This window comes from Mytilus trossulus, chromosome 12, assembly GCF_036588685.1.
Source record: "Mytilus trossulus isolate FHL-02 chromosome 12, PNRI_Mtr1.1.1.hap1, whole genome shotgun sequence".
Lineage (NCBI taxonomy): Eukaryota > Metazoa > Mollusca > Bivalvia > Mytilida > Mytilidae > Mytilus > Mytilus trossulus.
The window spans coordinates 40,715,970-40,788,058 of record NC_086384.1 but is presented as its reverse complement, the minus strand read 5'-3'; the positions used below and the strand labels follow the sequence as shown (position 1 = coordinate 40,788,058).

General features: G+C 31.0%; 1 protein-coding gene across 1 annotated transcript; it reads left to right on the top strand.

Moving 5' to 3' along the window:
• The first annotated feature begins 44,725 nt into the window (after positions 1-44,725).
• On the top strand, positions 44,726-61,606 carry LOC134692453 (cholecystokinin receptor type A-like). Its single transcript, XM_063552905.1, has 3 exons — positions 44,726-44,853; positions 60,359-60,841; positions 61,013-61,606. Exons 2-3 carry the CDS (start codon positions 60,365-60,367, stop codon positions 61,604-61,606), a joined length of 1,071 nt encoding a protein of 356 aa, XP_063408975.1. The 5' UTR covers positions 44,726-44,853; positions 60,359-60,364.
• Positions 61,607-72,089: the final 10,483 nt, after the last annotated feature.

The window sequence follows — 72,089 nt, the reverse complement described above, 5'->3', positions numbered from 1 at the left end:
CATATGCATATCATTTTTATATTGACATACATGTAAATGATTCAATAATTTCAGTAAAAATAAAACCACCTAATGCTTCTATTATATCTCAGCTGACTGGAAGTATCAAATAGAGTTTAACATACCTGTAAGTTGATGATGATACGAAACATGGCAAAGAATAACGACCAAACATTATATTAAAAACAAAGAATGAGCAACAAGAACCTAACCAGAAGAAGAAGGTGATCTCATGTGTTACAGCAGGATTAATGTATCATGCTTCAAATGTGGAACTTGTCATATTGGAATTAAGCTTACCTTTGATAGTTTAATACGCAAATCTGAGCAGGAAGCTATTTTGAATTTCACTCACTCGAAGATATTCAGAATTTGTAGTCTTTTCACATCAACAACAACATAGTGCATGCTCAAATGGCACGTGGAATTCATTAAACATTGCTATAGCGGGTTTTCTTTCTTTAACACGAACCTTTTTCAATTCATAAGTTGAATTAAAATATAAGATACAAATGATCCAGTTTGCTTAAATGTTTTTGGTCTTCGCAATTGGTTTTGATTTATATTGTAATACATTATTTGTTTTTCAATTTCAAGAAACTTAACTCGTCTTAGGAAACATTTTGTTTGCTTTATTGATTCGTATGGCAATAAAATATTAAGATTTAAACATTCCATTAATGACTTGTAAAACTATGTCCTATAATTAATAACGAAAATAATATGACGCTCTTCTGTTCGCTCTGTACACAAAGCTGCTAGTTATTTAAATAGAATACGATTGCACCTGTGTGAAACAAACAAGAGATGACCGCAAGTGTTTTTGAAAGGTTGGGCAGATCACCCGTAGTGTCGCTCATCTTAGCCAAGCCCGGTGAAAGGTTTAATTCTGAAGTTCATATTCGAGTTACACATAAACGACTGAATAAATAATACCAGTTGTTTAAGAAATATGTCATAACTTGAAATTGTCTATGAAATACGGGTAAGAAGCACGTAAATAAAGATTAATGAAATTATAAGAATACCTTTTTATCATAACGTTCTAAACACTTTTCTCTTTACACCTGTACGTCGTATAATTAACAATTCCGAAATAATAGTTATCAAAGGTTCCACGATTTTATTTTAGTACGCCGACGCGCGTTTCAAATTACCTTATAGTTGGTTTTCAAACACGAATTCCGGGTTGTTAACCAATAAACCGATAGCACCCAAGGGCATGGCAGTCTTAGAAAGAGAGATTTTGACATATATTCGTATGATAAAATATTTCATATTAACAAACCATTATGTTTAAACTATACCTTAGGATAAAAATGTGGCTGAAAATACTTAATAGAAAATAAAAAATTGCAAATCGAAAGAGATCTTCAAAAGGATAAGAAAAACAAAACATGACAAAATTTCAAATAACAGTCCCCAAACACCTAATTAGGTACAAAAGAAAGTAACAGGAAGATTTCAATAATCCGAAAAGTTAACATATCCTGCTGCACCAGTGAAATACGTTGTGTTGACATTGGTTCACCTTAGATTGTTAATTGCATATTTACTCTTTTTGATGATAAAGTTTGCTATCGTAAATACATTTTGCTTGATTTATGTTATTAGCTGTATATTTTCTGTAATTTACAAAAGTAGTATTTTCTTTAACATAGTCAAATATTAAAACAGTCAAAGTGTTACAGGAGACGAATCTATTTATATATGTATAAAAAAGTAAATATCAAATTAGAAATTAACGGGACTGTAACGAAAAAATAACAGCGAGTAGCTGACGCAACACTTTATATAAAATTTCCAATAAGTTAGGAGCAAAAGATACCAGAGGAACAGTCAACTCATAGTTCGAAAATAAACTCACAACGCCATGGCCAAAAAAATAAAAAAAGACAAACAGACAAAAAATAGTACTCATGACACAACACAGCAAACTACAGACTGAGCAAGATGCCCCACCAAAAACTGAGGGTGATATAAGATGATCCGGAAGGGTTATCAGAACCTGCTCCACATGTGACACCCGTCGTGTTGTTCATGTTATTACAAACACGGTAAATAGTCTTAGTCGGTAATTTTGTCATTTGTTATAGATTTCTGGTTGTACATTTGAGGGCGTTCTTTCAGTTAATCATTTTTTTAATCAATACAAAACTTTATATAAACATAAAAAAATATTATGTCAATATTATTACTCACTTCTATGAAAGAAAATACGGTCGAAATAAAATTAGAATGAGATATATATAATGTTAGATGTTAAAAATGTTTTGTCGTTTATTATACACAACTACGCAATTCATGTACCATGTTTCTTGTAATTCGTTGAACAGTTTTTACTTAAGGGTTATTGCGTTTATTTCTACAATAATGTTTTGCGATTTATATAATGATTTAGAGTAATTACTGTCTTTCATTCAGTTTCTCTTATCAGCTCGTTTTAATTTATGTGTCAATAAATTATTTGTATTTAAATTTAAAAAAAATTACGCAGTTTCTGATATTGTATATGTTTGTCAAAAATAAATTTGGATTCATAATGCAATTAAGAATTCGAACCTAAACTTTCCATTACCGAGTAGAGAAACTATATCTTATACAAGATGACTAGGTAAAAGTTAAAACACAAACATACTAAACTCCGAGAAAAATTCAAAAAGGAAAATAAAAAATCAAAAGGTAAAATCAAAAGTCCAAACACATCAAACGAATGGATAACAACTGTCATATTCCGGACTTGGTACAGGCATTTTCTAATGTAGAAAATGGTGGATTGAACCCGGTTTCATAGGCTAGCTAGCTAAACCTCTCACTTTTACGACAGTCGCATCAAATTCCATTAAACTGTCAACGATGAATGAACAACACAAACATACTCAAAGAGTAAAAATGTCAAAAATAGGGGTACAGCAGTCAATAATATGTTATCATCTTAATATCACTGTAAAAACAACAAATGTAACGAAGAAGCACTAAAAGGCATACATCAAATTTAACATACTAATTTTGTTATTCCTATACGACTTAATTTATGTATGTAAAGTCTACCCTTAAAGAATAGAAGGTTTTCAGTACTGGTGTAAAATCGCGCGTTTGAAATTCGCACAGGTAGACATAAACATAATTTTGTCGTTCAAAGTATGACGACATACATACATGCAAAGTCACGTTAAGTACATATAACAAAAACAGATTTAACAGTAAAAGTAACAATTGTATATAAATTATATATAAATATACTGAATAAATAAATGATTTGGAAAATACGTTAAAGGTATAAAAAGTCATGAGAATTCCGAATGCAATAAGGTTCTATCCTGGCACTCTGGTTCTATACATTGGTTCTATCTGGGTTGTTTGGTTCTGAACCTCGGTTCTTTGGTTCGAAACCATGGTAACTGGTTCAACATCCGGGTTGTTTGGTTATAGCAACCCGAATTCCTGGGTTCTATTCTAGATTGTTCTAATGTTCCCGTTGAACTTGGAGAAGACTACCACAAGTATCCGAATGAAAAGGTAAAGTAGGTCAAAGACGCTAAAATTGTTTTATAACATTTATCATTTCAGGATCGACGGTAAAAGAAGCTGTAAGGTATTTATTTTCTCATTCTAATGATTAGGAAACTAAATAAAAATAAAGCATCGCTTAGATTTTAAAAATAAATCGAAATGGTACATTTTATCGAACATTATTTTATTTAATTTAGTCGTTCTGTTTTTATTTTTCCGTTAATATTTCTAGACGTTTTAAAACAACGATATATGCATCTAGCCACTTGATCAGTTGACGACTTGCATATATATTTAGATGCACATTTAAAGTTCGAATGCATTCTATTTAATAGCTGCTTTGTAGTAATGTAAGATTTGATAGAGATACGTGTGAAGTATATATGTAACAAATCGTTTTGTTCAAAACGGAATCTTAAAAGACATATAAAAAGAAAGTGATGACCAATTTAAGTTTAATTGTGCAAAGTACCAAGAAGATCTCAGTATTCCGAAAAGTTAACATATCCTGCTGCACCAGTGAAATACGTATTGTTGACAGTGTTTTACCTAAGATTGTTAATTGCATGTTCATCTCTTTTTGATAATAAAATTTGCTATCGTAAATACATTTTGCATGATTCATGTTATTAGCTGTATATTTTCTGTAATTTACAAAAGTAGTATTTTCTTTAACATAGTCAAATATTAAAACAGTCAAAGTGTTACAGGAGACGAATCTATTTATATATATGTATAAAAAAGTAAATATCAAATTATAAATTAACGGGACTGTAACGAAAAAATAACAGCGAGTAGCTGATGCAACACTTTATATAAAATTTCCAATAAGTGAGGTGCGAAAGATACCAGAGGAACAGTCAACTCATGGATCGAAAATAAACTCACAACGCCATGGCCAAAAAAATCAAAAAAGATAGTTCACATGACACAACATAGAACATCAAAGACTGAACAACATGAACATCATCAAAAACTAAGGGGGGATCTAAGATGCTCCGGAAGGGTAAGCAGATCCTGCTCCACATGTGGCACCCGCTCATGTTATTACAAACATGGTAAATAGTGTTAGTCGCAAATTTTGTCATTTGTTATAGATTTGAAATTTTTGGTTATACATTTGAGGCCGGTATTTCTGTTAATTCCTTTTTTAATCAATACAAAACTTTTTATAAACATTTACAAATGTTATGTCAAAATTAGTTCTCACTTCTATGAAAGAAAATATAGTCAAAACAAGATTTGAATCAGATATATATAATTTTAGATGTTAAAAATGTTTTGTGGTTTATGATACACAACTACACAATTCATGTACAATGTTTCTTGTAATTCATTCAAGAGTTTTACTTAAGGGTTATTGCGTTTATTTCTACAATAATATTTTGCGATTTATATAATGATTTAGAGTAATCACTGTCTTTCATTCAGTTTCTCTTATCAGCTCGTTTTAATTTATGTGTCAATAAATTATTTTTATTTAAATTTAAAAGAAATTACGCAGTGTCTGAAATTGTTTATGTTTGCCAAAAATACATAAAGCAATTAAGAATTCGAATCTAAACTTTCCATTAACGAAGAGTGAAACTATATCTTATACAAGATGACTAGGTAATATATATCAGTTTAACATTATGTTGTGTAAATTGTGGAAGTAAGAATTTACAGTTATATATATATATATAATAAAAACTATAAAACAAATTCCCATACGTTTCGGCCATTACGGCCTTCTTCATTGGAATAAATTACAACATTGAAACAACAATTACATCACTTGGATACATTACGTTATAATAACTTTTATGACGTTCTTTTGCCGCCTTTTTCGCTTTTTCAATATAAATATATTAATCATCGTTCATACATTGTGTTGAGTCCTTCAGGTTCTAGAGTTTTTATTTTTTTTTATCCAAAAGGCTTCTTTAGTTTTTCTGTAAGTTTCTGTCCCAAATACTCTTTCTATGGCGGTAACTTTTAAATTTTTTATTGAATGATTGTTCTGAATGAAATGGTTGGCTACTGGATCTTCTGTTTTCTTTGTTCGTATTTTTGAAAAGTTCAATAGCATTCGTTGATATAGTGTATCACCCGTTTGTCCTACATATATAACTTTTTCACATTTTGTACAATTAATCGCATATATCACGCCTACGGTTTTACAATTTATTTGTCCCTGAATGGTATATTCTTTGCCGGTGTTGTCACAAAATACCTTGGTTTCTTTTAAATGTGAGCATAGTGCACATTGTTTACCACATGGTCCACATCCATTAGTTTGCTTATAAAATAATAAATTATGCTTTTTGTGTACTAAGATGTCTTTTATGTTGTTATCACGTTTAAATGCCACGATAGGCGGATCGGGAGATATTTTCTTTAGTCTTTCGGATTGATGGAGAATTTTAAGATTTTTTCTAAGAATGGAATATACATTTGGAAGCGCATTGGAAAAAGTAATTACTAAAGGTACCCTGTTGTTTTCTTTCTTCTGTTTGTACTTTAATAGATCTTCTCGGTTTAATTTGTCGACTTTCTTCAATTGAACTTCAGTGGACGAGTTATTGTATCAACGTTCTTTTAGGTGCGTTTTTATTTCTTCTCTTCTTGTTTTGTAATCTTCTTCTGTTGAGCAAATTCTTTTGACACGAATGCCGAGTCCATATGGTATAGCATTTTTTACAGAGTTTGGATGGCTTGACGACACATGTAAGTATTGGTGTTTATCTGTTGATTTTGTATAAAGATCTGTTTTAAGTTGTCCGTTTTCTATGTGTACAAACACATCAAGAAATTCATTTTTTTCAGTTGAGTAACGCATTTCTGTTTTAATTCGCGGATGCAAACTGTTTGACATTTCGTGAAATGTTTTTAATTCATCTAAACCATGTTCCCATATCCCCCAGATGTCATCAATATATCTCCAATATGAAAATGGTTGTAAATTGCTGTTTTGAAATAAATTTTCTTCCCATTGTCCGAGGTAGGTGCAAGCATAATTCATGCCTAGATGGGAACCAATAGCTGTTCCTTCAGTTTGTAAAAAGTGCTTTCCGTTGAAGCTAAAATTATTATTTTCAATGACTAAATCCATCATTTTATGAATCTTAAGCATATCAATTACATATCAATAAAAAAACAAAACATAGGGAACACACATGTGCGTTACTAGTAAGATTGCAACGTCAATTATAATTTGAGCGACACCAAAATCAGAGCGAGCATTTATGTTGGAGTTGCATGTGAATAAAATATATTTAATCATTCTTAAAGCCAGCATACACGTGTTTGTACATTTTTTCTTTTATCGTGAAAGGGTTGGATTCGAAAAGTTTTGGTTGTTCTTATAGTTCTGATTCGATGTAAAAAGTAAAATCCCAAAAATACTGGACTTAGAGGAAAATCAGTTCGGAAAGTCCATGATCACATAGCAAAATCAAATAACAAAACACATAAAAAACCCGAATGGACAAGAACTGGCATTTGCCTGACTTGGTAAAGGCATATTCAAATGTAGAAAAAGGTGGATTAAACCTGGTTTTATAGCGCTAACCCTCTGACTTTGATGATTTTGATAACAATTCTGTTATATTTACATTGATTCGTTAACTAAACAGACACAATACATATAAAAGTCAAAATATGGGTACATCAGTCATCATCGTATAACAAATTTAAAAGGAACAATTTATTAATATGATTTTAAGTTTTCTATTATAATCGAAATGACTTTTCATGACATGCACTATGCAGATGTTAAACAGGGATATGCATTATATTTGTAAATATTTTCTCCAACACTCTGTATAAAAGTATATATTAACAAATACAATGCATGCGCATGCCTTATTTCAATTAGCTCAGAGCGTCACATGAAATAATTAAATTTCAACTTAATTGTTGTCTTTACAAGAAATACCGGAATCAAATAATTGTCTAAGAATAACAATAATTGAATCGATTTTTTCCCCAGTTAAAAAATAATTTCTCACAGACGACATAAGCAATTTTCTCGTTTATATTGAATTAGGGTTGTTCAGACTAAACGTTGTTAAAGTTAATACGGCATGATATCGGAATATTAGTAGCATGAAATAATTTTCAACAATCAGAAAAGCTGTCGTGAGAATAGGTCAAAACTGTTAACAATTGAAACACAGTGCTGACGTTTTCTACTATTATTCCGCCTTCTGCAATCTGTATGTCATTCAGAAGTTATTGCAGTGCACCGTGTCTTTCAGTGTGGTTCCCTTTATGAATCGCAATTTTTTCTGCGCAATTTCAATTTACACCGTGGATACTCAGTTTTCATTGTTGCGTAAAACAAAGTCATTTGTTTTCAGTGTACGTTATCCCACAGGCACTAGTTTGTGAGTGATTTTTAAAACACAAACGGTGATTATCAGTGTTTATAATGATAATGCAGTTGCTCGTTTCCAGCGTCTCCATTATTACACACCTGCGCGTTATCAGTGGTTGTAACGATTTCAGAGTCGCTCATTATTCTTAATACACAAACAATCAATATCATTGTCATAAATAAACAGCATATGAAGAAACTCTTCATAGATATCAGGACTAAATTTTGTATATACGACAGAAGCGCGTTTCGTCTACAAAAGACTCATCAGTGACACTCGAATCCAAGAAAGTTAAAAAGGCCAAATAAAGCACGAAGTTGAAGAGCATTGAGGACCAAAATTCCGAAAAGTTTAGCCACATACAGCTATGGTAATCTATGTCTGAGGTAGAAAAGCCTAAAAATTTCAAATATTCTAAATTTTGTAAACAGTTAAAGGACATAAAAGAAAAGCTAAGTATCAAGCAACTTAAGCCCCACCAAATTCGCAGTGATTTTAGGTGCATCAGAAGGATAATTAGATCCCTCTCTATTTTTGTCACTCATCGCTTTGCTGTCTGGAGTTTTTCATCACATAACTGCCGGTTATTTTTATTTACTGTGAATTGCATCAAAATTTTTCAAAGAATATATATTGAAAATGTAAATTTTGATATTGTTTTACTCTGCACTATAAATGAGTAGTTAGGATAACGTTTGAAAAAAGACAAATACCAAGAAACTAAGGTTCCAATTTCTTCGAGCGAAGCTTGCCTTTTATTATTTGATTATTCATTCATGTCTGTTTTGTCATATAACTTTCATCATTTCATATATTATAACATTCATGGCGTACCAATGTTAAGGTTAACTGCTTCTGATGAATGTAAGTCAAGAAAAAGTAATTCGGAAGAGTGACATTATGCATGTATGTAGTGTTATTTTAATTTTTTAGTTTTCGCATACATATTAAACTTGCGACAAATACCTAAAACAGTTATCGTGGAAACATTTTTTCACTTGTCGCATTTTTGCTGGATGATTACGATCTGATAGTACCTGGGGGTATTAACATCCCAATAACAAATCCCAAGGTAATGGTATGAAAATACGGATGTTAATAAGCTTTGAATTTTCAAAAAGTTTGGCCTTGTGCATCAATGAAGAGACATTGATCGTCGAAATATGCATCTGGTGAGGCAATATTTGCACCGTATGAATTAGTTTAAGTTGTTCCGGCAGAATGTTCAATCAAGCCTGAGGTCGATCCGTTCGAAGTCGTAAATACAAAAACAAAAAATTAATGCAAAAATCGAAAAATTAGGGAATGTTTGATTTCGGGTAAATTGAATTTGCATGGGGATTAGTTAGTCATCAAAGGTACCAGGATTATAATTTAGTACACCAGACGCGCGTTTCGTCTACATAATACACATCAGTGACGCTCATATCAAAATATGTATAAAGTCAAACATGTACAAAGTTGAAGAGCATTGAGGATCCAAAATTCCCAAAAGTTGTATATTAGATATCCGAAAACATGAGAAAAAAATAAAACATCTATAGTTTATATATTAGTGTTTGTCGAATGAATGTCATTGTGCAGGACCAGTAAATTTAGTACCGTTCCAGTAGACGTTTCAGTCTGCTGGTCCGGCTGGCCCATATACAAAAAAGCTTAAATTCGACCCCTGTGTCAAAGGTACAATGTTACCATTCACCTTCTATATAACAAGCATTACAACTTTATTTAATATAAAACTTAACATCTATATGTATGTTTATCCCTCATAATTGTTTTTTTAATGGCAGCTAGGTCAACATTAAAGTGTATAAATTGGTTCCAGACTATTCTTTGGGGTCTTAAATGTAAACTGATGTATCTAACAATAGTAGCTCGTGCATCTTTGATTTATCAAGGATATTTATAGTATTACGTCCTTGATAAACGTGATTAACTGTAAACAAGGCAACAAAACAAACCCATGGATAGCAGAAATAAATATGTGCCAAGAACAAATAAATTTCCCTTGTCAATTTACACATTATGTACTCCACCGACATCTCTATAATTTGCAAACATATGTCAAATTTGATAAATGATTAATAAATTAATAATTCCATTATTGCAATAGTAAATGATTGATTAGATACTAATTGAATTATGGCAATGGTTTTTAATAAATTGATTTTTTTCAATTTCAAAACCTTAATCAAATTCAACATTGCTGTGACCTACAAAAATCACAACACGTGTCTAAACATTTAGTGTGTTTACGTTCAGTCCTTGAAAATTATGATTTATCGCAATTTTATGATAGTGATGCAACATTATATGTCATTACAGCATTTTTGCGTTCATTGACATCACAACACTTGATCATTACAGCCATGATAAATACTCGTTTTAGTTCTAAACTAGTTTGTTTGCAGTCCATATCCTTTTTGTAAGAGCTTATTTTTTTCCATTTTTTAACTGTCGAAACAGAAAACAAATTGATGACCTAAAGGAAATGTTAAGGACCCGAATTTCGATTAAATCGAGATCAGTCGTTGAATGTCGCGGAACTCGAAATTGGAAAGATTTGTTAAAACGCTAACACTAGTTCAATCTTATATATGTATGTACATTTTTAAAATTGACATACCAAAATTAAACCCGGCATAAGAATCATTATCCATTTACATATCATCTATTTTGTTATGGTAAAAACTCACAATAGGTATATTTAGTGTGTAGTTTATTTTTGTCTCCAGTTGGTCCCGTTTTGAGCAAATTCAAAACAATACTTAAACGCTTAAACGTATCTCAGCTTAATCTAGCCGAATCTGTATCGCGCTGGCCTTTATTCTGGAATATTTAATTGGAAAACCATAATTATGAAAAGTATGTGCCTGATTAAAACTTGACACATAAGATGATAGAAAGATTGCTAATAAGACTTATAAAAAGAGACAAAATGGCACGTTCTGCTAACCTATCGAAGATATCGTTTTAAAACAATAATGTACGGTAGCAATTTAAGAATAAATTATCAAAATAACAATTTTTTTAAATTAATTTAATAGAAAAAAAACCTTTTCATTTGAGGATATGTAACAAATAAATTATAGGTCTTCATCAGTTCACGCTAACCATTTTCGTTAAAAAAAACCTGCGATTTATTTTAACAGATATAATGCGATTATCTCATCTCATTTTCATTTGATTAAATAGATTCTAAAAATGACGGTGTTGAATAAGTTTTAACATTGAATTCAGTTATATTATGTCTCTTTAGAGAGTGAATCATGGGAATTGTATAACTGTGATGCAAATCATTAACACTGCAGTAATTTTCCATTCAGTGACGTCTCAACGACTTATCACCTTAACTTATACTCGCTTTAATCTCAATGTTGTTCTTTTGGAATTTATTCTATATAAAGGAAATAATCTTTTCCGTAGTTTTCCATCGGAAAAACGCATTTCATGTCACGGAAGAAATAAAAGTACTAGTGGTAAGCAAACAACATGAGGTCAACTTGTGCCTAAACGTCAACAGACAGACCCACGTCATCGTTGAAATAAAGTTGTATGTCACACAACACTAAGATTGATAAAACCTGCATATATGTAACTCGCAATAAATTGTGTCGGTACTTTGTTTTATTCTTTCTTTTTCGTTGTTTGTAATCTCAGCAAATAAAGCTACGATAGATACCATGCTTGAAGTTTGTACAATTGACACTCATGTCGCATACACAAGACTCATTATTGGAGCTCGAACCAAAAAAAAAAAACCTAAAAAAGCAAATAAAGGTTCAAATTAGAATCATAATGTTACGCTTAAAACGGCATATTATCATGAGTTTATTTTGTATCGCACTGAGCTTTTCCCTACATACAATAGAAAAAACATGTAAGTGTGGCATGTTTATGCCTCACTAGAATTATCGTTTCTTCTTTTGTTTTACTAACCTTTCGAATATTTTTTTTCTCCATTTATCTAATAATAGAGTTGAAACTTTGAATAAAAATTAATTCAAAAAGATTGCTTTTACAATTAATGAAAAAAAATATATGATTCGAAATGTTTCACATTTTAGTTGTGTATATTTAATAGACTAATATTATATATTGCTTAAAATTTCTCTATTTTGTAATAAATGTTTATTTGTTTAACGTATTCAATTTAAACATTAATTGACTATATTTACATTCTGCCAAATAAATTATGATTGATGAGAATTTTATTACTTTGATGCAAAACCATTATTACTCTTGTTCCGTTTAGTGATATCACACCTACTTATCATAACTATTATGACAAATTTAATGTTATTATGTTTTTCTCTGTTTTTTTCTTTCTCCTCTTAAGGTTATGATTGATGGGAATGGTTTGACTGTGATGCAAAAGCATTATCCTTAATGTAATTTTCTATCAGTGAAAACACAACTACTGATCATAACTGATATGACAAAAACTCGTTTAATGTCAAACGTTTTTGTTTAGGGACAGAACTTGAAGGAGTTTCCCCGTATTTCATATTGATTTCCATTTTGATGACCAATACTCGCAATCAATTACTGATTCATCCTTATAAACTTGTTTGAAATCTTATGAACATAATACAATGTATAACGCTTAAAAGATCCCACCATCAAAATATTCAGGGTTTTCTGTACCGCCTTGTTCCTACAATTGGAAATAAAAACTAAAATTGTAACAGGTTATTGAGAAGTTAAATTTTAACACATTATATTTACTTCTACTAATATTAAGAATAAATCATCCTCGATGTTAGTTATAACTATAACTAATATCGAGAATTATTTATTCCAAATATTATTCATGTTAAAATTTCGAACTTTACTATTCTTACAAAATGAACATTTAAAAAAAATGAAATAAGAAGGAAAAAGTAAAATCACAAAAATACTGAACTCAGAGGAAAATCAATTTGGAAAGTCCATAATCAGATGGCAAAATCAAAAAACTAAACGAAACTTTTGACATTTTATTTGGTAATATTAAACAGATAAGGAATTGATTTGTGTTTTCGTTAATCAGTTTGCTAAAATTAAAAGTACAGTGTATTGTAAACAAATTTAATCCTATCAGATATAGGAAGATGTGGTGTGAGTGTCAATGAGACAACTCTTAATCCAAATAACAATTGATAAAAGTAAACCATTATAGTTAATTTTACTGTCTTTAAACACGGAGCCTTGGCTCACACTAAACAACAAGATATAAAGGGTTCCAAAATTACTAGTGCAAAACCATTCAAACCGGAAAACAAACTGTATATTAACTTATTTTACTGTCACTTGATAATCAATGAGTAGAGTCTTAAAAATGTGGAAAAAGTTAAAGGGAATTACTATTAACCGTTCAAAAGTACATTACTGATTTTAAATCAAAGTAACGGTTTAAAAATAATATTCAAGATTCCATTGAAACCTCTGTCCGTTGAAGGAAGTACTAAAAAATAATCGTCAATGATAATAGGCATATACTTTTGTACACTAGATGCACTTTTACAAACGTCTCGTCAGTGACATTCGTAAAAATAAGTAAAAGCGAAATGAAAAGGGCGAAGTTGAAGAATTTTGAGGACCCAAAGTTCCGAAACTCTGTTCCAAATACAGCTAAGGTATGATGAATTTATTTAATCCTATAAAAAAGTAGTTCGATGAGCCAACAATGACCCCTACTTCTAACTGCAATTTAACATAAAAATTGATTGACCATTATCAGAAATAATCAAGTAATGTATTTTGTCGCCGCCGCTCTATGTTTCAAATGCATTAATGTGGTTTGAATCCAGACGATGTTGTCATAATACACAAGGGTCTCTTTCCTTGTTCTATTTTGAATAAATAAATCAACGCATTAAAATAAAACTTGGACAAATAAAATCTTCAAAACAAATGTAATTTCGTCATCTTAGAACATTTGTTCATCTTTTAAAATTGAACTAAATGATATGAGCCAATTATAGCCTTATCAAACTTACTACTTTCACCAGATGTTATTTTTGTAACGGTTCAGTTTGGATAACGTACCTTATTCGTTCATATATTGAAATGTATAGCGCACTCTTTTGACCAACCTACCTTTCTATATCTAAAATTGCAATCTCTAAGTGATCAGCTTTGTCCATATCACAACCAATAGAGGGATCTTGTTTTTAAATCAACTCATTGAAAATTTGAGTTTTTTTAATAGAATTGTACAAATTTAAATGATGGCAATAGAAACGAATCGAAACCTCCGATATTTTTTTCATTTGTAGACAAAGTGTTTAACTTTCAAAATCGTAGCAGCTAGTATAACCGCTATGTCTTAGATATATTGATGTTGTATGAAATGCTTCAAAAATAGACTATAAAACGACGTCATGAGTGAAAACATTTCCGACGCCATTATATTTGTAAGAAAGCATGATTTGTTTGGCTTTCAAAAAAATATTTAGTAGCTAGGCTTACTATTCATTTTCATCAGAGCTCGATATTTTTGTTATTTCACTTTTTTTAGTAGTCAATATCTACGTAGTTCTACGTATCAGATTTACGATATTGAACGCAAAGCCATATTGTGCATTACGTCATGTGTTCCAGGTAATATTTTTCTAAACAACAGATTTATGCTTTTATGTTCAAATATTTAAAGCGATTAGCTTATTTCACTGTGCTTTTATTGAGTAGATTCTACAAATTAACATGTTGGAGAATGATAAACAATGACTATATTCACAATCTACCTCTAAATATAATATTAATACTGTATGGAATTTTATGACCGTGATACAAAATTATTATCACTGCATAATGTTGCGTTGGCATTTGCTCTGCATACGGATGTTTAAATCAAAACCTGTGTTAAGTGTTTTTCTCATTGAAATATTAAATTTCTTTTTTAGTTCGATTTACCTAGTGAGGATTAATCTTTCTATGGTTGTGATGTCAAATCAGTATCATTACTGTAAAATTCTGTGTTCAATGACTCTAAAACTATTGTTATCTAAAATCTTTAATTTTTAAACTTTTGACATTTTCTTTGTTGATATTGATCCGATCATGCATTGGTAATTATTTCATTGAAAACAGAAGTACAATACATCATTAACAGATGTAATCTGGTTAGCGTAGTTTACTGTCATTTGATCGAGTAGAAAGTGAACATGTTAAAGTGAATTGATTTTTTACCGTTTAAACTTTGAACATTACTGATATCTTATTAAAAAATAACGTTTTCATTTTTGTAGAACTTATCAAAAGGAAAGATCTAATCGTTATGTATATGTCTCGGAGTTTAGAATGGCGTCCATTATCACTGAATAAGTACACATTTTAGTTTAGGGTCAAGCTGAAGCACACCTCCGTGTCCGGTATTTCCTATGCTTTCTTGAACACACACACATACTGATGGGCTTCGGCTGTTGTATGCTCTTTGGTCGGGTTGTTGTCTTTTTTGTCACATTCCAAACTTCCTTCCTCAATTTTAATATTAAGTTTCACTTACATTTTCAACAAAGGTCACTCTCCAACATTGGAAACAAGAATGGAATTCATACTAAATACAGTTGTATTGATCTTTTATTACTGAGGTTTCTTGTTTCATTCTGTTTGAAGAGTCTCCTTTTCTTCTTGAGGGTTTTGCAAAAACATAAAAATGTCTAAAACTCATCATTCAAGTGCAATTGCTGCTAAAAGAAGTGGACTGACAATATCGGTTTTGTTGACCTATATGTTGACCGTATCATCCTGATGATTTTAAGTGTTAAGTTTCTAGCTTTATCTTCTTATGTTTTAACCAATATTCAAAAGAGTCAAAAGAGCATAAATAAAAAAAAGTAATACCATAGCAACTTCGGCTATGTTGACCTTAACGTAGATATTGCTTATCATTTCTGCTGTAACCACTTATTTTTTCTACCAAACATGCAAACATATGAAAATTGTCATTTCAGGGCAATTTCTTTTATGATGAATCGACTGACCATTTTCCTTTTGTTTTCATTCAACCACAGATTGATCTTTCTGCTGTTAACAATGTACTTCACTTGTCCAGCATTCCAGTGAAGAGTCCCAATTTGTCAATACCAGAATCCAGGATTTTTTTTGATATGCATCATCATATTCAATTAACAATAGTTTTAATTTAACAACAGACTTATACGGTCGATACACTACCTTATTAAATGGCGTCTAGACTAAAATACACACGTATCAATCACACATTTTATCGAGCCAATGCTTGTGAATTGCCTGTTTTAGACTTTTTCATAATTTCGATATACGTTTTAGTATGTTATAAATCAAATATAAAAAATTAAGTCAAATTGTTGAACATGAACTTTTCGGTCAATACCCCTTCAATGTATTTTTTATGGTTCAAAAATAATATTAGACAGTTTACTGTAAACGAGATTTGAATATATATTAAATCAAACTAACCCTGACTTGCATTCACATTGGGTAACATTGATATATTGGAATGCAAACTTGTAAGTGGCAAAATATCTCTTGCAATTTATCAAATATAATAAGCACCTACAAATGGAAATTGATCGTCTGCCCAATTCTGTATCTATAATCAAAATTTAAACACGCGAAATGATAATATCTATTTTAACGTGGTATGTCTAAAAGTATAAACTATGTTCAATTAGAAAATGAATTCACAAACCTATAACAATACAATGCAAAGGTTAAAAAAAAAGCGACTACTCATTTATACAAATATTACTTCTAAATGTCAATTTCCATTATTTTTTACTTACCACTTCCGGTTATTTTTCCATTACTCTTCAGTATAGTCTGTCTCGTATAAAATCAATTACATCTTCTTTTTCTGTCATTTTTCTTTCAATGAAATTGTGCTAAATAAACTCATCATGTTTTTTTAATAAAAATACGCTAGACAAGCGTTTTGTCTACAAAGACTCATAAGTTACGTTTGAAGGTAAAAAGGCCTTTTAGATTAATGGGGCTGCATTCAATATCGTTGCAGCTAGTATAACCGATATTTCTTAGATATATATCGATGTTTTATGAAACGCTTCGTAGCTAGCCTATACAAAATGACGTCATTAGTAAAATATTTTCACCGCTATGTTGAATGTTCTAGATAGCATGATTTTGTTTGTATGTCAAGATTTTTTTAGCAGCTAGGCTATCTATTCATTTTCATTGGAGTTCTTTTATCGATATTTTTATTATTTTACTTCTTTCAGTAGTTATATCTACGTAGCTCTACGTACATCAGCTACACGTATACTGAATGCAAACCCATATTGTATATTACGTCACGTTTTCCAATGTAATATTTTCTTGACAACAGAATTACGCTTTCATGATAAAAGATGTAATGCGATTAGCTTATTTTGCTGTGCTTTTATTGAGTAGATTCTAAAAATGAACATGTTGGAGAACATAAAAAGTAAAATCACAAAAATACTGAACCTAGAGGAAAATCAATTCGGAAAGTTCATAATCACATGGCAAAATCAAATAACAAATCGCATCAAAAACGAATGGACAAGAACTGTCATATTCCTGACTTGGTAGGCGTTTTCAAATGTAGAAAATGGTGGATTAAACCTGGTTTTGTAGCACTAACCCTCTCACTTTGATGACAATCTCGTCAAATTCCGTTATATTTACATTGATGCGTTAACTAAACAGACACAATAAATAAAATAATCAAAATATGAGTAAATTAGTCATCATCGTATAAAAATTTTAAAAGGAATAATTTAACAGAACACAAACACATCTACTATCTACAAACACATTCATTGATTTGTGTGTCTGACGTCAAAAAACATTGACTTTATTCACAATCAGCCCCTAAAAATAATTAAGTATGGAATTTTATGACCGTGATACGAAATTTTTATCACTGCATAAATTTGTGTTTGCATTTGATCTACATACGAATGTTTAAATCCAAACCTGTGTCAAGTTTATTCCCCATTGAAATGTTAAATTTCCTTTAAAGGTCGATTTTCCTATTGAGGAATAATCTTTCTTTAGATAATGCGTCGTAAAGCAACCAACAATCAATCAATCTTTCTTTAGCTGTGATGCATTTAAGTAAAACTTCTGTGTTCAATGACTTCCTAATTGTAATTTCCATAGTTAAAACGGGCAGTGGATTAGAATGAACTTCATTTCTCCTGTGTGTTTTCATTATATGTAGCCTATAGGGCGTTAGGTTTTCCCGCTTCAAAATTATTTTCGCGGTATTTGATTGCCTATTTTATCATTTTCCACGACACGGTTAATATGATGATTCGAATTTTCTTGGTAATTTTACTTCTGGTTAAAGTTTATTCAGCTTTATATTCGAAGAGTCTTTTGTTTGATACTGATGTTTGAATTATATGTTATATGTGTAGATATATGTATGAATTGTGTTTATTTCTTATATAGAGCATTGGCGTTGTCGTGCGACTATCCACTTGACAAAGTCTTTTGTATCATATATAGCCTTTTATGGCGTGTATATTCAGAGTGTTTATATATACTTGGATATTTGGTACAAGTATTGGTTTTACTTAAAATTTGGTACAAGTATTGGTTTTATGTCAACATTGATGGAATGGTTTTAAATTTATACCAGGAGAACAATTGTTATCTTAAATCTTTTGATGTTTAAACTTTTGACATTTTATTAATTGATATTAATCAAATCATGCATTGGTAATTATTTCATTGAAAACAGATGTATAATTTTATTAGTTGATATTGATCAGATCATGCATTGAAAACAGATGTATAATACATCATTAACAGATGTAATCCGATTAGCGTATTTTACTGTCATTTGATTGAGTAGAATAAACAAAGTGAAAATGTTAATAGGAATTGATTTTTACCGTTTAAACTTTGTACATTAATGATATATTTTTCATAATAATGGTTTGATTTTTTTGGAAAACTAATTTAAAAGAAATATCTAACCGTTGAAGGCAGTTATAAATGTCCATATGTCGTTTTATGTTGTTGGTGACCACTTTGGTTGTACGTGTAATTATGATCATTTTTTTAGTTTACTGTACTGAATATTAAACGTGCATATGTGTTTATGTCAACATGTGTAAGTCATTGAATAGCATATATCTAATCTGTCAAGACGCTTATTCCATCTCAACGTAGTCGATCAGTTCAGCTTAATTCATTCCGATTGTGTTAACTCTTAAATTTGATCAAACAATATAAAAACGAGTTATGTGACATTTGACTTTGTAATGACCAATAATTACAATACATTGTTCTAGTGTTTTTCATTTGTTTGCAATCTCAGCAGAGTAGAAACATACTGCAATGTATTTAGCACAAACATCTTAACATCATCAGCAAAGATCATATTATTCTGTATCGCTCTGACATTGTTTTTAAAATTTAACAAGCCATTCATCTCTCTTATTTTTTTCGATGTTTTCGCCAAATAAAACTTACCTAATCAGGATTAAATTTCATTTTTTATTTTATTTAACTTTTTCAAACTGTTATTTTCTTAAATATTTTTGATTTTTAAATCAAAAATATAGGAAAGAAACGGAACATTTGAAATGTTGATTGTGGAATCTAATGAATAACATACTGTTGCATGCGTTGTCGGTTATCATTTTTAGTTTGGAACAGCAGAACGATGTATCGTTAATAGATTTAGTCCGATTAACTCATATCTGACTGTCATTTGATCGAGTAGATTCTAAAAAAGTGTAAAATGATGTATATTACTGGCATACTAACAAAATAACTGTTGATTAAACTGATCATAGATAACAGGACTTAAATTGTAATAGTAGATAAAAAAAAACTCATCATATATACCAGGATTCAAATTTTGTATTTGCGTGAGACGCACGTTTACTTTACAAAAGACTTATGAATGGCGCACGAAGTATTTAAAAAGAAAGGCAATTAAAAGTACGAAGTTGAATTGCATTTAGGACCAAAACCTCTAAATGTTTTGCTAAATTCAGCAAATTTAATCTATTCCTGAGGTAGAAAAGCCTAAGTCTTGTAAACAGTTAATTTATAATGATTACCACATCAATAATAATTAATGTCAACACAAAAGCACTGATCCTCAGCCAATCATTGCCCGTTAAAATAACAATATATTACACTTGCTGTGAGTTTTTGTAAGGATAATAATCGTTTGATAAAATTACCTTTCTCACTCTTATTTATAATTGCATAATTAGTCGTTTTAATCATATATGTAATATATTTACTTGACGTTAGAAACAAACAATTAGTCTACTATGAAGTTGTACAACATGTACATCAAAATTTGGTATGACGTTATAACAAAGTATACTAACTAATGTACTTCAAAAGTTGGTATGACGTTATTACAAAGTTTACTAACAAATGACAATCAATATTAACATAATGTGTGTATGACCGAAAAAATATTGTTACACACCTGTTTCAATTGTACCAGTTAACTGTTACATAAAATTGAGAATGGAAATGGGGATTATGTCAAAGAGACAACAACCCGACCAAAGAGCAGACAAGAGCCGAAGGCAACCAATAGGTCTTCTACGAAGCGAACAAATCCCGCATCTGGAGGTGGTACTTAGCTGGCCCATAAATAAGATTGTGTACTAGTTCAGTGAAAATGGACGTTACATTAAACTTTAAAACATATAGATATATAAATTAACTAAAGTTTAAAAATATACAAGACTAACAAAGGCCAAAGGCTCCTGGTCATGACTTGAGAAAGGCGCAACAATGCGGATTTGTTACATATACATATTGTCGTTTGAATAAAGAAAAGGATGAAAGGCCAGAATCAAACGGATTTGAAAAAACTAAAGACTAACAAATTCCAAAAGGTTGTATTAAATCTGGCTAGGCAATATTTGTGTTTTATCATGCAGTTAAAGCTAGGGGAAGGAAAGCAATGGTATATTTACTCTTAAGTCGAAAATAAAGTGACAACGTCATGGCTAAAATGAAAAAAACATAAAAAAAAACAGATTAACAGCAGAATTTGAAACACAACATTAAAAAGTAAAGAGGGGACTGGTTTATCAGGTGTTACGAAATTGTAGGCAGTTTTGGCTTCAAATGTGACATAATATGCCGATATCAATGACAACCATTAGATTATCATTCCAATTTACTAATAAAAAATATGGTTTAATGGACAAGGATGCGGCATGCAGCATGTTTTGTTGACTGTATTGTACAGTGAAAAAGAAGTTTAAAAAAAACAAATTATAATGTATGATGCTCCTGAGAGCTGAAGTAATGCAAAATGAAAACTGTCGTGTGTCATTTCGTAGAAATTGTTAAAAACTGCCATGGGTAAGATGGGAATATCGTATACAACATTTGTTTATACCGACTTGTCTTGAAATTCACATTATCTAAAAGTCATAAGAAAACGTTTTGTCTGCATTAGCATGAGAAATTACAATAAGCTAACACGAATATGTTTATGTTATAACAGATACAAATAAATGTGTCAAATTGTGGTGAATAACATATAGTCAGATCACATTGAATACGTAAACTAAGTATGAAGATAATGAGACAATAACTGCATGATAAACAATCATAACCCAAAAATTAGACCTATCATTGGATGGATGAATTGACCGAGAGACGCACAGCTCAGAAGACATATCGATTTACACTATCGTAGCCGTAGTTGTTATATGTAACGTGGGAATATCTTCTTTAAAAAAAACACGTCTTTATAACACTTTGTCACAGAATTTTACACTATCTTAAAGTCATAAGCACATATTTTGTATTGTTTTAGCATGAGAAAATAAAGTAAGTCTAGGCAAATGTAGTTTATGTAATAACAGATGTTTTTTGAGAGCAATGTATAATTGGGATTCATAAAACGACAAAGTCGCATAACAATAGACACATGTCCTTAGTTTGAAGTTTATACTACAACAATTTCAAAGTCGTAAATAAAAAACCAGACAGGACATTGAAAGGATAAATTGACGAAAAGACTTTCAGCCCAGTACATATTGTACCCTATCAATGATGAATCAAAACTCCGCATTATATGGTTACTTTGATCATGATAAATGCCACCTTCGGTGTACGTGATCTTGACTAAAAAATGTTGGAACTGATTTCATTTGTAGAGGGAATCGAAGTGTCCGGAAAGAATCGCTTGCGAGTTTAAAACCTTAAGAGTTTGACGGCTGGTTATTAATGTGAATGAACATTCTGCCAAGCGTTTAACATGACCCTAACCTTTTGGATCGGACAAACACGAAAGTGTATTTTGTGTCATTACGTCGAAATAATAAGGTTTAAATCAATGTGTTTTTTAAGCACTTTTGAGTGCTCCAAAACAGCTCCCACTTGTCAACAACCTGTTTCTCAATTATTTTCAAACTATGTTAATGTAAGTGTTATTCGAAAAGTTATATTTCCTTGTAACTCTATTGAAAAATGTTATTTCAATGTCAATAAAAATTACCCGATGTCTGCAACAAACAACACTTTCCAATAATTATCAATATATATTTAATCAGCATTCGAAACCGGGGTTCAGTGTTACTGTAAAACTACCTACTCTCAAACAATGGTGTAAATCATATGATGATTAGATCTTTTAACGTATCTACAAGCGTAGTTCCTTTCCCACTAAAATAGTATAAAGCTTTTGGTTTTTCTATTTATCAGTAGTATTATCTTAAATCTAAAAGATGCGTCGGTGGTTGCGTGTCTAAATTGACCAGAACTACCAATTTCCTTGTCGAATGTCTGTGGTTTCTCTCGGCACTCCAGCATACTACACAAACTGAACACAGATATCAGATCAACAGTCATAGCCGAGCTCCACACCGATGAAAACTGAAACACAGATTGGAAAGTCTTTGTTAGAATATGTGGTCTGATTTGATTTTGTGACCATTGCAATTTGTGACAAAAATACATTTCGTGAATGCTTTATCAATCTACCAAAAAACCCAGATATTGTAATTTATTTATAAAACATTTAATTAAAAAACGTTAAACACTTTCTATTCTATTTGACATGAAATGTACATTTCTATAATGAATGTCTTTTCGTTAGATTATTAATGAAAATCCAAATTTCTACGCAAAGTTGTAGAGCAGATATGTAAACAATATTTATCTAAACTAAATCCCCAACATCTTCAACAAAAACCACTCTCCAACATTGGAAACAGGAATATAATTCATACTGAATACAGTGTTATTGATCTTTGATAACTGATATTTCTTTCTGTTTGAAGGGTCTCTCTATCTTCTTTGGGGTTTGCAAAAACATAAAAATGGCTTACACTCGTGATTCAAGGGCAATTGCTGCTAACAGAAGTGGACTGACAATATAGGCTTTGTTGACCTATATGTTGATCGTGCCTTGCTACAAATGTTTAAATGTTCAATGTATTGCTTTATCTTCCTTTGTTTTACCAATATTCAAAAGAGTAAAAAGGGCATACACCAAAAAAAAACCAGTAGTACCTTTTACGTATATTTTGCTAATCATTTCTTCTATTACCAGTTAATCTTTTCATACCGAACGAGCAAAAATATGAAAAATATCATTTCAGGAAAATTAGTTCTACAAGGAGTCAACTAACAATGTCTCCTTCTTTCTACTTATTTTGACCTTTATTGACAACACTATGTAAATACAAGAAAAAGTATATTGCTTTTCTTTTTCTTTTTCATTGTATGAGAGTTTGATCTTTTGCTTGTAAATTTTTCGAAAACGTTTTTTGAATCCTGGTATCTTATAGGGTCTTTGCATCGAAACTAAACACATTTAAAAAAACAACAGTTGTTGGCATGACACGGGTTATGTTCTTCTCATATATGTTATGATGGTATGATACTAAACCCCTAACGGGAAAGATTGTGCCTGATGTCCATCTGATGAAATCATAATCTTTCAGTCAGTTTAATTGAAGTCTGGAGCTAGCATGTCAGTTAACTGCTACTAGTCTGTTGTTATTTATGTATTATTGTCATTTTGTTTATTTTCTTTGGTTACATCGTCTGACATCAGACTCTGACTTCTCTTGAACTGAATTATAATGTGCGTATTGTTATGCGTTTACTTTTCTACATAGGCTAGAGGTATAGGGAGAGGGTTGAAATCTCAAAAACATGTTTAACCCCGCCGCATTTTTGCGCCTGTCCCAAGTCAGAAGCCTGTGGGCTTTGTTAGTCTTGTTATATTTTAATTTTAGTTTCTTGTGTACAATTTGGAAATTAGTATGGCGTTCATTATCACTGAACTAGTATATATTTGTTAAGGGGCCAGCTGAAGGACGCCTCCGGGTGCGGGAATTTCTCGCTACATTGAAGACCTGTTGGTGACCTTCTGCTGTTGTTTTTTTCTTTGGTCGGGTTGTTGTCTCTTTGACACATTCCCCATTTCCATTCTCAATTTTATATATGATTGATTTTGTCTATAAAGTATTACTTTTATAGATTTAAAAAAGACAGCGATATAATTTTCGCCTGGTCAATAACCATTGCAAAATGTCATACTAAAACTAACTGATATTGTGATTTCTAAATAAAATATGCACGTCTTCCCTTTTTTCAAACCGGTTGCTTGTACGTTGAAATATCTCTTGTTCTAAGGGCACTAGCTACGAAATATATAAAAGGTAATTATAATATGATTTTCATTTTGTTTAGGCTTTTATAAAAGTGAAATAAAGAAATGAAATTCGCTTTAAGCAGACAGGACTGACTGAAATTTGTCACAAAAAGGTAAGAAGCATCGATGATGAATTATTCGATGGGAAATGATTAATTCGACCTCATATCATCCGTAATCATGATACCTTCCATTAAACCCCGAAGCTAGAGATGTATAACGCATGAATTGTGCATGTTCAGTAATTAAAAAGAAAAGAATGTCAACATCGAAACAAAGGTAAACCATTTGTTAGACTGATTCGATCCACAAAAACTTATTCATATACAGGTAAAAACGTTAATTAACATATATTTTTAAAACTGAATATGAAATCGAACAGACATAGAAAATTCCATTTTCACGAATTTGCTATCTTTTTATATCCATAATTATGTTGTTCATAACATAAAGGACGTCGAAAGTCTTCGAATGTCAACTCGATAGTCAATTAGATGACGGCTAGGCTTAAATGCACACGTAACGATCATACAAATCCTCGAGCCCATGCCTTCTTAATTGCCTATTTTAGAATTTTTGTACTTTGGACATATGTTTAGTATATATGTTATAAATCAAAAATGAGAATTTGAGTCAAATTGGCAAACATGAATTCGACAGCAAATGCCCCTTTAATGTCTTTTGTATGATTCATAAATAATATTAGACAGTTTACTGTAAATGATATTGAATATATATAAAAGCAAACCAGCACTGACTGGCAATCACATTGGGTAACATTGATATATTGAAATGCAAATTTCTTCGGCTAGTTTTGTAGACAATAAGTGGCACAAATGTCAAATTGATCTCTTGATCGTAGTATCTCAAATATAATAAGCGCTCACAAATGGAAATGGATCGTCTGACCAATATGTATCTGACCAAAACAAAACACGCGAATTGATAATATCCATTTAAACGTGTTATGTTTAAAATTATAAAGTATATTCAATTAGAAAACAAATTTACAAACGTATAACAATACAATGCAAATATGGGAACAACAAGTGACAAATCATTTACAGAAATATTCGTTCTAAATGTCAATTTTCATTATTTTTAACTTACCACTTCCGGTCTGTCTCGAATCAAATCAATTACATCTGGTATTTCTGTCATTCCCATCTCTATGAAAGTGTACTAAATAAACTGATCATGCTTTTTTAAATTACGCTAGACGAGGGTGTTGTCTACAAAAGACTCACGAGTGAATGTTTTCGTTTCTCGAGAAGGTAAGGGGTTTACTGTTTCGTATAAAAATGAATGACTTAGGTATGCCATCCAATGTGGAAACTATCATTCAGAGAGCAAAGGTCGTGGTTGATGCATATGACCAATATTTCAAAGCATTCTCCCATATTTGTTTGGCCACAATTTTGAGCTTGGTTGTAGTTGAACAATAAAGTGGAAGTTTTTAACGATCTGTACTAGCTATATAGCGCTTGCACGGTCGGTAATTGTATTTGAAGAAGTTTATTTTAAGCCACAATGTGTCACATCACATTCAAACCAAAGAATTAAAAACCTTTCGTCAACTATAGTCTTCCGTTTCTACAATGATATGCTTGCAAAAACAATCAGGACAAAATCAAAATCAACGATTTGCGCAGATCTTTTGAATAGAACGAGGGTTCGTTCTATATTTTCTAAACAGTGGCATAGTTCAATTCTTGTTGAACTGCTTTTTGTTAATACATAGCTACATTTGAAACGTGTTAAAATTGATAAAACTATCATCTCTAAAAAAATTTAGATTGACTAGTAAGACCAGTATTCAAAGTATGCACACACACAAAACAGGAGAGTAGACTATATTCTATAGTATTTGAGTTAGTGGTCCTTGTAAGAGTAAGTATAAAAGAAAAACGATCAGTATGGGTACAAATAAAAATATGGTTTAACAAAGAGTAATTCAAATTAATTGGTTTAATTATTTCTTTTTTGCCACTTTTGAAACTTGTCAAAATTGATTAAACTATCATATCTCTAAGATTAAATGATTCGTAAGACCAGTATTTAAGTATGCACACACAAAACAGGATAGTAGTCTTTAACACTATAATATTTGAATAAGTGAGCCTTGATAGGGTTGGCATCAAGAAAAACGGTTAGTAAGGATACAAATAAAAATATGGTTTGACAAAGAGTAATACAAATTAATCGGTTTAATTAGGTCTTTCCACTTTTCTGTGGAAAGACCTATTGTTTTTCTTCTGATTATTTTTTTTTTTTTTTTTTTCTTCCGCCTAATTTTGTTCTTGCGATAAACATTTGTTTCGCAATATGTCGCTTAGATATTTTGTATATGATATCGAACAGTTTATGCGCTTTTGAAATTTACCCTGCGTAAACGAATACTTTTCTTTGTAGGAGTTATCTCCCCAAACACTGTTTTCCTTGTTAGCGCATCTCCTTCGCAACCGTAAAAGATTATGACAAATATATTTTACAAAATTGCTCGTTATATCCTTGGCATGATTTGTCCTATTTTGACCGAAGCGATATGACCGCTCCATATGAGAGTTATTTCCCCTTATGCATCTGATATAAGTGATATGAATTTCTATCTTATAAATCATAAGTGATAGAGACCTAGGATCTTTTGATTTGAGGTCCTTGGTCCCTAAAAATGAAAATTAGGTCAAGGTCAAAGGTCAAGGTTATATTCTAATATTTGAATTTGGCTTATTTTCACTTATATCCAAAGACTGTATAAGATATCAACAAATTATTTTTACTAAATTGTTAGTTGCGACATGTCGTAAGATGTAAATTTTGATTGCAAGCGTACGTTGAATGTAAAAGGGAGTTTTCTCCCCTCTTGTATTTAAAAATACGCGTTTGGTGATATAACTCATTAACTAAATATAATTAAGACCTATGGTCTTTTGATTTGAGGTCCTTGGTTTATGACCTTGAAATTGATCTCAAGGTCATAGCTTAATTTGACGTTCTAGATTTTGACCTTTGCTTTTATTCTATATGTATACATGATATAGATATACAACTTTAAGAAAAAGGTATCAAACCATTTAACCTTGAAAAAAACAACCGGAAGTGACCTTTTGTAAACCGGAAGTAGCTATTTTTTTGTACTTTATTAATATAAAAGTATATAGAACCAGATATTTTTGGAATTCGTGTCAAGTAAATATTCAAATATAATCGGAAGTAACATTTTTCAAACCGGAAGTAACAAATTATCTCCCTTATTTAAAAAAAATGTATGGAAACAATATATTTTTGGAATCAGCTTACTAGGAGCTCTCATTTGACGATTGAAATGACATTTTAAACTTAGTTTCATAACTTTTCATATCAAAATACATTGTTTTGATGGAAAGACCTTCAATTGTTCTCTGAACAATTGGTTTTTAATTATTTCTTTTTCGCTTCTTTTGAAACTTGTCAAAATTGATTAAATTATCATATCTCTAAGATTAAATGATTCGTAAGACCAGTATTAAAGTATGCACACACAAAACAGGATATTAGTCTTTAACACTATAATATTTGAAAAAGTGATCCTTGATAGGGTTGGCATCAAAGAAAAACGGTTAGTAAGGATACAAATAAAAATATGATTTGACAAAGAGTAATACAAATTAATTGGTTTAATTATTTCTTTTTTGCCACTTTTGAAACTTGTCAAAATTGATTAAACTATCATATCTCTAAGATTAAATGATTTGTAAGACCAGTATTAAAGTATGCACACACAAAGCAGGAGAGTGGACTATAATAATTGAATTAGTAGACTTTGTTACGGATGGTATAAAAAAAAAGTACAGGAAATATCGTTTTGAAAAAAAGTAATAAAAATAATCGGTTTAAAAATTTCTTTTTCGCACAGTTGTATCAAAACGAGAAATGAAGAGGTTGAAAGAAATTTAAAAATTAAATTTCACAATTAGTCCAAGGACACAATATTTTGGAATTGTTTGTCTCTAAACTATACAGTGTGTAGTGTTGACAGATTTGGGTTTACAGTTTTGTATAAAAAAAGAGATGTGAGCTGAAAATTCACTTATTATAACATGCAAATACAAAGCTACATGATACTTTATTTAAGATTAAATGAACTTGAAATGTGAAAATTACGTCGGAATTAATATTTTGAAACAGAATGGTTTTTTTTTGTACTATTACAGACATATGTTTTCAATGCTTGCAAGTATGTCCACACTGTACATTAATGTGTCAAGCATGCCAATACTTACCAATACTCAGTTTTCTAAAATAGCTAATAGAATTTGATATATTTGATTATAGAATATTAAGTTGACAATCAACGTCATAATGACATTCTATACTTCATTTATTCATTGTTGAAATGGTAATTGCTTCATTTAGAACTCTAGCAAGTGATAAATCTGATAAAAAATGAACACATAATTCGATGACTGAACACATAATTAGATGACTGAACACATAAGTAGATGACTGAATAGAAATAGCTGTATCAAAGCACCAGATCAATGTTCACGAGTCTATTATGTTTATCGTAAAGAAATTAATCTGACCATTAAACCCAGACGTTAAATAACGATGGTCATTTGCATTAATGAATTAAGCATTTTTTAAGCCTTAGGAAACTGTGTCTTTGTGTAAATGACAGTCTGAAGGAAGACGATCGTATTTCTCCGGAACTGGTATCATGACCAAGGTTATTAATTCTATATGAATTCAGAAGAGACGATGACCGGTAGACAAATTACTTTTAGATATTTTTTTGTAATTTGATTACTTCGACAAAATGTTTTGCTCTAGACGGAGAAGAAAATAAGGATTAAGTGGGTAAGTAAGAAAAACAATATTTTCACATACAAAGACACCCTTAAATAGTTAAAAACAACAAATGATGAAATATGAATTTTTTTTACAATTCCAGGAATTTTCTGGCTTGTGCGTTTTTCAGGTATTAATTTGTTTGTAAGACAGACATTCAACATTAATTGTTATTGCACAGTAATTGTTATTATAAAGTAACATAACAGACTTCTACTTAATTGTAACTGCACAGTCATTGTTATTTTGAAGTCAGATAAAAGACTTTCAACCTGAATTGTTTTAGCACAATTACTGTTATTACAAAGTTAGATAACAGACATTCAGCCTGAATTGTTATTGCACAGTTACTGTTATTATAAAGTTAGATAACAGACATTCAGCCTGAATTGTTATTGCATAGTTACTGTTATTATAAGGTAAGATAACATACATTCAGCCTATATTGTTCAGTATTTTTAGTGATTTAACTTTTCCCATTTGATTCAACAGCAGAAACAAATCAGTTTATTTATTCAAGTTTTTATATTTCTTAGCCAACATTTGTACGTACTATTGTAATACATAAAATTGGGAAAGGAAATGGGAATGTGTCAAAGCGACAACAACCCGACCATAGAGCAGACAACAACCAAAAACCACCAAAGGGTCTTCAATGTAGCAAGAAATATATTATGTAACATGCAAATATAAAAAAGAAGATGTGGTATGATTGTCAATGAGACATCTATCCATATAAGACCAAAATGACACAGACATTAACAACTATAGATAACCGTACGGCCTTCAACAATGAACAAAGCCCATACCTCTTAGTCAGCTATAAAAGGCCCAGATAAGACAATGTAAATCAATTCAAAAAATGAACGAAAAACAAATATGTCACACATAAACAAACGAAAACCAATGAATTACAGGCTCCTGACCAGAGACAGGCACATACATAAATAATGTGGCGAGGTTAAACCTGCTAGCGGGATCCCAACCCTCGCCCTAATCTGGGACAGTGGTATAACAGTACAACATAAGAACGAACTATAAAAATCCGTTGAAAAAGGGTGAACTCATCAGATGGACAAAAATACAAGTTGACGTGGCCAGGTATTTATACCTCCCGACACAAAAAGATACAATGAACAGATCTGAGAGTACTCGCAGTTATCTGACAGCTAGTTCAAAGCCACTAACAACTAATAAAACAATCATGCATCTTAGACTAAACTATCAATCCGTATACATCCAACATCCAATGGATTTAATGTAAAGACGTCATAAACAGCCAGAGAAAAACATGACATTGTGGAATGCCAAGTTACAGGTATCGACAGATTGTAGATCCATGAAACCTTTTAGAATAAGTTTATTTAAATGAGCGACAAGTTTACATGGATCATTTCTAAATCTCCGTGCACGGTTAACAACATTTCCGTAAAAATGAGGATGTGCTATTCCGTTTAAAATAGGTTTTCTACAGGTACAACTAAACCGAATCTTAATATCTATGGAAACATTTAGTAAATGTTTTAAGTAATTAATAGTAACGATATCCCTGGTTTAAAAATTTACCAGCAATGCATAGGTTGCGTTAGTTGAAATAAAAAAACGTCACAACAGACACCGGCATAGCGAACAAGTTGTGAAATATAAACACCGTAAGATGGTGCCAAAGGAGCAGATTTGTATCATCTGCTTTGAAAGTTTTTGAAAAATTCAGATGTTGAAATAAATCGACAACGCCATGGCTATAAAGAAAAAGACAGACAATCAGTGTACACATAGGCATCATAATAAACCAAAAACTGAGCAACACGAACTCAGCAGACCAGGGTGTATAGACTAACTGTACGCATACTGTCACCGTTATTTGAACTAGAAATTCACCAATCATTGACCTGTTCATATGATTTTCCTTGAAATAAAAATTGTCAAAAAATCAACTTATATTTTAAAAACTAGTCAAAGATATTTTATAACTTGATATGCTTGGTGATTCATCGATCGCCGAATGTGTTAGTTTTAATGAATAATTCCATGTACAATATAGCTGTTTGTTTTTATTTCACTTTCTGTATTTGATATTTGATAGGAAATTGAAGAACATATTTCTTGGCATAGTCTTCTTGACCTTTAGCACCTGGTGCGTTCTGTTATTCCAAAACATTTCCAGAATCGACGCAATGGGATTCACTATCAAAATACCCTTGCATATCAAATATATGAAGATTGTTTGATGAAAGAAAGATAAGAAAGTGAATGCAATCAGGTTTTGCTAAAACTGCAATTATACAGTTAAAACTACACAAATAATTATCACAAACGCCGTGGTTTAATCAAAATTTTTACTTTACTACAAATATTTTTACGATTTTATGTTCATCCAATATACGAATGATAAATGAAGAGCTGATAATGGTAACTCCTCTTTATAACAAAAAACTTACAATCAAAGCAAATTATTAGTTATTTTTTTTCTAATTGCTGGTGAATGCCTGATTTGATTTATCAAACATCGAAAAACAATTAACTGAATGTATTTTTAAGGTGTTTTCCATACGCGTTGTTTATGTACTATGCTCATACGTGTATTATATAGAATTCAAATAAGTTTCATTTCACCTGGTCCGGTTTTGCCCATCTTTGAAAATCTGAACTGTTTGATTTCCAAGTAAAGTCTTATACATATAAAGAATGACTGTATGAACATGGTTTCCATTATTTACATTGTTGTGTGAATTTGATTATAAGAATATCAACAATGGTGGACTTTTCATCAAATCAAATAAAACAATAAGTTCTTTGATGACTTAGCGTCGAAATAAATTAAATTTAAACTAACCAAAACAACCATGCTTCTACAAATGAACTTGCATTGCTGCATCTATTGAGTGTATGTAATACAAATTGTTGTGTGTTGTTTGTGTTTTTGTCTCCTTTTTAAGCCATGACGTTGCCACTTTATTATAGATGCATGAATATGAATATTCCTCTGGTTTCGTTAACCTCTTTTTTGATTATTTTTTAAACAATTCAATTCGGAATACAGCGTTATTTCAAGAATCCCTGTTGTTATATATATGTACTAAATTTCAGAGGAAATAATTCAGTTAAAAATAGTCAACTAATATATTATAAGTAATTTTCATTCTTTTCATTCTATTTTGTGTGTATGAGTATGATATTCCATGGAATACGTGTTTAAGAACATCAACTTGCAAGAAATGTACCTACTACATACATCCAATCCATCTTTGCAAATAATACAGATTATACAACACAAATATTTTATTTCAGATTACACGATATCATCAATGTTAAAGGAAATCAATCTTCAAACATTCCTCCGTTTAACAAATACATGCAGTATAAAACAAATAATCCTCTACAATTATACGGATATATCAATACAGGTGCCACATGTAGAGCAGGATCTGCTTACCCTTCCGGAGCACCTGAGATCACCCTAGTTTTTGGTGGGGTTCGTGTTGTTTATTCTTTGGTTTTCTATGTTGTGTCATGTGTACTATTGTTTGTCTGTTTGTCGTTTCCATTATTGGCCATGGCGTTGTCAGTTTGTTTTAGATTTATGAGTTTGACTGTCCCTTTGGTATCTTTCGTCCCTCTTTTATTCAAGGTAAACTATTTTGCACAATTCCAAATGTGCATCAATATTAAAGATATGTTAAATAATCCTGTTTTTATATCGGTGTTTAAGCAAATAATAAATGAGATTTCGGTCAAAAAACGTCTTTTCCTTTTTTTCAACAAGTTATCAAAAGTTAACAAGACATACCAATAATTATTCAGCATGAACTTGACAAATAATATAGGAGTATATTTAGTTATAGATACTGGGTGTTGGAGCTGTGCACAGTGTTTTTTTTTCAATTTAAGTGTTCACGTTATTTTTGTTCCTCCTATTATATTTCTTTTAGTCGTATGGCTTTTGACGTGGCTTGGTATTTATACATGACTCATCCTATAAGTTGACTTATTTTTTTGTTTGTTTACTAAAGACCAATTCCGTAATAGAAGGTTTTTACAGTGTCGTTTCTATTTTGTTAATCCTTGTATTTGTATTAAAATGAACTTTATTCTTGCTTTACCGAAAGTTTTTTTTTTTATTTGTTGGCTTTTCTTTTAATGAGAAAAAAAAATGAAATCAAATCTTTTGATCTATCTTTAAGTTCTAAATGAGGAATAATAATGTAAAGAGTAGATAAGTCACATGTTTTATACTATTGTATGAGAAAAAGGCTTACATTGGCTTTTTTTAAAAACATTTTTACCTATGTTTTGTTCACACATTGTTCTCAATATAATTTAATTTTTTGCGACTGTCATATAAGTGAGAGGTTTCGCTAGTTTTTAACCAGCTTCATTCCACCATTGTTTGCATTAAAAATGCCAGTATCAAGCCAGAAATATGACAGTTATCCATTAGTTTGATGTGTTTGAGCTTTTAAATTTACATCTTATTATAGTTATCAAAGGTACCAGGATTATAATTTAATACGCCAGACGCGCGTTTCGTCTACATAAGACCCTTCAGTGAAGCTCATATCACAATATTTTTAAATCTAAAAGACAATACGTTTCGAATTTTCCTCAGAGTTCCGTATTTGTGTTATTTTACTTTTTCTAACAGGTTTTTTGTTATCTTCCCTACATATTGTAGTTTCACAGAAGCTAAAAGTTCGGCATTTATCATGTTTATGGCTGATTAAAAATATTTAAAAGGGCATCAATATAGGCTATACAAGACAATGTAGTAACCATAATTCAAGGTTAGTATAATACAAACATATAATATTTTCTGAGGTGATATCAAGAAATTTATACAAGACAGTTCATTTTCTACAATACTGTAAAGGTTTCAATGCAGCTTATAGATCCTCAAGTTTTGGTCGGGTTCGTTTTGCCTATTGTTTATTTTATTGTTGTGTCTTGAGGACTATTATTTGTCTAATTGTCTTTTTCTTATTTTGACATGGCGTTGTCAGTTTTGTTTTCGATTTTTGAGGTTGAATGATCCTCTGGTATTTGTGTGCCCCTCTTTTATACAATACAAACAAACTTCTACATTTTTAGCCCCAACAATACAGGATATAATAGACAAATTATTTCCTTATATGTCATGATCGTATCCAGACTTGTAATACAGAAAACATTATAGCGTACACTACTATTGCAGAATCGATACAGGTTAGACAATACAAACAATTGTTAACAATTCCATTGACCTACCAGTACAGCTAATACAAGACCAATTACTTTTAAAATCCCATTATCGCATCCATGCCGATTAAACAGAACAAATTATAGCCTGCAATACTAAGGCGGAAACGATGCAGGTTATACAATAAAAACTGTCTTAGAAAAGATAAAAAAAAACTTCAGCCATGACATGGTTACATTAATACCGGTTTATAGGACAATCTCTAGTCCACAAATCTTTATCAGACCTAATGCAGTTAATAGGAGAAAACCAATCGTCAACCATGTCCTGATATCATCACTCCAAGTTATACAGAACAAACTATATACAATTCTATAGCAGTACCAATACAGTTGATACAATATAAATAATCTTCAAACATGCCATGGTCGCATCAATACAAGTTACACAGGACAAACTATAGCCCACAATTTTATAGCAGACTTTATACAGTTGATGAAAGATAAATAATCTTAAACAATGCCATGTTTGCATCAATACAAGTTACACTAGACAAATAATCTAGAAACACACAGCTGTGTATATTGTCACGTATTTAAAGAGATATATGGCATACCACAAAATTCCAAAGAGATACAATAATCATCAATTTACATTGAAACATTGCATTTTGTCACGTTAATTTCAATTCCTTGGATAGCATCCACACTGAGAAAAGAATTTATCATCGTTTTTTTCTCTCTTCTTACTTATTTCTTTTATCTATTTTTGTTTCTTTCTTGTTTTGTAACGGATCATTATTTCGAAACTCAACTGTTATAACCATGCTTGATTTGTACTGTAGCTTTATACAATGTATACTTAGTTAACTTAATTGACAATAAATATTTCAGATAAAGACACTGTCGCAAATTGTCAATAACTATTTTAAATAAAGACACTGTCTTTAATTGACAATAACTATTTTAAATAAAGACAATGTCTTCAATAAAATTACAGTAACTATGTTGGTACAAAAATCTAAAAATGAAAAAAAAATGTAGTCTATTTATCATTAACATGGGCCTTGGAGGTTGTCAACGTTAATTATTTGTTAGATACAATTTCACGATTCCTTTGCTTAGCTAATCGTTTTGATTAGGTTCTCAGATTGAATTGATCAACCGGTGAAAAGTTATAACACACTCATTTGTTACAGAAATGCTATTAGTTGATCTGGATTGGTTTTCTTCTATTCGTGCTATTGTGGTTTTGAAATTGTCGAATATCTACAACTTCAAATAGATAATTGCAACGTCAAGTTTGCAGTTTGAATATAACTTCATAATAAAATTTCAAATTTACAGGTTCAAAAAGTTCAATTTTATACTAAAACCTTCAGTACGACCATGATACAAAAGTTTAAATTATAAACTTGGTTGTGCATGACGATAGCAATAGGGAATCGTTCAAAATAGTTGATATTGATGTCCTTAAATGAATGCAATTGAGCAGTTTTAAGAACAAATATACATTATGTTGTACAATACATTTCAAACTTATCTTATTTTACACTTTTGATATTAAAAAGTAAAATCACAAAAATACTGAACTCAGAGGAAAATCAATCTGGAAAGTCCATAATCACATGGCAATATCAAATGACAAAACACATAAAAACGAATTGACAAGAACTGTCACATTCCTGACTTTGTACAGGCATTTTAAAATGTAGAAATGGTTAATTAAACCTGGTTTTATAGCACTTAACCTCTCACTTTCTAAAACTGCAACATAATAACTATCATTCTGTGAATATCTAATCTTATGTGGTTTATTTTTCCTCACTCGTTCTAGATGGCTGTCGAAATTGTTATGCTGACAATCAAAATGTCAGCACGAACTATGTACCTGTATTCTTCATTAAAAAATGAGATTCTTATTTCAATTATTTAAGTATGTATTAGAATTTAATTTTGCAAGAGGGCCAGGGGAAGTGCACATGAACAAAATCTTTAAAACACATCATTTTGTTAGTAGAAGTCTACAAAATGAAATTATTTAATTATCTTATTTTCGAGTTATTTATTTTAGTCAGGATAAGCAAAGATTATTTACCAGTGGACGTTATGCCAACGACAATTAAAAAGCTAATCAATAAGTGAAAACAAAGGATTGACAACTTAGTTTTGTGCAATCACGTACAATGAATGTTTATAGGATAAGTCTTTCTAGATAAATAATAGACAGTAAAAACAAACTTTATATCTTAATTCCCTGTGTTCTATTTAAATCAGATGAAATCGATTTTTGTCTAAACAGTAATGCTTATTCTTTGTAAATCAATGAGGTCAAGATTTAACCTATATTACATAAAACTTGTCATCGTTTTCACCGAAGTCATAATATGAACAACTTGAGGTTATTATTCCTTGCAAAATTTCGAACATCAAGATTCCTAGACAAAGGTGAAGGAAAGTTGAATAACCTGAAATAAGCTTAATTGAAAGCAAACATGTGTTTCACGATAGATTTCACATTCCAGTTTATGAATCAGAAATTACATAACAATTTCATTTCAAAATCAGCCAGATTGCTGATTAGTATATTCCGATTCACAACTGAGAAATATATCCAAGTGACGCAATTATTCATTATATACCTATATGGAGTTATTTTATTTCAGAACGACAGGTCATTCTTTTTCAGAATCAACCCGGACGAAACCATGTTTCAATGATATATGCTCTAAGGCATAAAAAAATGACCTGTGTGAGGTCATTATTTTCCTTGATAAACATGCAATCTATGATTAACTTCGAAACTTTATTCGTTTAATAGTTTTTTGTTGCCGATTTTGAAATTTATTTTTCAATGTTAAATCGATAATAAGTGTAAAAGAAACCGCATTGTAGTCCCGCATTTTAATTTTAGAAATAAATTACGTGAAGTTTTGTTAATTCATCGCTACAATAAAGAAACATTATCATATATGTCAGATGAATTTTAATGTAGACTTTCATAAAATGAATATTCAGAAATCATTTATAAAATAAGATTTCACATATTCGTTTGTCAGATTTTGAAAATCTTATTGAGTCAAACTGAATAGGTTGATTGATTTTTGGATGATTGCTTAACGTCCAGTGGCAAATATTTCATGCATGTTCAGAACGATACACACTGAATAAGAAATCATACTGTATCCTACATGTATTTATATTCGTCTTCGTGTCAGTTCTTAACTTTTTAAAATTTATGTATACCTTTTACTCAACTGATACGATAATCTTATATTCTATAACATTTACGTACATTTTTGTAACTCACGAAAGGGTCGGGTGATCTGAATTTTTTATTCGATTCAAGTAAAATTGTAAAAAAAAATCATTTTTCGCAATAGAAATAATATAACAAATAGAAAAAAAAACATACCCTCCCCCTTATCCATAAGCTAAGTGGTACACTTAATAACTTACAATGTGTCTCGTATTTGTCATACACCGTTATCGGATGGTAACAATACATTTGTGTATTACTTCATGCAGTTACAGTAATATATTTATTGTGTATGGATAATAATTTTTAAAAGGTTTATATCTAAATTATTTAGTGAGTTTTATTTCACATTCTAAATCAGCCGCAGGGCGTATTAAAACCTGAACGCATTAGAAAGGAATATCCCAACTTAGTGTTGTCGGTAAAATAGGATACTAAATTTTACAAATCTTTATAAAATTAATATTTTTTGACGGTATATAAGTCAGATAATGCATATTTTAAGGTTTTTCTTGTCGTAGAACACACCTCGGGTTGTTAGAATTGTTCAATGAAAGACATCCCTCCAGTCGGTCTTTCATTTGATCAATCCTGACACCCCTCGGTGTGTTCTACGACAAGAAAACCTTAAAATATGCAATATCTATAAATTATTGTGATAACCAAAATGTCTAATAAACGTAAATTGCTGTAGTCTAAGAAAATAATCAGAAAAAAAGAGGCAAATCTTAATGGGAATAATCGGTTACATATATATACCCTGTACACTTGATAATAATGATTCTACCATGAGTTGAACGCCAGCTTAATATCTTGATCTTTTCATCAATGTTGACAATTCTGGAAGATTTCGAGCTAGAATGTATAAAAACGTTATAATTTCAATTTTCAGATTGTCGACTTCCTATTAAGGTAGATGGGGTGTCTTCCTCCATCTTGGGTTTTGAAATACCAGAAAACAAGGTCTAGAAATTTAAAAGAATGTACAAATTTTTAGAGTAGCAGGTAATTTATGTGCAAGAACTTCAACTTATATATAGAAAATGACATGTTGTATCATATTTATGATTGTATTGTACAAAAAACAGAAAACATTTGTTTAATCAATATTTTTCCAACTTTGCCACATAAGGGGAGGTAACTCAAATGCAAGGGCAGATAATTCAGATTTAGGTACTTTTACTAAAGAATGTGTGAGGAATTTCTCTATTTTATAATGTAGCAAGAAAACGGGTCCGGTGACCCCATATTTTCTTTTCCTTAACTGAAATCATACTATAAAAGCTACTGCAGATAATTTGGTTTTCCATGCAAAATCTCTACAAAATTTGTCAATTTTAAACACCGTGTAGCATGAAAATAAGCACGGTGACCCATTCTTTTAATTACTTTTGATTAAAAAGCATAATATAAACTACATTTTGGCAAATTATTAAAAAAATCTATGGATTATAATTTAGACACCCCATCTACCTTAATCTCAGGTAAAAAAATGATTTCTACTTCTTATGTATCGGTTAACTTGTCACTATCAAAATGATCGGACTACGTAAAAAAGCGTAAATTCCTTACGCAACAACTGCTAAAACGGAGTTAAGGGGTATTACGACTGAAAATCAACACTTAATAAGATTTACGGACACAATTTGGAATTGGTTGAGCGTAATCATGTGTCGTTATCGCAACGCGCTAGTTTTCCTAGTCTAAGATCTTAAGATACCAGTATGATCTGATTGTGTTCTTCTGAAAATCTAACTGAGTGTGGATTTGAACATAGGCACTTGTTACAATGAAAATAATTTGGTGGTTTTAAATTTTATGCAGGTCTCATTTGTCTTGTTTTTGATGCACCTAAAATAATGACCTGCAACAATCTGCCAATCATTTGTTGATAAGGATTTTTCTATTGTCCTCTTTTTCAAAAGATATTGTAATTCTGGATGTCATCTTGTCTAAGTATCTTTAAATCTCAGAAAAGGAAATTGTTTTAACTTGTATCGGTTTTTTAAATATATAATTCGCATTACCCACTGATCTTGCGTAATGTGTTACTAATCTTGTAAAAGAAAATACACGTCTTCTACATTGTATTTTTTTTCCTTGAAAAACATATAATTTCTCCCAACTGAGAGATTTCGTCGGTTTTGATGAAAAGTAGCATAAAAGAACACAATCCGTGTTGCTACTGAACCATAGACGTGAATTTACATTTTCATAAAATGATATCCTTGCCGCAAACTTTGTCTTTGCTTCTCAATCTTGGGATGTTTGTGTGACTGACCCTTTGCGTTGAAATTTTGTTCATTACTACAAGCACATTTCACTGCTTAAAATTCAAAGAACAATATATCAATATTTTTTATTAAAAATGTCTTACTTCCGTTCATACACCTAATCGCTAACCCGACTGATCCGCTTGAACTATTGGGGTCATACAACAATATCTTTTCCATTACGGCGTCAGATATTTTAAATTATGACGTCAAAATTTTACCGGAAGCTGTTAGATGACCAGTAGTGGTAGACAGATAACAATAAGGTGTATTGTCTCCTGAGGGATTTAAATTTACCTCTGTTTTTTTCCTCATTTTCCATGAATCTTTGTAATTATTATCTGTGGTACCGGTCTATATAATCACGTATATAAAAACTTATCAAACATATAAAGTCATATTCATCAAGACTTCGGTCACCGTTTCTATGACATAAAAGCTTCATGCGGCCTAAGAAACAAAAATATCTGTCTTTTTAGCGCCGGAAAATCAAACTTAGCTAGTTCACCTTGAGCGGAAAGTTGAAACCTTGGTTCTCACGTTTTATGTCCCACGAGCTAAAATTCAACGCGAGACAAAACGATATGCCTACGGATATGTCAGGTTTACTTAAATTTATGTGACTAAGATATATAATTTAATACTTGACCATGAAGACAAAAGCATTTCTTATTTTTGATAGTTGAAAAAAATAAAAATATATCGTCTGTGTATAGTCTTTATTATTTGATGAAAATATAATTCAATACAAATACCTTTCGTATCATAGGATAAATAAATACAATAAGGCATATGGGAAATTGTTGCAAAGCCTACGTAAATTGAAAAATTTTACGTTATAATTAATGATTTTGAAAAGAAAAGATCTAAAATCTCTAATTGATCAAAAGCCGTTGTGCTTTTGCGTCTTCCTGCAAAAGACGCAATGATTTTTTTTCTCAATTCCATGTTCATTAAAACATATTTGATTTGATAATAATTACATTGCATGTATGATTCATTTCAATCCGTAATTTCGATGAGATGACATGTACAACATTGGATTTCGTTAAAATAAGAAAATCTGCACGAAGTGAAAAACAAACGGAAAGCTTGAAATGACACGTAATTGGATAGTTGTAGCAAAGCAAGATTTATTTTATAGAAAAGAATACCTCTTTTTATATTTCATAGGAAGGCTTAATTTTGTGCTCATTTTGGAATGTTCATTGGACTTCCGTAGCCACCTTCTGACGCGTTTAAGAACCCCTTTAGCAAGTTTATAAGGATTCCTTGATTGCTGTATGCAATGCAAAGGTTCTGCTCCTCGGAAACATAACATCATTTTCCAGTATAGTCCAAACGGTCTCGCCTCTCATTTCGGTCAACATACCGCATATAGAACGGGGCTATGTATTGCAGTGGTTTTTATTTTTGTAGTCGAAAATTTTTATGAAATGTTTGTCACTGGACGATAAACAAATATCAATCAACCAGTCAAAAGAGTGACGCTTTAAACCTTCTGGTATAAAATTTGTGTTTCTTTCGGTTATACTAGTTAAATGATCCCAGTCGACTCGCAATAATTTGAAAAAGTCAGAAGTATTTTTGATAAGTAAAACTCGAAGCATGATCGCGATACAGAAATGTATTATCAATCGCAATACCTTATGTAAAATTTCCGGTGGTACATAATAAAAATCATGCTCATGTCCATTTAGCTCTATTTATCTTTATCCTGCAATAGGATATCTTACTTTACAGATACAGCCCTACAGATATCCCTTTGCTGTATCTGTATACTGTACAGATATTGCTTTACAGCTCTGCATTTTCCGATTACATCTGTGTATTGCTGATGACGAGTGTTGTATGAATCTGCGTGACATTAGAATGTGTATTGCAGTCGCATTCCAAAGACGTATTGTTTGATTTTTTGTGAATTACATTTAATTTGTAACGATTACTTTTATACGCTCGGTTTATTTCTTTAGTGCAATTAGAATTAAACTAATTTTCTGATAACAGACAAACATGAACAGCAGTATTTTCTACGACGACAATCATCGTTTTCAATACTTGCATGTGTACATGTTTAGCAAAATCAACCATGTCAATTTCAGCATGCAGGTTTCGAAAATGTCAAGTTCAGTTCAAAATTCTGAAGCGAACACTTCTTTTTCAAGTTGGACAATGTTGTGTAATTTTAGGGTTTTCCGAACCCGTCATCAAGTGCATGTGTGATTTTAATTTTACTAAGCGGCCTTCAAATGATTTCTAGTCGAAAATAAATGCATGTGTGAATGTTTTGTCTTTCGAGGCACATCTAATATATATATCAATATACAAAATTAATTGCAAGATAAAGACAATAACTGTTTATTGCTAATTTGTTTTCATCACATTTTACCTTTATATGTTTATTATTCATTGATCGTATGTTTGCATCGGATTGCACCGCATCACGGGCATAATATAGTATAAGTATAATTGTATCATATTTCACCGCTTCAATGGTATCATTCGGCTCGAAATATGAGTAAATGCTTGCCAAAGATTGCATTACACCTGGTCCTTAGACTCGTACAAATACAGCTGATATTTAAAGACACTAAACAGTTATTGTCTATTTAATAATACTAAAAATGTTGAAGAAATTTTTATTCTCAATTTACGATCGTTCAAATGCCGAAACACTTATTTTCGATTACTTTGAGTTTCAAATCGTTTTAAACATTAACATTTTTGACGTTCATTCATCTCTTCATTTTTAGTAAAACCATATATAAGCTCTAAGTTAGCTACCAATAATTCAATTAGAAGCACCATTTGTTCTATACCAGATGCGCATTTTGACATTTTATGTCTCTTTAAAAATTATTAAGTCCATAATATTTAAAAATTAAAAAACGAATGAAACATAGAAATAGATCAGAACTATGTGCACACTCACAATGTACAGGATACGTTGACACGTGTTAAAAGGATGGAGAGATGACTAACAAATGATCAACAAATGATACCCACGAAGCGGTAAAATCTGATGAAAACATATGACCAAACCAAGTAAGCCAGACGTACTAAAAAATGAAAGCTCGAAAAAGATTGAAATAATTCCGAGCTTTTTTTAAATTCCACAGATATATGATATCAAGTTATGTGAGACTTTTCACTAATGATCAATATACATGTATTAAACTGACGTGGTGGTTTAATATAATGAAAACATATGATTAATAAATAATTCATCAGAAACGCTGCTATATAATAAAAACATTGGAACTGATCTTACTTCAGCAGCGGTACAATCTGATGAAAACATATGACAAAAAAGTAATATTCATGCAGCGGTAAACTCTGATGAACAAATATAATAAAAAAATGATACCTATGAAGCGGTGCAATCTGATAAAAATCAATTCGTGATACCCTTGAAGCGGTGAAATATGATACACATATGTTTAATATAGTATACCCGTAAAGAGGTGCAATCTGGATAAAACATATGATCAATAAGGAATACCCATGAAGCAATGCAGTATGATGAAAGATAAATGATATTCATGAAGCAGTGCAATATAATGAAAATATATGATCAATAAATAATAACCATAAATGAATGATACCTGTGAGGCGTTTCAATAAAATGAAAACATTTGACCAATAAATAATACCCCAGAAGCAGTACTGATTGATAAAAACAATGCCCACTAATTGATACTTACGAAGCGGTGCAATATAGATGTTGAAAACATATGATCAATAAATGAAAACCCATGGAGCGGTGCAGTATGTTGAAAACATATAATAAATAAATGAAACCCATGGCGCGGTGCAGAATGATGAAAACATATGATCAGTAAATGAAACCCATGGAGCGGTGCAGTATGATGAAAACATATGGTCAATAAATGAAACCCATGGAGCGGTGCAGTATGATGAAAACATATGATCAATGAGTGATATCCATGACGTGATCAATAATTGATACCCATGAAGTGGTGCTATCTAATGAAATATATGATCACCTAATTATACCCTAAAAGCGGGACTATCTGATGAAATTGATACCGCATAGCGGTTTATTTTCACGGGGTGTAAATTTCCGCTTATTTTTGCGGAAAGGACACAATTGCCAAAATAAATATCCCAATGTAAAATTGCTCGTGATAAAAGTTCAATCCACCAAAATAGTAACCGTTGAAATATTTCGTGAATGAAAATCGCAAAATTTTACATCCGCGAAAATAACCCGCTTTACGGTACTCATGAAGCGGGGAAATATAATGAAAACATATGATCAATCATTAATACCCATAAATGAGGGACGAAAGATACCAGAGGGACAAACTCATAAATAAAGATACATGTGAAGCGGTGCAATATAATGGAAACATATGATCAATAAATAATACCCATAAAAAATGATACTCGTGAAGGGGTGCAATAGAATGACAACATATGATCAATAAATGATACCCGTGAAGTGGTGCAATAATATGATGCAATCATGTGTTTAATGAATGATACGCGGTGCAATATGATGAAAACATATGATCAAACCAAGTTAGCAGCCCCGCACGTTCTACCGATGACAGATCAGAAATTTTCCAATACTAAATTGAAATGGATAATTACGTGGAAACAAATGTATTGATAAAATTCTTGTTAATACATTCCTATATCACCTGCTTAAGCATAAGCCGTACAGAATCGATTGTATAAGGATGTCCGACTATATCGCTTCCGATAAGCTGTGATAAACGGAACAATAAGCTGTCATTTCAAGTGTGACAATTAAGGATAAAAGTCATGACTTGATATTAGGAAATTAAATTTCATAAAAATGTAAGTATTAATATTTGTTTCTGTTGTTTTGTTTCTTATTGCAAAAAACAAGGAATTATGAATATTTTTTTCAGTTTTTTTTTTGTTGTTGCAAAAACAAGGACAAATGCTGAACAAAATAGATCATTGCAACGTGTATGGTTGAATTTGTTTAAACAACAAAATGCTTGAAAAACTTGATAACTTTACAGTTCGTAATATGTTGTTCAGCAATTTTTACAAATTCGTTTACGCTGAACGAGAAGTATCTTTTGATTTATGTCTGATTAAATTGATGAATACAATAAATAGCTCACAGATAGGAAATTATATGATTTTAAGGAATTATGAATATTTAAATTTCAATCTTGTTGTGTTTGAAATTAAAAAAACAAATCATTGAATTCTAAATGAAAATTTATAGCTCTTTTTTATATAGTAACCTTTGTTAATTTTATTTAAAAAAAAAAATAAAACTTAAAAGTACAAGTATCAAAACAGGCATTTTCACTTCATGAATAGTTTACGATTTTTTCCCTTCGGAATTGTATTCTGAATGCTCTTTAACTTCGTACTTTAATTTGGCTTATTAAACTTTTTTTATTCGATGGTCAATAATGTGTCCTATGTAGACGAAACGCGAATCCTTGGATCTATGATAAGTTCGTTTACAGACGATATTTGGTCAAGTTTTATTCTCCGAGGGTATCACCAGCCCCGCAGTCAGCATTTCTGTGTTGACATGAATTATCATTGATAAGGTAATTATAATAATAATAATAATAATAATAGTAATAATAATAATAATAATAATAATAATAATAATAATAATAATAATTTATTTTATTAAATTGTCACATACTTGTCTACAGATTTTTATACAGATTATATAATATACATTGCACAATAATGAAATAAGACAAATATCCAGCCTAGATATATATAGGCTTATGTGACACTATTTATACAAACATATATTAACTATTTAACAAATACAAATTGTAAAACATAGTAAAATGTCAAAAATGTTTAAAATTATCCGAATAAATTCTCTTTTTTTAAAACTTTGAACTTTTGAAACACTCAGTCGTTAAAAATGAATTACCTTAGTTGTATATAGAAATCTTTAAGGAATAGCTGGTCCTATACTTTTCAAATTTGTACTTCATTCTTCACTTTCAATTTTATTTAGACTAAAAATGTAAAACATAATGTTTTAGAGATAACAACGAGTTTAATAAATGTCATATGCAGTATCCATTTTTTTCATAATCATCAATAGCATTGAATTTGATTAATAAAAGAGTTTAAAATTTACTAACCACATACGGAGAGTTTACAAAAAACAGAAAGTCGGGTGTGAAAGATTATATCAACTTCAAATTCTCAACATATAATAACGAATAGTTAAAAATAAGGCCACGACGCCATGACAAAATATATTCAAGATAGTCACATGGTTATCGTGTGTGGTGTGTAATTCATAAAGCATAGAGAATCACCGCCAAAAATATAAATATCCAAAAATTATTTGCAAATCTAAGGATTACATAAACGAAGGATTCCCCATCAATACCCTATAAAATACTGAATTTAAAGAAAATTGAAAGCGCAAACGCATCAAACGAATGGATAACCATCATATTTGAAGGACAATACTAAACATAAAAGAAATTGACAAAAAATCGTTGATACATAAATGATTCTCATCAAGATTAATAGGTCTGTTGCATAAATATAATAGAAAAATAACGAGATGTTATATGATTGCTAATGAGACAACTATCCATAAAGATGCAAACAATTACTAGGTACCAACAATGAGAAAAACTGATATGGTATAGTCAGCTGTAACAGTGTTAATAAGACATATACAGGACAGAGATTTGAATAATTACAAGTAAAATATACAACAATCAGCAGCATCGATACCGTAAAGTCAGTTATACAAGTTCTTATTAAGCCACTATCTATAAAGGACGAAGAAAGGTGTGAATAATTAAGTTACAACATCAACAATTAGTTAAACCGATATCGTACATGTAGAGTCAATTATAATAGCGCTAATGAGACAGTTACTAATATAGAACAAAGAAATGTGTGAATAATTGTAAAAAAAAAGTAAAATCACAAAAATATTGAACTCCGATGAAAATTCAAAATGGAAAGTCCCTAATCAAATGGATAAATTAAAAGACTAGGTTCACTCCACCGTTTTCTACATAAAAAAATGCTTGTATCAAGTCAGGAATGTGACAGTTGTTTATTCGTTTGATGTGTTTTAACATCTGACGAATGAACAACAACTGTCATATTCCTGATTTGATACATACATTTTTATATGTAGAAAACGGTGGATTGAACCTGGTTTTTTAGCGGTAGAGCTCTCACTTGCATGACAGTTTCATCAAATTCCATTATATTAACAACGCAGACATATTAGAGAAAATTGTCAAAATAGGGATATACCTGCGGCTGCGGAAATTTCTCTCTACATTGAAGACCTGTTGGAAACCATCTGCTGTCGTTTTTTCTATGGTCAGGTTGTTGTCTCTTTGACACATTCCCCATTTTCATTATAAATTTTATACAGCAATCATCACCGAGTCACAATCTTAATCAGAACAAAAACAAACAAATATTTAACAAAGAAGTACACAGAAGCATTTATTAATTTCTTACTTATTTTTGTATTTTATTTATGTATGTTAAATCAACCTAGAAAGTATTGAAATATTTTAAGTAGCCGAATGGCTAGATTGACATCAACTCTGGTGTATAGTCGCGTGTTTGAAAGTTACGGTATCAAAAATGAGCTGAAAATTAATGCTATAGTCAGATACCAAAGTTGTAATGAGATAACTATTGGAAAAGAACAAAGATATAGAAGGATTACAAGTCACAGCTTCAATAATGAGCAAATCGTACACCGTATATTCAGCTATAATAAGCTCCGAAATGACGAAATATATACAACTCAAAAGAAAACAAACAACGACTTGAATTCCGGCAAAATAAAACAAAAACAAATATGACAGGTAAAAAGTAACCACAACATCTTAATAATAGGCAGCAGACTTGGAATAGGGACATACAAATTTAATAATAAGAATGGTTAAACATTTTTGTGAGCGCATAACCCTCCCCTAACTCTACTGCCATTGGTGTAATACCACAACATAAGTACAAACTGTAAAATTCATTCGGAAATGGCTAGATTCATCAAATTAATATTGGCCCGAATCACGAACAAAAACATACGTCAAGGACAAAAATCACCAAAGAACTTTCGAAGAGTACTTGCAGTGACTGAGAGCTAGTTCAAAGGCAATAACCATATACAATTCAATTATGTTCTCCCAAATTAGAGTATCAATTAGTTCACAACCAACGGATGTAGTGTTAAGACGTCATAAACCGTCAGAGAAATGTTTTAGCAAGTTTTCCAATATGAAAAAAACGAGGAAATATATACTTGTAGCATGTTTGCAAATAAATACGATATGGCAAATTGATTTGTAAGCGAAATTAGAGTCTACAGTAGACTAACGATGCTTGCATATTATATATATCTTCAGATTATACAATCTAATTCAAAATGAATTCATGCGGAAAGCACATAAACTCAAAAAGGAACGAGACACTGAATTAAGATTTCATAAGTGGAATGGACAAAATTGCAAAAGTAAAAATCAGACGGCTTTTCTGGCTGGTATTGGAAGATCTTCAATGCGACAATATCTTTTTAAAAAACATCCTTTACTACCTTCATAATCTTTTCTGTGACTGCCTCCTGTGGCATATTACACAAACTGTTAATAGTACAAGTTTTACCCTTGTATAAAAAAATCCTCATTTCCTAATTCGAATAATGCTTTGCCCTGTAAAGACAATTGCTATCGCGGAATATTACGACGGACATTTTCGGATTATTATTTTTCAGTAGCAATCAAAGTTCAATCCTTTGTCCTGTTTGACCATTCTTCATAAATGACATGTATAATTGGTACCAAAGGATGTATATTAAATACATTATTCTAGTTCTTGATATTCAAGAAATATTTGCCACTGGACATTAAGTACAAAATAAAAACCCAATGAATCATTCACCAAAAAATTGTTATTTTAACAGGACAAGCAACGCCGTTACTATGGTGACTTAGTTCAATCGTAAAATTAAAAGGGCACAGACAGTTCATATCAATTTATTTGTATTGCTGAAAAGAAAAAAATAGGGAAATCCGCTATTAAAAATTACAATTCTCTTAAGTACACTCCAAAGGTAGGGATAATTCCAATTACATGGTCAAATCGGTAAAATGATAAATCCCAATGGAACTGGAATGTAAAAAGATTCAAATTCTAAACTCATGTTTTTCAACATAGCTCATAAAATCAAAGTGATATTCAGCATTTTTCTGTTTTAAAGAGTTTTGAGTACAATGAAATAAAGAGACACTTAAATCAATTATTCTTTTTATCGTAGTTATATATTCGTAGTTTTACTTCCAACACAATAATGATTAAGTTTGAAGGCTGTTTACATTCTTTTTTTCTAAACAGAATTCTCAAATTTGCCAATATCATTCAATTCGTTTTGGCATTTATAAATTGGTTACATATTTAGAAATACGATAACACGCGAAGATAACGTGAAAGTATAAGAAAAACAGACATAGTACAAATTGAATGACTTTAAAAAGAGCTCAAGTTATTGTTTTTTTTTCACTTTGCAATAAATATTTTTTGATATATGATATAAATATAGATTAGATAACAATTGAATGAATGAATAAATTAATAAACATAGAGATAAAAAGTAAAATAAAAGTTTTTAACTGCAAAAACATATAGTATATTGTAAATATTATCATTGTTTACGACAAATTATATTGAAACATTAATTACCGTTGAAAAAATAATTCATTCGTTAAAATTGTTCTGTTCTGACTTATTGGTTACTGCTTTTTTAGAAGTAAATGAAATAAAATAAAATGTAGGATGATTACCAATGAGATAACTACTCAAAAGAGTAATTAGAAGAACCTACATCTTCATCATGGTCATTAATCTTAAGCACTGACATGATAGCATGTGAAATAATTCAAACAAATCAAAAATAATGGCCTTATTTATTTGTTATACAGGTTTACATTTGGTACAATAAATTTTGATATCAAGTGGTTGATTTATCTAATATACGGTCTTTACATTTCTAGAACTGATTGTTCTTTTTGGTGTATAAACAAGTGTTTTATTTCAAATTTTCTGATAAAAGTATCATATATTTCAGAAAGAAAGTCGAGGAAGATTAGGAAATCAATTTTAAAAACCAAAGAGGATCGTTTGATTTTTTTGTTTACGATCTTGAAAGAAAAAATAATTAAAGATAAACACAATATTTTGTCCAGAAAAAGCAAATGATGTGAAAATTGAAATGTCACGTTTCAGAATGAAAACCATTTACTAGTATGAGAAGATATGATACTATAGGTCATTCTGCCTCTACAGAAATATGACCGTGCATACGGAGTTAAACTGGATTGAAAAAAGGTGACCTTTCGTAAATAGCAGAATGCAATAATAAGACAACCACTACCAGCTCCTGATTTCGCACAGGTATATCAAATAATAAGTCGGGTTATGTTTAAACACTTACACTAATTGTGACCTGGGAATAGAAATAAGATCGGTTCACGTTAAACAACATTTGCAACTTCTCTTTAGGGGCCCGTAGGTGGCTCTCCCTATCCAATAAACCCCCAATTTTCACTGACAGTCCAATCTGTCTAGACCTTCATCCCGGACGGCCTTTATTACAGAACCTAACTATTAGATGTATTGTTAATTTGTCCTCCTCCAGATTATGCATTAATATTTGCCACTAGACGCAATTAACCCAAAGCTATCGCTAAACTAGAAAAAAAAGCATAATGAACGAAATACAATACAAAAATTAAATAAACTAATCAGGAAATGTCGCGCAAGAGAATATATAACATATACTAATGAGTAACCCGTAATTGTTCGCAATCAATAATAATCGTTAAAAACAACTCATAAATGAATATTATATTATGATATCACTGAGTGCATCGCCAAACGGATTTTTTGTACAGGATACAGTTATTACCATGGCCATAAAAGAGAAACAAACAGTTCAGTTAGCTTATTAGCCCATTTTCTTGGTACTGACAAATGCAAGATCTGAAACCATGTAAAAATAAGCTGAAACTGCTGCATATCCAATGCATTATTCCTTTCAATTGTTTGTTCAAATTTTTGAAATTATTTAGTTCTTGTCAACAAGTCACAGTAAATATTTTGTAAATATTTTATGAAATTAAATGAACCATATTCATTTTAGTCAAGTTGATGAGTACCCCATAAAGGAAATATGATTTTTTTTATCCCATTTAAAACCATAACGACACTGGATGAGACTGTTGAACATGCGTTGCATTCGAGGTAACAGTCAACAGAAAGACATCCCAGCCTATTCAAACTGAATTCGAGCTGACCAGTCAGTTTTTTTTTTATTTTAAATACCGCATGCTTTTCTGAGAAGCATTTAAACGTTGATCAAGTTTTTAAATCAGCCTATATATTTACTGCTGTTTCTTTCTGAATCAACGCTTCGTTAACCTTTCGCTGAACTGAATTCACCAACTCAAATTCAATTCAATTGTGGGCTCGTAGTATCTTTTTAACGAACCAACTCATAACCATTGTATCTACTTTAGCTAGTTTCACCTGGCTTGGGCCTAAATCTTTCCAAATAAAAAAAGAAAGATTGTAATCAGTTTCCCTTTGTTGATACATATAACAGTGCTTAAAGGTTAATTGAAATAAATGATTTCGATAATTCGATAGTTTTGATTGATCTCAAAAGAACATTCTTTGAACTTCTCGGAAAATCCTAATTTAAATCCATTAAAACGGCATGATTAAAGCAAAATTATATTCACAAGAGATAATTCTGGATAATCATTTATTTTTTTAATCTACAAAAGACAAGTTGTCACGGATATTATGGAGGCTGCAAATGTTTCATCGGGAATGTTTTATTATTGCATTTTGAAAGATTGACAGTGGATTTTGGTACGGTCATTTTACACTTGTTTTGTTATGCTTATTTGCTAGCTGTTAACATTAACGTTGAATACGTTTTATCTTACCATACTAGAAAATATTTAATGATAATGACTTGAAAAGAAATATTTCTAATTTTTGAGATGCCAAAAACATTATTTATTCGACTTTCAGACCATGTCATTTTAACTCGAGTACGCGAACCTGCGATATTCCGAACGAGTTCTCAAGGATTCGTAGTCATTCCTAAACGAGTACACATGTGTTTGTATGTAATAATTAGATAAAAAAAAAAAAACGAAAAGGACCAAAAAGAACTGAAAAGGACCGAAAAGAACCGAAAAGGAGATCGACATTTTTGATAATCGAAGAAAATTAGCAAATTGCAAATTATTCAAGTCTGTTATCAATGAAACTATATTTTTCCAAAAAGTTTATTATTAGGTTTTGAAACCTTATGCTGCGACTGGACTACATAAAATAACTTACTGTACACTGATGTGAAAAAATACAGGTAGGGTCAGTCTGAGACTACTATATGTTATAGTTGTCTCAGGGTCGGATGCCTATCTGAGGGAATACCGAAAGCGGATGAGCTTTTTATTCATTTGTATTTCCTGAAAGACGAAATGAAATGACTGTATAGTGCACAAAATTTATAATATATAGCTGAGACTACTTTAACACATAGTAGTCTCAGTCTCAGTATATATATAGATAATGATGTATTTTTTTTAATTGATTATTCTCCTTTTATTCTCATGTAGCTCATCGTTTTACACCATAAATTGAATAAACAAATTGAAATGAATCAAGAACATCGTAAAGTTTGCCAAGGTTTACTACATGCTCCTTTCGGTTCTTTTCGGTCCTTTTCGGTTCTTTTTAGTCCTTTTCGGTCCTTTTCGGTTCTTTTCTGTAAATCGTCGCTCTTTTCTGTAAATCGTTGGACCGCTTACCGACTATACACGTTGGGTTATCCTTTAAAAAGGCAAGATTTAGAGAAAAAAACCATTGATTATCCAAGTATGTAATATGCACTTGAGTAACCGAACTTCCGTACGAGTACTGAAGGACTCGCTGCCATCCCTAAACCAAAATACATACGTATATAATTTTGTTGGATAATAAAATGGAAAACAATAGGAAACCTGACATTTAACTTTTACCAACAATATCTAAACAAGTATAAACTTTAAGTTTGCATGTTTGACATATTATCTTTATTACTTTCGAGTTTTGAATTTACGATGCTTTTGAACCAAAGGGATTTGTAATCCATTCCTCATTGCATGTATAAATAACTTTCCAAGCTATAAAAGTACGGTAATAAATATAGATTTCAAATGCATTGTTTTCAGTTAAAATTTGACAACTATTTGATGCAAATGTTTATTTCAAAAAGACATACATCATTTAAATCAGAAGGGATACCACAGTATCTTTAAAACATTTTAATTGACAGCTCGCTACAAATTATGTTATGAATTGAAATCTTTATACAATGTATGTTTAAGGTTGATGAGTTTTTATGTTTTGATTATAAAACATTGTTTCCTTAATGATCATTTCTAAGTTTTTATTTTTTAAATATTGCTTCCTTGTAGTATGTTTTATGATTTTGTTAGTTGGATTATAAGAAAACCTACTTATGTTTTGTTCTTTTAATGTTGCTAACTTTCGTACAGAAATAGGATTTGACATTATCTTTATTTTGGTAAACAGTAGTATACCGCTGTTCAAAACTCATAAATCCATGGACAAAAAACAAAATTGGGTAACAAACCAAAACCGAGGGAAACGCATTAAATATAAGAGGTGAACACCGACACAACACCGAAACGCAACACACACAGAAACGGACCAAGCATCAGACAAAACACCACGAGAATAACAAATATAACATGAAAACCAAATACATGAATTTGGGATAGACAAGTACCGTGCCACGTCTTAGCTCAATATCTCAAAAATAAGAGAAAACACAAACGACTCAACGTTAAAATGCAACATACACAGAAACGAAAAAATGATAATTTCTACCATCCACTTGATTTAAATTTTGGTGGGTGGTTGTCTCATTAACAACCATACCACAAATCCTTATTGTTTTTTTATAAGTGGTCGAATAGATTTTTTGTTGACATCTTACTTAGATCAGATTAGAGTAGATTGATTGATTGATTAATTGGTTGATTGATTGATTGTTGGTTAACTTTCAACAGTGCTAATCTTATAGAGATCAGTGACATAATGAAAAATGCTTGAAAGTATGACAAAATAAATAAAGCAAAAAAATCTTTTTAAATGATATATCATATGACTTAAGGACTGAAAGTAAGGTATTTGGTACGCTCATTGTTGATGGTCATACGGTGGCCTATTGTTGTAAGCTTCTTAGTTCAGAAAAGATAACAAAATGTAGGCCATGTTCGAGATTCTTTTTAAAAGATCATCATCTTGAAATCAAACTATAAATAGACAAGTGTGTGTCATCACCAAAAAATTACCAAACACATGAGTATATATTTAAAAAATGAACGATGCTCCTTTATTTCAAATTGTAACCAATATTCAATCAGAAGTAAATGCATTTCGTTTGATGTGTTTGTGCTTTTGATTTTGCCCCTTTCCGTATTGAATTTTCATCGGAGTTCAGTATTTCTGACAATTTACGTTTTTTCAGTTTAACATTTCATTCAACTGAAAATTTCATAAAAACATACAACCTGACAATTTGTGTTACATAATTGTCTTCAAGACATTTTTAAATTAAAATTGCACCGAATAAACCTGATCCAGTTCTATCCAAAGTTGCATCGGTCATTGAAATAATATAATTAGAATTGAAATTGACTTTAACTCTGTAATGTAGAGAAACAATAACAAGTTCAGTGTAACGATCTAAGAATCGGATAATTTAAAGTTGCATGGTCTCAGATGTTTCGAGAGTAACTTATGAGGATCATGCCGTGCATACATGGTGATTTAAACCTGAAAATAACTATCTGCACAGCTGCCATCTTTATTTACAAACGACAGTTATAATCACAATTTATTGTAATAAATGCACTTTTGGTAAAGGTGCAGATTGTTTAATAATTCATTGCAATGAGATTTATTTGGCAGTAAATAGATAGGACGTTCATTTCAACTGAACTCCTTGTGTTTATTCCCATTGAAATTCATGCGCTCAATCCTACAGGACACCATGCGTTAATTCACATTGGATTATTTTTTATGCCCTATCTACGAAAGTAAAGGGGCATTATGTTTTCTTGTCTGTGGGGTCTGTTTTTACGTCTGTTCATTCGTTCGTCCGTTCTTTCGTTCGTTCGTTCGTTCGTCCGGCTTCGTGTCAAAGTTTTCGGTAAAGGTAGTTTTTTGATAAAGTTGAAGTCCCATCAGCTTGAAACTTAGTACACATGTTACCTATGATATGAACTTTTTAATTTTAATGCCAAATTATAGAAAAATATAGTGCGAGTGGGACATGCGTGTACTATGGACACATTCTTGTTTGGTAGATAATTTAACGGCCTCATATGTCTTTTCACCAGATATATTTATAAATGAATTGATCTTTTTTTCATACTATTCTTAGTTAATTTATATTTTCCGTGATCGGTTTATCTCTTGATATGCGACACCTTGATCTCAACATTCAATTATGAGGACGAACTTGAGCATATGAGGGTTTACAGAATAAAAGATCATGGGCTCAAAAGTAAAGAATAAATACATATGTAATTTAAAGAATAAGTATAGAAAATAATGGGATTCTAAAACATTAATTGAATTGAGCAAAATTAATGAGTTTAAAAATTCGAGAAATACTTATATGTAAAAACCAAATCCTGACTCTTATTAATTTGCCAAAAAAAAGGATTGATAGATTATTGATGATAAATGATGGTATTTTAGCCTGGGAAGCTGGTGTTTGCCTACGTCAGTTTAGAATAGTAAGCAGGTGAATTGCCACTAGCTATCTACGTCGCATACGATACAAGTTATATTACCATTTCCTAAATACGTCGCATACGATACAAGAAACATCACCATTGGCTAAATAAGTCGAAAACGATACCAGCAGCGCATGTCCTTAATCACTTAACCTTTTAAAATGCGTATCAACCTTTTCCTTTTTTTTTTTAATATTTAATATTTATAAATAAGAAAATTAATATTTACATGTAAAGGGCGTTGCTTATTGTTGAAGACCGAACAGTGATCTTTAGTTGCTAGCTTTTACGTTACTTAGTCTCCGGTGGAGAGTGTAATTGGAAATCATACCGAATCTTCATATTTTTATATTACAAATTTTGGCCATCATTACTCTGAGGTCAGTTTTAAATGTTGTATAGTTAGCCCTTCCGGAGCAACTGAGATGCCCCAGATTAGTTGGTGGAGTTCGTGTTGCTCAGTTGTTAGTTTTCGATATTGTGTTTTGTTTACTATTGTTTATCTGTTTGTCTGTCTTTTTCCTGATTTGACATGGCTTAGTTTACGACTTGTGAGTTTGCATATCACTTTGGTATCTTTAGCCTTTCTTTTAAATGTTTCCTTGGCTGAATGTAATGCATACAAACGTACTGTAAAAGGACGGATTAGTTACACAAGAATAATAACATGTGGTATGATTGTCAATGACATTTCTATCCAACAGAGAGAAACAAATGTACGTAGATTAAAGACAACTATAATAAACAAGCAAACAAGGAAGTAAAAAGATTAGGATTAGGAATATCTCGATAAGGTTTTAAAGTTTAAAAAAAGATACTTCTCAACAAAAAGTTAGAAACTCAACTTCCCGATTTACTTTTCAAGGTTGTGGTATCTAATTCTCGAATTATTTTAAAAAAAAAATGCAGTTATATTGGTCAAATGTCAGATATTTAAGGTCAAATTTCAGAAGACTAAAATGTTTGCAAACTTTGTACAAAAATGTACTGATTGATCAAAATTGAAAGTTACAATTTGAACAATAGTTATTTTTTCACACTAGTTTGAAAAATGCACACGATTGAAGAAGTGTTAAATATGATTCCATTTTAACAGCAACTGAACTGACTCTATCCATGCAAAGTTGAATTTTTGCCATAATTATGTAGTTTTTTCTCTTTAATAAATTCAACATCCTGATCTGAGCCCTCAAAGTTTGACTATCAATATTATCAATGTAAGTTGCTGTAACACTATCAATAAGTATAGTATATATGATTGCTACAATACTGAAAATAAGCTGTGGTATGAATATTAATGAGAAAACTATCAACCATTTGTCAACTAGAGACTAATAAATAAGGAAGTAAACAAATGAGGATTAGTATAATAAAGTGCGTATGAATTGTGATACAAAGTGCGTAGTTTGACTGATTTTTACTTCTACTATGGGGTATTTAACGTCTTTTATTACCCACGAGGGTTTCGCAGGGTCGTCCAAGGCTGTTTTTTTGCATTTTAATAATTTGGTTTTACTTCATGTTCCTTATTATAATTTCAAAAACATATTTACATAAGTATTGTGAATATAAAAGATTAAAAAAAGAACAAAAATTAAAAAGGATTCTAGTACGCCGGATTGATGGCCTGATAAAGAGAAATGCATTACCAATAACAATTTACTTTAAGCACTAAGAATTTAGTAGTGGTCAATACCTTCATAAAGTGAAAATACCAAACAAAAAAGAATAATCTATATAGTATTTTATTGAAACAGAATACAACACATACATGACATATGCATAGCAAAAAAAATGGATGTGAACTTTTAGTTTTATTCTTTATGTAATTCAAAAGAAATAAAAAAGAATAACAGAAAACTCGAAACTGATACCATTTTCCTTAATTTTCTCATCTATAAGACAAAAGATCCAACCTACAGAACAACATATTGGTAAAACGTATGTTTGAAAAATATGCACATGTCTTAAATGTGACAAGATTTATGTGTTTTTTTTATGAATTTAGCATGTCAAACATTTCATTCTTGTATCTAGAGAATCTCAATAATAAAGGAGTAAATAACATATAAATTACGTGAAGTGGAGTTTTATGCATTACGGAGAGAATTCATTCGTTGGCCTGCATAGAGAAATGTTCTATTATATATGTAAGATATTTTTGATAAAGTTACAAGATCTTTTTTTTTCAATTGTGAGAGGGAATGCGCTTTCCATATTTCAATAATCAAATAAGCTATACATTTAACGTGAGAAAAAAGAGTAATAAAAAACTTGAAACCGATACATTTTTTTTTATGTTTCCTCATGTATAACAAGTTGAAAGATCCAACCCACAGAGCAATATCCTTGCAAAACATACGTGGATAAAATATGTTCATGTCTTAAATGTGACAAGACTTATGTAATATTATGAATTTAGCATGTTAAACATTTTGTCAGTCCGAGAGAATATCAATGACATAGGAGGAATTTTGTAATTTATGTATGAATTACGTGGTTGGAGTTTAATGCGTTACTGAGAGAATTCATCATTACCTTGCATAGGGAATTTGTTCTTTTCGGTGTTCAAATTATGGATAACTTTATTAGATGTTTTTCTCATTTGGGTGAAGGGTGCTTTTAGCATGTTGTTTTTCTTATAAACGAATAAGCTATACATTTGACGTGACATTCAAACACTTCTGAAAATGATCACTTTTTACAAAGTAATCAGTCTTTCTTTTCAAAAATAAATAAAGAGCGAAATGGCGAGAACCATATACGTATTATTTATTGTATTTTCCAATAACTGCCAGAAAATCTATGATCACATCACGTTTTCTCGGGTAACGAATGAATTGTTAGTGTGAACTTTCTATCTCAATTTGCTTTCACGTAATAACTCCATTCATCATGCCTTACAATGAAGAAACATTGTTATGGCTTCTTTCTTATTATTCCTGCCTTTGTGGTCTTCAAAAAGCCGATATTGATTTCGAGTCTTAAAGTTCGTGGTAACTGGTTCGCCATTCCATCTTAATCTCCGCTCCGATAAGTGTACACAATAGGGGTTCTGTCTGATAGTTATTGCCTTGGCGGTATCCTATGCTCACGCTTGGAGTATGAGAGGTTGTGGGTGCGGTCACAGCTGCTTCAACGACAAGCCTTGAATGTTTTTTTTTAAATTATTTTTGAATTATTATTGTCTTTGACGTTTCTTATAAGCACATGCACTATGGGCTGAGTCAAACCAAAGGATTGAATTTTTGTTTTATTATTGGGTCTGCCTTTGTGTTCTCGTTGAATTCAACTCGCTTTGAAAATTGTTGGTCTTGTGTTCGATTCCTGGCTGAGTAAAATCAAAGAATTGAATACCTTTATTTAATTACTGCTTTTTCGATTGTTGCATGGTATTTAAGTGTCTGAGCAAAATTTGTTCTGTTGTTTTATCACAGACTGAGTCAACAAAAAAGAGTTTGCTGCATGTCATATAGTTACATGACATTTATATTAGGGGTTTGAGCAGACTGATCTGAAATATAGATTCATGTTCACGTTCTGATTGTTGTATGAGGGTCTGTATGGTATACAAAAAAGAAGAAAAAGCGTCAAAGAGTGCAAAAAGTACAGCGGAAAATATCATAAAAAATAAAGACTAGAGAATAATGGGGCGGTGAAATATATGTTAATTTTTTTATATGTTTTACCACTAGACATCTTAATTGCATATTCTCTTGTCTGTTGTTGACGACTGAGTGTATTCCATTACTTACAATCCAAAAATAAGGAGATATGGTGTGATAGCCAATGAGGTAACTATCCATCAAAGTAAATGTAAGAAATCAAAGGCCATCATACGACCTTCAATAATGAGAAAAAATATGGTGCCTATTTGTGTCGTTGGGTTGCTGTCTTTTTGGCCTGCCTCTTCACATATTCCTTTAAATGATTTCTGAAAAGCCTTTGTTATACAAAGATTTACTACTGAAAGTAAACGTAAAAGGTTGTGTTTTTTTGTTGGTTAAAACTTACTTAACATATATTTTTCTTGGTGATCTAAGGAGATTTATATTTGCAGATGAGAAAACTATCCACAAAGGAACAACTGACGTAGATGTCAACAACTGAAAGGTCACCGTTCGGCCATCAACAATTTTATTACCTAAAACATCAGTATTTACACCAGTGTGTAGGTTGAACTGATAAAATCATATTTATTTTGGAATCACAAAAACGTTCTGGGAATAAAGCACATAAAAATATATGCATATAAATAAGGAAATGGAATTTGATTACGCATCAAAACAGTGCGAAACCTATTCAGTTTAGTAAGCTATACAATGCGGTTGAGTAACAAAATTGCGAAACAAATTTAAAAGAAAAACGTCCTTATATATGATTGCATATTAAAACTAAAGAAATGTTCTGACATATTGTTGCTCATACATATAATATAAACATTTTAAATATTTTTGTTATCTCTTCTACAGAAAACTATGGATACAAATATCAGTAGTGCAACGAATGTCACGGATCCTTTTGAAGACCGACCATTGTTGGCTGTTATGGGAATGTTAGCATTCTTCAGTGTTCTTGGGACAGCTGGTAATGCCATGGTGCTGTACGTCTATGTCAGAAAACGTCACAAATTGGCGGCAACTGTTTTCATTATATCTTTAGCAGCAACAGACTTTATGACATGTCTGGTAATTGTGCCGTACACAATTGCAGTGGAATATTTAGATTATTTCATCACGTATGACATAATTTGTAAATTATACATGTTTTTCATCACGTCAAATGTACCGTTCGCTGCATTCATCATGGTCGGCATTGCGGTAGACAGATATCTTTGCATTTGCCACCCGTTTTGTCATTTGATGAATGCCCAAAGAGCTAAAAACATAACACTCAGTCTTGCTGGCGTAGCATTTTTACTTGGAGTCGTTACATCATTAAACTATAGTGTCTATATAATTACTGATATTAACGACTGCAACCCTGACAAGACTCCATTAGTGAAAAATTTATCGGAATCAATACTTCTTAATGTATCTTCATTAACGTCATCAAAAAGTACTAAAAAAATATTTCAAATGGAACAAATGTCTCATGTTTTGAAATCCGAAGCTTCGTATCCGTACAAGAAATGTCTTTATTCAAAAGTGGAGTATTCCGGAAAGTGTCAACCAAGCGAAACGATATTTTCTTCTAGTTTTGTAAACACGTACCAGAATCTATATGCTGCACTATTTCTGTTAGCTTTTATAGCAGTGTTTATATTGTACGGACTTGTATACAGGTCTGTTTTAATTCGACGCGCAAAACGCAGACGACAAAGACGCTCAACACAAACAGTATCAGTTCGAAAAGAATCATGGTTTTCAGAACATCATCGACCATCTCTCACAAATATTTTTTCAAAAAAATGTTCAGATGCTCACGAAAGGCATCCGGATGTAGAGATAGCAAGGCAATTAACAATCCGGGAAAAAGGATTAGTGGCGAACATTAGGACGGCCGCCATGTTGTTTGTAGTAACTGCAGTATTTATAGTTGCATTTTTACCTGCGTGGCTCATGGCTCATACTGTTATACAATATCATATGGTTGTATTTTACACGTACTTTTCTTACAATGTTGCTAATCCGATTATTTATGCTTTCATGAACAAAGCTTTCAGACGTGATTTGAGAGAGGTATTTGATTGTAAGTCAGTATTGAGAGAATTGAACTAAAGTATTATAAATTATGTTAATTTATATATTGATTATATATTCCAATTAAATTTTGATAACATTGTATGTCGACATTTTTACCATATGCATCGAAAAAGGAACGAATTTCCGATTTGCGTCTTTCTAAATGGTGAATGAAAAGTTTAAAGACCATTGCCGAATACACAACATCTCTCAAAATACATGAGCGTTTAGATGGGGTTCTTCATGTTTTCTTCTTTAATTTTGTATGGTATATTTCTCTTCATTATTCTTTTTTGTTTTGCCAATTATAATCTTTTCTTTACTATTAAGCATTTACTATTTTCTACTCCGTACATTTTAACACCCCATTATTTTGTATTCTTTATATCTTAGCACGCCTTTAAAACATTTTAACACCTCAATATTCTCTATTCTCTAGATTTTAGCACTCCATTATTCTCTATTCTTTAAATTTTAGCACTTCATTATTATCTTTTCTTTAGATTTTAGCACCCCATTATTATCTTTTCTTTAGATTTTAGCACCCCATTATTCTGTATTCTTTAGATTTTAGCACCCCATTATTCTGTATTCTTTAGATTTTAGCACCCCATTATTCTGTATTCTTTAGATTTTAGCACCCCATTATTCTGTAATCTTTAGATTTTAGCACCCCATTATTCTGTATTCTTTAGATTTTAGCACCCCATTATTCTGTATTCTTTAGATTTTAGCACCCCATTATTCTGTATTCTTTAGATTTTAGCACCCCATTATTCTGTAATCTTTAGATTTTAGCACCCCATTATTCTGTATTCTTTAGATTTTAGCACCCCATTATTCTGTATTCTTTAGATTTTAGCACCCCATTATTCTGTATTCTTTAGATTCTAGCACCCCATTATTCTGTAATCTTTAGATTTTAGCACCCCATTATTCTGTATTCTTTAGATTTTAGCACCCCATTATTCTGTAATCTTTAGATTTTAGCACCCCATTATTCTGTATTCTTAAGATTTTAGCACCCATTATTCTCTTTCTTTTAGATTTTAGTACTCCTTTATTATCTTTTCTTTAAATTTTAAAACCTCATTATTCTCTTTAACTTCATTTTAGCACCAAATCATTCTTTATTCTTTTATTTTGTCCTGTTTTCTCTATTTTTTATTTTCTATGGCTTATTATTATCTATTCTGTAAACCCTATCTAAAATTTTATAAATATTCGATTAAAATACTGTACATTGTACTTTCAATTCTGAAAGAAAGTATTTTTTTCAAAACTCTACCAATTACCACAGAGAGTAATTTTAATTAAACAATTTTTTTCTCTCAAATACTTTATATCGTATTTGTTTCAATAAGATAGTTATGGAACCTGCTGAAAAAAAGAAGATTTTACATTAGGGTAGAATGTTGGTCTAAAGAAAATTAATGTTAAAATGTTTTCATACTTTACCAAAACCAGTTTATATCTTACTATTTCTCCACAAAAACAAATTGTACTGTTAACCGAGCTTATTTTAAAGCTACAGGTTTTGGAACTAATACCCACTCAACAACATGTGTAAGGAGTATTCAAGTGGAATACAGTACCATGCTTCGTTAACATGAAAAGTCTTAAAAGTAAATTACATTCCTATCATATAAATATTGTTTATTTCATTAAAAATCTTAACCAATTGATTTCTACTTTTTGACGATGCAAGATGGCTGAATAACAACAAACTACATTTCTGAAATAAATATGTCCAACTGACTCGTCACAAAACAAAGTCACTGGTATGTCCTTGTAGGATATAATGCTCTTTAAATGTTTCGGTTCTAAAACATTTTTGGCTTTCAAATATATGGCTTTTAACATACCTGATTCACGTAAATCAGGAAAAGTGCTTCGGAATTATTGATATTTCATTTGTTTAAAGTACAAAACTACTTGATTCTTAAAATGACACGAAATAAAAACCGTTAAACAGAGATGTAGTATATGAATACTAAAATATCACAAATAAACAGACAATAAAAAATAAATGATGTATGTATCATGCATGGAATCCATCCGCAATGAATAAAAAATACCATTAAGTATTCGTTATCTTTGTTATGATGTCAATCATATCAAATTATATAAACATCACATCATTAGTAAATATTATATTTGTCATTTACCCATACAAATCAATGATGATTGTTAAAAAAGAAAGTAAATAGAGAAGTTCTTTGTTTGATTTATTTTCCCGATGAGAAATAATGTTGAACTAACGTGTTTTCTATAACAACCGTGCTTAACGGATGTTTAAATCTCAATTATCTATTTTGAATACACAAATTAAGGTAAAAATACACTGCTACGTATACATCTCAGCTATGCAATCTAGATCGACTCGATCAAAACGTCGCAGTACACTATTGGTTAATTAACAGATAGCGGTCTCCTTGGGTAACTTGTCTAATGCGTTCAACTAATAGTACTTTGTCATTAGCATGTCGATAAGCACTGATGTTGTGAGTTTGAGCCCACACGTGGGCTTTTTATATCTGACTATGCGGTATGGGCTTTGCTCATTATTGTAGGCCGTACGGTGACCTGTAGTTGTTAATACTTGTGTCATTTTGGTCCTCTTCCAATAAAAAAAATGTTCGAAACAAAATAGCAAATAGCGATGCAAGTGACGTTAGACACCTATCAATCAATCAATATATCAATACATTTACAGATTAAATATAAAAAAAAAGATGTGGTATGATTGCCAATGAGACAACTATCCACAAAAGACCAAAATGACACAAACATTAACAACTATAGGTCACCGTATGGCCTACAACCATGAGCAAGGCCCATACCGCATAGTCAGATATAAAAGGCCACGATTAGACAATGTAAAACAATTCAAACGAGAAAACCAACGGCCTTATTTATGTAAAAACATTAACGAAAAACAAATATGTAACACAGAAACAAACGACAACCACTGAATTACAGGTTCCTGACTTGTGACAGGCACATACATAAATAATGTGGTGGGGTTAAACATGTAAACATCTTTTCGTATACCAAGATCAAACATAACAAAACATGTTCGTCGCAAGTCATGACCTATCCACATTGAATCGGTTAACGCAGTCGTATAGTGTCGATTTATGTCGTTCTTTTCTCAAAACCCTGGTGGAAAAGTTTTGTGTAATGACGAAATTTTTTGTTTATAAAGTCCGTATACTAAAAACTTTCTCATGCGTCGTATAGAGTCGATTTTAGTCGTTCTTGCGCATAACCTTAGTGGATATATTTGTTTACGTAATTACGTAGCAGCTATGTTAATGGAGTACGAATAATGAGAACATGCACATCATACGTACCCTAACAATTGAGATGTATTAATACCATAAATGCTGGTAAATACTCCGTACCAAAATAACACATGTGATGAAAGTGCAAAAACATAAAAGAGATACTAATAACATCTTTTTAAAGTAATATAAAAGATACATTACGACAATAATTATTTCAACCTCATAAACAATTTTAAATGAAGGTATTCACGTATTATGTTTAAGTTGCAGTCATCTTTCACTCTGATTGAGACTAAAATCACGTCAAATTTGATGCCAAGCTTATCATTAGGTCTTCAAGTTAACGTTTTGAAATGATTTACACTGCTGCACCATAAAAGCGCTTTGTGAATTGTAGCGGGAAAATATCAGTTTTACATGACCAAAATCAATGTTTGACCGTAGCAGATTATATAGAACTGGGAATGTTTTGCATAAAACAATTGGTTATCTTAATTTTTGGGGTCATTTTTCGGATTATCAAAAGAAAGCAGTCAATCCTTCATCCAAGAATACAACTAATTTCGTATTGGTTTGGTAAGCAAAAACACATGAATAAAACTGAGAATGGAAATGGGGTATATGTCAAAGAGACAACAACCCGAGCAAAGAGTCGAAGGCCACTAATGAATGAAATGTTGCAAGAGTATCAGTTTTGCAGTGATCCGTTATTTTCATTTTCAAACGGAACTACAAGAAAAGTGCAAGGGGTCTATTCATTCCGGCAAACAACTTTGTATCAAGCCTCTACATCGTTATTTTTTTTCTGATAGTTATGTTCCTAATTTTAATGTATATGAATTTTTAAACACCAAGGGATATTATTCATCCTTTATAATCCCGCAATACGCTCTGATGAGAGATATCGATATTGTAGGGATAAACTGTTTAACTGTTTATATTTTTTATCGTTTTTATCTGTTTTCGTTAATCATTTTTTATGTTATTTTGATATAAAAATAAGAAGATGTGTATGATTGCTGATGGGAAAACTCTACACCACAGACAAAATGACGTAGATCTTTTATCGTATATCCCTGAATGGCTTCAGTTTTGTTTTAATAAATATTTATTATATAACACACATAATCAGATAATATATGTTATTTTCGAAACTACTTGACAATTCAATACCAGATTCATACCACAACACTACTATGTTGATGTGGATGAGGGTTTATAGAATAGAGAAAAATGGTCAAAAAATTATAAAGAATAGAGAATAAACTGAGACGTCACGAGAAACAAAGTATGGCTTTCGACTTTAGAAAACCGATTAACTCTAAGTTATAACTCCCTCAGGTTATGCTGACCTTTATTCATGTTAAGCTCTTCTAGGTTAAAAAGCTCTTCAATTGTTTCGATCCATTTATATTCTTGACTTTCAATTATTCGACTCTGAGCATTCCTGATGAAGGTTAATCAAAAATGTGCTACTGACGTGTTGCTTTCGTTGCTACTTGATCTTAAAATTACACAATACGAAAAATGTTAACAGACGATAAAATAAATGAAGTGTTCATCATGCATGAAATCCATCTGCCTTGGGGAAAAATACAAATACTTATTCATTATCTTGTTATGATGTCAATCAGATCAAATAATATAAACATCACATCATACGAAAATATAATATTTGTCATTTACCCATAAAAGGTACAAGTTTTTGTTTGATTTTTTCTTCCGACGAGAAATGATGTTGAATTAACGGATTTTCTGTAATAAGAGACACAAGTAGTAAACTGATGTTTAAAGCTCAATTTATCATTTTGAATACATAAATTAAGATGAAAAAAAATGGGAAAAAAACGTATGAACTACAAACGGAGTGAAGCCAGGTCCATCAAAATGGAATACGGTCCCTGCTACGTTTTACACCACACATCCAAGAAATATTATTACAGTTCATAATTGGTTAGTAATAGCTATCACACGAGGACGTGGTGTGTCATTTAAGGTCAGCCCGATGGCCGTAGGCAAGAGGGTGTTCTTACACTGACACACCAAGTCAGAATGGGATAACTATTTTACATCCCAGTTGTTCTAGGTTAGTTAAACAAAAAACCATTTACACTTCATACAATCTAGTTTTGAACGCCATAAAATCCTTAATGTATAACTTTATATCTCATTATATAGTATATACTTTTATTGAGCCCGGACAAACTGTTTTAATATGTTAAATTAGCATTTGTATCCAGTCGTCCTGGTGTAGTGGTTGGAGTCGTGGGTTTTATTGCTAAAGGTCTTGAGTTCTGAATGTGTGTAATGAAATTTGATGTGACTGTCATACAAGTGAGAGGTTTAGCTAGCTATAAAACAAGGTTCAATCCACCATTTTCTACATTAGAAAATGCCTGTACCAAGTCAGGAATATGACAGTTGTTATCCATTCGTTTGATGTGTTTCGACTTTTGATTTTGCCTTTTGATTTTTGATTTTCCTTTTTGAATTTTCCTCGGAGTTTAGTATTTTTGTGTTTTTACTTTTTATATACAAATTTTGACAGTAAGTCTTTTCTGTATTAATAATTCTATGTTTTATTGTAAATTAATCATTTCCGTCATTCCCGTCAAAATGGTACAAAACAAAGGAAAGCATGCAAAATAAAGAAATTTAATCTGGGATGAGCTGGTAGGGTAGATCCGGCTCAGATCACCCCTTGTAGAACAAAGAATCTGGGATGTAAATTTACGGATTTTAAAAAATTGTCAGTTTTCCAGCCGAAAAGTTGCGTTGAACATCGGCATTCAATCAATCAATACATTTATAGATAAAACACATTTTCTTATACCAAGATCTAACATAACAAAACATATTCCTCGAAAGACAAGACAAAGGAACATCGTATCGGTTAACGCAGTCGTAGTTAAGTCGTACTTGCCTCATAATCCTCGTAGCAAAGTGTTGAGTAATGAAAAACAAACAGTCATGTTAATGAAGTCCAAATAATGAGGACATGTAAGTATGTCGTAAAGTGTCTATTTAATAAAGGTAGATCCATTTAATTTGTAATAAATTGTCAAAATGTAAATTAAACCACGTTTTTGTCAAGAATATAATAAAAAGTATGGGTCACTTGTTTTTTTTACTCTACAGGTCGTGCAAAGTTGTCTGATTTACTATAGATGCATGCAAACCCGTGTGTTGTGTGATAAAAAAAAAATCAACACCATAGAAATGTAAAATAAAATATTGAGAATAGAGCTCTAATGATATGCTTCAGATAGGAAAAAGAAAAAATGGTGTCATCGGACTTTTCTTGCTACATAATGGAATAAGTAAATTCAAAACATATTCTATTATCAAATGATCTTGTCTGAGTTAGCTCCTCTTATGTATGAGTCAACTCCCTTGGGTGGCCAAATTGAAAAAAATAATAAAATAAAAATATTATGGTTTTTTTTTGTGTTTTTTGTTATAAGATACAGCCGTAAATGTGATAAAATACCGAATACTCCATATCAACATGAAAGGTAATACACGTGAATTAAATACAAATGTCGCAATTTACAAATTTCGTTATCTGCTATTTCAGAATCCAAGATGGAGGAAGACAAATCAGCTCTTTCTAAGTCGTTCTTCCTTATAACCTAGGTAAAACATTTTTACATGATTAGGAACTTTTATGTTAATGAAGTGCGTATAATGAGAACATACATTAACGTCGTATAGCCGTCGTTTTATGTCGTGTTTGCATTCCCGTGTTGGAACATTTATTTACGCAATTACGTGACAGCTATGTTAATGGCAACATGTGCATATGGACCATTACATTAGAGATGTCTAAATACCATTAATGTTGGTAAATAATATGTACCAAAATAACACATTTTATGAAGGTGCAAACATCAAAGAGATCTTAATAACATCTTTTAAAGCCATTTACCAGAAACATAACGCCATTAATCATTTCAATTTGATAAAAAAAAAATCAAATGAAGTTATTTAAGTATTACGTTCAACGTTGTAGTCATCTTTCAACTTAAATTACATCACATTGATGCAAAGCTTATCATTGACTCTTCAAGTCTATGCTATAAGATAATTTACACCATAAAAGTGCTTTGTGGATTGTAGCGGGAAATCTGCGCAGTTTGAATAAAATCATTCTTTTACCGCAGCGGTTGTAGTAGTTTTAGAAATGTAAAAAAAATGTAATTAAATCCGAAAATTATCACATTCATTTGGAAAAATTCCTACAACTTCTACATGTACGTGTAGTTTTATTTATACATGTACACATGAAAAAGAAAAAGTGGTAACAGAAAATGATACAACGCTCCACAAGAGACTTGATGTATAGATAAGCTGTTAACATACGAACACTTTTGATAAGATCAGATAAAAATCCTGATCACAGGCATCAAATCCACAGAATGTTTTTCAAGCTATATGATTATGAATAAAACATTCCGAGACAAATACCTGTGATACTTATATTAGAATCTGTTATATAAAACTATTGTTTTTCCCCGCCTACTAGAAAGAAACATTGAATCCATAATTTAATAAAGTATTAATTTCTTAATGATTCTTCGATAAGCAAAACCCTATAAAGTATCAGACGAGAGCCAAAAGTCATTTCTTAATTTCCAAACAAAACTACATTAAAAGTACATGCCATTGGGTTCTGGTATATTCAAGCAGATAAATTCGAACCAAGTCTCTACGTCGAACATTTATATATTTTTTTCTGCTAGTAATTTTCTTAATTTAACCGTATCTGAATCTGTAAACACCAAGGGATATTAGAACAGTTCCATATTTTATAATACAGCTATTCATACTAATGAGAGATATTGATATTGTAGTGATAAACTGTTCATGTCTTCTTTCGATTATATCTATTTTCATTAATATTTTTTTGTGATCTTTAGATATAAAAATAATAAGAAGTGGTATGATTGCCTATTAGACAACTCACCACCAAACACAACATGAAGTAGATGTTATAGTTTGAATCCCTAAAATGGCTTCAATTTTGTTTTAATAAATACATATTATATAACACACACAATCAGATATGTCTTGATTGAATCTACTGATAAATGCTTAACGGAGATTCATACAGAAATAAAAGTTTTTAAGAGAAATGTGTTTAAATATTATTATAATATTATTTATTAATGTATTTATTGTCCCGAGTGAGCTTACACTTATTTGTACTGTATTCCTGTTACGTTATCTTGTCACTTAGTGCTTTTTTTGTACGTTGCATTGGCGTTTTTTTTTTGTTTTTTTTTAAACAGTGTATCTGTTGTTTCTTTGTTTCCGTTATTGTTTGCGTGTTTCCTTCGTTTAAATTTGTTACTGGGTTTTGAGTTCATTCAAACGATCTATGACTTTCAAACAGCGATATATGCTTATAGTTATCAAAGGTACCAGGATTATAATTTAGTACGCCAGACGCGCGTTTCGTCCACATAAGACTCATCAGTGACGCTCAAATCAAAATATTTATAAGACCAAACTAGTACAAAGTTGAAGAGCATTGAGGATCCAAAATTCCAAAAAGCCAAATAAGGCTAAGGTCATCTATGCCTGGGATAAGAAAATCCTTATTTTTTTGGAAAAATTCAAAGTTTTGTAAACAGGAAATTTATAAAAATGATCACATTATTGATATTCATTTAAAAACTACTGATACCTTTATTTAAATTATGTAAATATTCAGTATGATTAAACTTATTGTTCGTTGAGTCTGGTGGATATATCATTATCAACAATGTACAATAATTATTGTAAAATATTTTTGTTTTCAAACATCTTCTTAACTTCCATTATGATTTTAAAACCCGCTTTATCTAATGAATACGGGAGCCCATAAATTGGTTTTGCCATCAGCACAAAAATGTCCCTCAGTATAGAACCTGACAGACAATAGTCTAAAATAAAAATCTAAAAAATAGAGAATAAAGCGGTGTATATATTTACATATAGAATAGAGTAAATAGATATAGGAAGAAGTGGTGTGTGTGCCAATGAGACAACTCTCCATCCAAATAACAATGAAAAAAGAATAAACCATTATAGGTCAAAGTACGGCCTTCAACTGGGAGATTTGGCTCACACCGAACAACAATCTATAAAGGGCCCTAAAATAACTAGTGTAAAACCTTTCAAACGGGAAAAGCAACGGTTTAATTTGTATAAAAAAACGAGAAACGAGAAACACATATAAATTACTTATACAAACGACAACAACTGTACATCAGATTCCTGACTTAGGACAGGTGCAAACATTTGCAGCGGGATTACATTTTTTAATGGAAACAAACAAATGCCATCTAAAACGAACGCACGTGAAGACAACATATCGACACCATCACGTAACATGTTTTGAAACAAATCTACATTCTGACACTGCATGAAATATTGTACACTGGACTTAATCCGTCAACAAAAAATCAATTAGTCAATATCGTCGATCAAAGATAATTACCTAATTTGCAAAATACAAAAATAGCAACTATTGAGAAATCATCAATGAAATGTCAAACTTGAGTCTTGTAATTGATATGGCATTGAGGCGTTATATTCGCACTTAACAGGCCAGCCATTAAAAGTATTTTCGTGGGTAAAAATACTACTTAATCTATAAACAGAAAATAAACAAACAGGATGCCGTTAACTGTATATTGATCAAGGTCTATGTTGATAGATAGATGTCTTTTCTTTTGTAATGATGTGATTTGAGTTGCCATCTTATGGGCCCGAGTACATGCATACATCGCATTTAATTCATTTATAACATTAATATATTATAACTTATATCTATACAAGATATTTTAGTTTGGTTGCAAAAATTAGTAAATCTATTGACAGATATCAATTAGCCCGGTATAATCTTTCAGAATTAGTACCGTTAATTTTATTTCAGGCTAATGTTGACTGCTACATGTCTTTTTTATGTCATTTTTTATACGTTACCGTCTTACTAAGATGTTACATGAAGCTCATTTAGTGTAGATAAGCATATAAACACGTTTTATTTTTAATTTATTCATCATGAATTGATTACATTATTTCTAAATCTATATACAAAGTCCATGTTTTGTCCCCGAGGGTATCAACAGCCCAGTAGTCAGCATTTTGGTGTTGACATGAAGATCAATAATATGGCCATTTTTATAAATAAACTGTTTGTAAAAGAATGAAAAATTTGAAATACTGATAAATTTCTTATC

What these genes read in the sequence shown, in the direction of transcription:
- LOC134692453 (XM_063552905.1), top strand. Translation starts at nt 60,365, where the DNA reads ATGGATACAAATATCAGTAGTGCAACGAATGTCACGGATCCTTTTGAA. An exon ending in CATTAAACTATAGTGTCTAT is followed by an intron (nt 60,842 to 61,012) that starts ATAATTACTGAT and finishes TCGTATCCGTAC; the next exon opens with AAGAAATGTCTTTATTCAAA.